The sequence below is a fragment of the Peromyscus californicus genome, unplaced genomic scaffold (assembly GCF_007827085.1).
Source record: "Peromyscus californicus insignis strain IS unplaced genomic scaffold, ASM782708v3 Scaffold_18__1_contigs__length_77618521, whole genome shotgun sequence".
In the NCBI taxonomy this organism is placed as follows: domain Eukaryota; kingdom Metazoa; phylum Chordata; class Mammalia; order Rodentia; family Cricetidae; genus Peromyscus; species Peromyscus californicus.
The window spans coordinates 70,402,338-70,474,426 of NW_026294480.1; the positions used below are offsets into that span (position 1 = coordinate 70,402,338).

The 72,089-nt window shown below is 39.0% G+C and overlaps 2 long non-coding RNA genes across 7 annotated transcripts; one reads left to right on the forward strand and one right to left on the reverse strand.

The window, feature by feature from the left end:
* Window positions 1-17,200: 17,200 nt before the first annotated feature.
* On the reverse strand, window positions 17,201-37,122 carry LOC128113762 (uncharacterized). Of its 3 annotated transcripts, none has more exons than XR_008219639.1 (4): window positions 37,011-37,122; window positions 29,199-29,285; window positions 28,900-28,960; window positions 17,201-18,221 (listed from the first exon to the last, which is right to left on the reverse strand). It is a non-coding gene; the product is annotated as an uncharacterized LOC128113762 (long non-coding RNA). The 3 variants fall into 3 exon arrangements; XR_008219640.1 differs by lacking the exon at window positions 37,011-37,122 and adding an exon at window positions 29,399-30,623; XR_008219638.1 differs by lacking the exon at window positions 37,011-37,122 and having other exon boundaries at window positions 29,199-30,623.
* A 422-nt stretch (window positions 37,123-37,544) lies between these two features.
* Window positions 37,545-57,258, forward strand: LOC128113761 (uncharacterized). Of its 4 annotated transcripts, none has more exons than XR_008219637.1 (4): window positions 37,545-38,234; window positions 39,176-39,387; window positions 43,068-43,330; window positions 48,611-50,977. It is a non-coding gene; the product is annotated as an uncharacterized LOC128113761 (long non-coding RNA). The 4 variants fall into 4 exon arrangements; XR_008219636.1 differs by lacking the exon at window positions 48,611-50,977 and adding an exon at window positions 54,790-57,258 and having other exon boundaries at window positions 37,546-38,234; XR_008219634.1 differs by having other exon boundaries at window positions 37,549-38,234; window positions 46,470-50,977.
* Window positions 57,259-72,089: the final 14,831 nt, after the last annotated feature.

Sequence of the window (72,089 nt, forward strand, 5' to 3'; positions counted from 1 at the left end):
GGACTTACAGACACTGAGCCACCATGTAGGTGCTGAGAATCAAACCTGAGTCCTCTGCAAGAGTAGCCGTGCTCTTAACCATCTATTCATCTCTTCAGCACCAAATACCATTCTTTCAATTCATAATTGTACTAGTTGCTGGGGCCAGCATAAAAAGAGAAGGAAAAGAAATCAAATTGTGTACATTGGAAATTAGAAAACAAAATTTTTATTAATTGGAAACATTGTTTGATATCTAGAGAATCCTAAATAATAATAATAATTATTATTATTATAATTGATTAAGAGTCAAATTTGGTAAGGTTTTGAGATAAAGTTCTACAGAAAACATACAATTTATACACCAGGCAAGAATTTAGAATATATAAAAATTTTACATGTTAGCATTTTTAACATGTAAGAAATGTTTTTTAAAAATCTACACAACATTATAGAGGAAATTATAAAGTCATTTAAGTTAAAGACAGCAAGTACCTTAGATAAATTCATAAATTAGAATGTTTTTATTTTGTAAAGATGTTAAATCTTACAAATTTGTTATAAAAATTCAGTTTCTAAGTGGGTTTTCAAAAGTGAACATGGAAGAGAAACAGGCTAAGACTTGCTAGAGTTTTCTTAAATGAGAAACTGAAATGTACCTCAACCCAAATTAGAAATTAGTTTCACTTATTGAAATTAAGATGGGTTATATTACCACAAAGATGAGGAATTGGCTGATCAAAATAGTTAGGCCTAAACCTCCACATACAAGGAAGTCTGACTTATAACTGAGGCGATGCTTAATATTTATAAAATACAAGATCTACAATAAAAAACTTATGGGGCCACTGGTTATTTATATGGAAGAACAAGGAAAAATGGATTCTTAATGTGCAACCACGGCCAAATATTGATCCCTTGTTATAAGATATCAAACTTTGAAAACTGACAGTTTTATGAAATAATAAAGGAAAATTATTTCATGAATTTTATAGTAAAATAACTTAATCTACCTAACACAAAATGTCTGACAGGTACAAATGCATGCTTGTAGAGATGTGACATCTCCTAAACCTTCAGGTGTTGAAATTTCATCTCCATTTTGAGCAGTTATCAGTGTGGAATCCCACCCAACTATGGTGTGTAGAGATGAAGCCTTTGGAAAGTAATGGTGGTTAGATAAGGTCACCTCAGGGAGCCTCACTTTTTGGATCCTTTTGTCTTTATAAGAACACAAAGAGACCAGAGAGATACAAAAGGAACAAAAGCACTTTTAACTATCTTTTATCATGGAGTTACATGCATGCATTTCTTCGGGGAATTGACAAACTAGACAGCCTAGAGCCAAATATGTTCCCTCTCCCTTAGACCAGACCATGAGCCAAAGCAAACCAACTTTCTTTACGAGGAAGCAAACTAAAGGATTTTATTTTATTAACTAATAGAGAATAAGGCAAGATTGAAGACAGAATTACATCTGAACTCATCACTCCTGAAGGTAAAAGACATAATCTAAAGAAGAAAATAATACAATTTATCACAAAATTTTATGAATCAGACTTTCCATACTACTAATAAATAAGGAAATAGAATAGAATGGTAGGATAAACAAGAAACAAGTTCATAAAAGACAAGCAGAGCTGGGGGTTGGGGTGGATAAGGAAATGTTGGTCAAAGGGCTCAGAGTTACACATAGGACAATACTTTCTAGAATTCTACTACAAACCATGATAAAGCAGCACTTTTAAAGCTGAAAGAGAGAATTTAAATGATTTGCTATTCAAAATGATATTTGAGACAATCAATCTATTTGCCATAATTTGAACATTTCAAAATGTATGTATGTATCAAAGAATTACATATCACCCTATTAATAGAATTTTTGAAGTAAAAGTAAATATTAAAATAATGAAAGGAAAAATGGAAAACAGGCAAACTAAATGAACAGTTGATTCATAAAATGAGTACAAATAGGTAATGAAAAATGACAAAAGAATAAATTACAGTAATTTCCAGGGAAATAAGAAATGAAAATACAATAAAATAGCATTACATGTTTTCTCAGAGAGTATAAAACACAAATCTGACCAATTCACGTCTGACAAACACATGACATGATCAGGACGATGATACATGCATTCAGTATTGGAAGCTTTACAAAGGAAAACTGCTTTTGAAAACAGTTTTAAATTATTACATTTTTATGACCCATAAAGTCAATTTTTGAGCTCAAAGATAAAAAAAACACAAAACTTACAGATCTTGAACATAAGTTCAACAACTTTAATATCCATTCCCATCATTTAAAATATAAACAAGATGTTGAACCTTCCCATGCTCCCCTGATTTCCTGATCTTTACCCATATAGAATATTTTTGCTTATCCTTGGACCACACATATGTGGAGACATAAATAGTGTTTGTGTTGGCATTTCTTATTTAATGTAAAATCATTTATATTTTTTAATACATCTATAATTTGACTTTGTTTATTACTGTGTACTACTCTACTGTTTGGAACAACACTGTATTTTATGTTCACTCATTCTCAAGACAGATATTTGGAGGAGCCTCCAATTTTGAATTATCATAAAATTGCAAGTTGAGTCAAAAAGACGACTCATATTTACACAGCAGGAGATACAACTAAAACCAACCGTATACAAGGGAAAAAACTTCAAAAACAAAATAAATCCATGGCTGTTACACACAGTGGAATTCTGGAGAGCAATGGAGCATCAATTATATTTACCTCCAATGTAAAAAGATACATATAATGTTATTCTACTTATTCAAAGCTAAAAATATGACAATATGTGCATTAATGAAAGTATCTGTGTACTGGTGTGAGGGTATGTGCATGTATGTGTGGTTACATGAGCCTGTGCACACAGGCAAAGTCAGAAGATGGTGATAATGCTCCACCTCTATCACTGTCTGCCTATATCTTAGAGCAGATCTTTCCCTGTACCTTAGGCTCATGTTTTGGTTTGGTCTTGGTTTTGGCTTTTTGGCTCAGTGAAAGTCAACAAGTCCCCCAAATCCTTCTGTCTCTGTGCCCATCAGAGCTGGCCTTACAAGTATTTACAGGATGACCAGATTGTACATGAGCACTGGGTCCTCAACTCCAGTCCTCATTATTGCCAAGCAAGAACTCTGAACCACTGAGCCATCTCTCCAGACAAATGTTTGGTTTGTTATAAACTTGATGTTAAACAGGTGAAAAGAAAAATAAAGAACTGACAAATGAGTTTGAAGCTTTTTTTCTGACTTACTTGAGTGAGAATAGGAGAAAATGGATTTACATGGGAGACTGCAAAGATTGATAATGTTCAATTTAGCAGTTGTATATATACATGTATATATGTATATACACAGTATATGTATATATATTGTATATGTATGTATATAAGCATCCCCTGAAAACATTTATTTTCATGTTGCCTATACTTTGAAAGTATTTCCTAAGATATCTTCAACTGATGGCTTCCAGGGTAGGGTCAGTTTTTGTTAAGGATTAGGCCCCTGATGGGTTAAACATGTCCCAGTAGAAGACCACATACCAAGTGGGGGGGATATTAAATGCAATGGGTTATTTTTTTTTAAAGGACACAAAGTTGGAAGAGGATGCAGAAAGGTGAAGATGGATCTTCTGGAAGTAAAGGGGAGGAGTAGTGGGTGAAGGTGATCAAGGTCACTTATAAGATATAATTAATAAAAATTAAAAACAAAAGACGAATTCACTAATCTTCATCTAGTCAGTACAATTGACTTTGAAAGTAATGTCAGCAGAGAAGTGGAAAATGGAGACTTATAACTTTAATCTGTGTGTGCGCGCTAAACACTGAAAGTAGTTTGAGTAGAATCACAGATATAGGCCCCCTTCTGTGGCTTCCACTGAATTCTATTCATTAATGATGAGCTATAGTCTAAAATATGCATAAAAATCTACAGAATTGCTAGAGCTTTACATTAATTCTGTAAGTATTGGTTGAGCCCCAATTGTATGCAAGGTAATATGTGTGGTACTAACCTCTCTCCTTCAGAAGTTTTAAATATACCCCCAGATTCTCTCCCTCTCTCAAGGACATCAAATCTAGCCATCTTCCCTGTGGCCTCCCAAACCACACTCTGCCAACCAGAAGCCCACATAGTGCCCAAGTTATGATGAAAGTTTAACTTCACTTCTCTGATAGTTTATTTCCTTGCAAGTCTCTGGTTCTATCAGGGTCTAGCAGGCAATTCAGTGATTAGAGTTCACCAAGAAGACAAAAGGAAAGCTAGGAAGTGACTCCCTGAGAGAAAACTGTTGCAGCTGATCTGGTGCAGCCAACATCACCCCACGAAACTAAGGCTTAGTATTGCCCACTTTGTGTGAAAATAAACATCTGAACTTTTGACCTGCCACCTCCTGAATTTTCAAGTGATGACAGTCTCCCTACATGATGGTTAATTTTTATTGTCAACAAGATACAATCTCTGGTCATATCAATAAAGGATTTGCTTTATTAGGTACACTGAGGTGAGAAGACCACTCCGTGGTCTAGGGTCCTAGACTGAGGAAAAATGATAAAGCCAGGGAAGCACCAGGGCTCAGTGCACCCTGCTTTCTCACCGAGAAGCAATGAGAGCAGCTGACTGCCTCCGTCTGCACTGTGTCTTCCTGCCATGACACAAGGTATCGCTTAATCCACAGTGAACAAGAAGGAAGACATAAGTAGTTGCTTGTCAGGTATTCCATTCCAACAATAAAAAGGAACGAACATATTCCATTTTCAAAAACACAAAACACCTGATGATTGACAAAATCGACTCCTTGGCAAACTGCACAGGTGTTTCCTTACCAAGTTCAGAACCTGACACCTTCCCTCCTCTGTGCTCCGCAGCCATCCTTCCTGAGCTCACCGTGTTCTTGCCAGGTCCACAACAGGCATGCACTGTGACTGAGGGTCAATCCCCATGACAACCCACTCAGCCTCAAGGACTCACCATTACTGCACTCTAAAATCTCCCTCAACATATACAGGGCACAGTCAACCAGGACATACTATATCCGTCTCTTTTCTTTGTTCATATACATACAGGCTGTCCCTGACTTTCAGATTCTCAGCTTCTGAGCAGCCAACACTTTCATGCATTATACATCGACACTCCATAGTGCCTTTTGTATGCCAAATCCAGACTTTCGTACATCAGCAGATCAACGAGCATTCTGCACTAATGTGTGGTGGCGCTGCCTGACAGCCAAGAGTTCTGTTTGGGCAGTCATGCCATCTTTGTCTGGAAGAGCAGACTTTATATAATTATTTGAATTTTTTTTGCTCTTTGCCCTTATTATTTTGCCAAGCTGAGTAGAAAATGAACATTGAAAATACTGATAATAATGGAAAAAATCACAGGTCTCATGAGCTCCATACAGTGAAACAAAGAGGAAATCACTCAGTGTTCCCATTATGGCATATCTTTAATCCCAACTATGGTCCTAGCAGATTTAAACCCAGTCAACTGTGGTTCAATTGTAAAGGAAAAAACAAGATTAAGGACTCTGTATAAGATGTTGGAAAAATTGCCAAAGATCTGTGTAAATGGCAAGGTGCAATTAGAGATTATATATTATATTTAAACTTTCAAGAAAAAGAGAAGACTAGGTAGCATATAAGTCTACAATTTTTACTTTTCCATTATGAGTCCTTATACGCTTAAGGAAGGCATTTTATGCAAATCAGTGGACATTGACTAAGCACTCTCACTTTTGTGGATCTGTCCCCCTGCTCTCTCTTTTGATTATAAGCACTCTCACCATGGAGGACACTCAGCTGTGTAGGCTTTCTCAGCCTCCACTGGACAGCCAGGAAGTAAAGTGGAGGATGAAGAACAATTTCCGCCTCCGAAAGAGTCAGGGCAATCAAGGAAAAGCAAAGATCACACATACTGAATAGAGCAAACAGACTAACCAGGTTTTGTGGAATAGGAAAAAGAGTTCAAACAAGTTCTATGTGTCTAACTACATGTCACATGTCTGCACGGCATGTTGCTTATTCTTATAAAAATGTGTGAGCAATTGACTAGATGAGGAAAATGAACTTAGAGGTTAACTAGTTTGAGATGCCAAACACATGTGTGCCCACATACTCTCTAGTTCTCTGTCTCTCTTACTCTCTCTTGCTCTCTCTCTTGCACACACACACACACACACACACACAGAGAGAGAGAGAGAGAGAGAGAGAGAGAGAGAGAGAGAGAGAGAGAGAGAGAGAAGCTATAAATTTAATCTGTGTATCTGAATTTAAAATACATCATGTTTGAAAAGTGTGATACCTTCAGTATGCTCAGTGTTCAGATACTGGGGAAGGGTGCTATCAAATAATCCACAGATTTCAGTTCTGCTGGCTCATCCTTCAAACCTGCCCTTCATGGTTTAACTTTCTGTTCTAAAAAGTCCTAGTACAACTTCACTTAAATAGTTAATTTTACTAAGCAATACAAAGGAATGTATTGTCACTCATCCATGAATAGCATCTTTTTAAATAGTAGATATTTTATAACACAGCTCACTTATAGCCATCATTTACTGAAATGAATTCTTTTATACTCTTAAGAATGAAATTACTACAGGACATGTAGACTGCTCACTCTGACTTCTGTTCTCACCTCTGTCTGCTGTACCAGCCAGATGCCTATTACAGAAACCACTGTAATCCCTCCTGCATATCAGGTATCCCTTTTGTCTCCTGCTGTGGATGCTGCTGTTCATATCTCTTAGCTCCAAGCGCCTCAAATTCATAGGGTCTGTTAATCACCTCAGCAGAGGTGCCTAAGAGAACTCTGTAGCTGGAGTTTTCCCGGTCCTGCCTGGCCCATGGTCAGGACAAATCTCTCTCACCTGCCAGTCCCGCCGCTGCTCAGACCCAACTGAGTAAACACACAGAGACTTATATTGCTTACAAACTGTATGGCCATGGCAGGCTTCTTGTTATCTAGTTCTTCTATCTTAAATTAACCCATTTCTATTAATCTATACTTTGCCACATAACTCATGGCTCACCAGTATCTTACATGTTGGTACTCATGGCGGTGGCTGGTAGCGTCTCCTCACTCAGCCTTCCTGTTCCCAGAATTATCTTCTCTGCTTGTCCCGCCTATACTTCCTGCCTGGCTACTGGCCAATCAGCATTTTATTTATACAGAGTGATATTCACAGCTGAACCCTCTTCTATCTGGGTAATCCAGAGTCAATGGATACCTAATGAAGGATACAGAAGCCCAGCCTCCTCAAGGTGTGGCCAACTTTATGATCCTGGTGAGTCTGGACGTTGAAGCCGTACTTGCTGAGATTTTTCTCTTTTACTGTCCCTTCCGACTCTCATATAGACTTCTTTTGAACACAAAATGTCGAGATCCGCTTTGTGATATTACTACTGAAGAGAACAGGCTGGGGAATCTATAGCAAATACTAATCTACTTTCTCATAGTTCATAACACTGGGAGTTCCAAGATCAATGCACTAACAGTGCTGTTTCCGTCATGGGAGAGAAGCAAACAGGGCCTATGCTTACTCTTCCATAACGGCATTAATTCTACCACTGAGGGCAGCAATCTCATACTTCCATTACCTCTTAAAGATGCCATGTCTCAGTACTGTTACGCTGCCATCTCAAGGTCAGCCAAGGTTTGGAAGAGACAAACATTTAAACCATAGCACTGTCTTTTCTGGTGGCAGGTGTTGTTTTAGTTAAGAGAACCCCACTACTCAAGAACCTGGGACAACTAAATGTCTTAGGGCAGAGGAGATGCTTAGTGGATAAAAGTGTTTGCTTTGCAAGTAGGATAACCTGAGTTCAAACCCTCAAAACCCACATGAAAAGGTGGAATGTTCATATGTACTTACGCCCCCAGTCCTGGCGGTGCAGATGTAGACAAGAGGGTTGCTGGGTTCTGCTGGCTGACAGCCCATCTCCAGGTTCTGTGAGAGACTTGATTTCAAGGGAACACCTAGAAAATGATAGAGTAGGAGACAGGGCAGCCTCCTCTGGTCTCTGTAAATGCACTTGTACACATATGCACATATGCCCCCAACACACAAAACCAACAAGAGGATATATAGTACTTATTGTCTTGATTTTTTTTCTAGAATCAATGCTCATAACCCAGTATATTTATGTGACTCCAAGATTCTACATATTGAAGTATTCCCCCCTCAAAAAATTGCTACTTCTTTCCAGCATCCAACTAGAGCTAAAAATGAGTGCTAAATATAGCTTTACAAGTTCACAAATTTTGCCTATATACCATTACCCCTGGCCATCCTTCCAGGATATACTCTACTCCTTGTACCATTGTCATATGAGCAATGGTAATCTCTTAGCATCCTAAACTTTTGTAAATCCTTCTGTTACTTGACCAGTAAAGAAATATTATGATTCTTTGTAAGTTATATATGATTTATAATCTTATATTTGCTTTTTTCTTTCCAACTAGATTAAGTTTTCCTAGAATAATGTTCTTCTTAAATATTAATACATTAATATTTAATTTAAAATATTAATACTCCCATAGCATTTTAGGATAAGTAAATAGTATGCATTTATTTAACATGTGCTTAATGTGTACTAGTCATGCACTGAAACATTCCATCTAGTGGTGTAGCTGTGTTACATTAAAGAACCCAAAGGAAGAGTAAAAATTAAGTGCGTAATAATAATTAACTTATGTAATAATGACACAGGAGGACTGGTAGAAAACGAATACTGTGAAAGAGAAGTGATATCCTTCAGTTAGAGGGGCTAGAAAAGGTTGCCTGCAGGGTTGACAAAGAGAGCGAAGGTTATAGGAAGGGAGAACTGTACATTAGGAAGATGTGATCACAGGTGTCCACTTATCACATTCAGAATCACAAAGAAAAATGTTCAATAAACAGAAAGAATATGACAAGCTTTGTCAGGTTTATTCCCAGAGAAAATTATACACAGCCCAGGAAGAGTCACCAAGGGTCTAAGGACTCAGCTACATCTGTGACGCTAGCCCCAGAATGTGTAAGACACAGTGCAAAATGGAAATGTGGGACCCATTGACTAGAAACATGAACAAGAATGCAATCAGAAATAGTAAGAATTTCCACTTGATGTGACAGTATGTGCTTGTGATCCAGTTGATTGAGAGGCTGGTGTTGGAGGGTGACCAGACTGTGCTTCACAGAAAGATCAAGTCTCAAAAACAGAAAACAAAAGAATTAAGAAACAACCATAATAGACTATTGCTATTGCCCTTCATGGCCCCCAAGAGATGGGAGGTAAGTCCCTACTGCTAAAGATACCATGTACTTCAGACACAGGGCCCAGAGACACTTGAACAGGAGCTCACCTGAAAGCCTCTTCCCTGAGAACTAGATTTCATGGTACCAGAAGGCACCGTGAAAACTTCCAAAGGATGGAAGCAACCAACAGTTTACACAGCTATAATTCCTATGAACCACATCATTGACCATCATGGCATTATAACCCTAAGGGCACAATACTGACACACATACCTTAATGGTAATTGACAGTTCCCTCATTGGACTTAAGATCTGATCAACAAGAGGAAAATCATGTCTGGTTCTGGAAACCTAGCCAACGGCCTAGAGCTAGTGAAGTCATGGATGGAGCTTGGAGGCCAACTTACAACAACTATTTTACTAAACCAGCATAATCCGGACTACATTAATATTTGCCATTATACCCACAGATAAGCATTGTCTCAACCCTCATCAAAGGAAATCTTCTCTTTGCAACAGACAGAACCATTACAGAAAATCACAGTCTATCAAAATGCAGATTAGGGGAGCCCAGTCCCAAAGGATACACCTACAAAACATCTCTTCCTGCACCTAAGGCTCAGGGAGCATTGTGGAAGAAGAGGTGGAGAGATTGTAAGAACCAGAGGAACAGGTAGTTTTCTGTGGGATTGTGTCTTTAGGAATGTTAGAAGCTATACCTATAAAGACTGATCAACATGATTGCCTCAATATGAATTAAACAATAGACATGTCAAAGTGAACGTAGCAAAGACTGTAAGACTGTATCCATGCACCAACAAGTATAGGCACCTTGCTGATAGAGGAAGAAATATTCTTACCCAGAGAAGACCACATAAATTGGTTATCCAGTACCAAATGAAAACACAGAAGCCTTATACAGACTGAGCAGATTATATTTAGGAATATGTATGTGCACAAACACACACTCATGTAGCAGCACTTAATGAAAGAGAGGCCATGGATTTAAAGAGAGCAAGATGGTGTATATGGGAGGGCTTGGAGGGAGGAAAGGAGGAAATGCTGTAATCATGTTATAATCTCAAAAAAAACAATAAAGCAATCTGTAGTCACACTGTAGGCACTTGTAGGCTACAGTATAAAATGCTCCCAGCTGTCATCTCATCTAATGGAAAATGAAAGAACCTTAGGTTTTATCATCTTATTGTTTGCAATTATAACCCAAACCTACAGACAAGACAAAATCAAGCAAAATAAATTAATATTTTAGTGACTGTTGGAAACAATACATGTTTTCAATGTGGTTTTGTTCATTTGGATTTGAAAGTATTCCTCATGACAATATATTTCATTTTAAAAGAAAACATAACAAGGAAAAAGATGCTATGACCCTTTCTTCCCTTCTCATCTCAGGTTACCAAGGAAGTGTTTTTCTTTGCTATTCAATACTTCCCTTCCTAATCTAACCGCACTTGTGAGCCCCCCGCTTTACTCCATCCCACGACACAGCCTAGTGAATGTGTCTAACCCCACACTCTCCCTTCTCCATGGTCCCCTGAAAGACTCAGAAGAGGAAAATTCCACTACCAGAGATTACTGTTAATCTGGTAAAGAAAAAAACTAAATTGTACTGATAGTAATGTTACTACTCAAACACAAAATACTTTAAATATTATTAAGCGGTAAGAAACCTATCTAAAGTGATCATTCTGACTTGCAAGAAACATTGTAATTTCCTAGACATAAAGATATTTAAAAAGTGCTGATGAACCCCTTCCTGTTCATTAATTTTTCCTTTCGACTCTATTTCTAGTTGAGTTCAAAGATTACTCTTTGAGCCAGAATTATTTCATTTACCATTTAACAAGTACCCCCAGTGTGCCAGAGACATACCTGAATATATTAACTCCAAAATTAAAATGCAAACCATATTATACTACAACTTGGCATTTTGTAGAGTGCGGTCTTTTGACCATAACAGCTCCATGTCTGTGAAATAAGACATGTGCAGCTTAACACTGCAAAGCTGAAGACCAAAAGATGACTCTGCATATACTGATGAAGGCACCAAGGCCCAGAGCTGGTAGGTTAGCTGCTGAAGTTGCCCTGGGGAGACAGCTTCCAACTCAAGGTTGTCTGGCTGTAATAATGGGTTTTCCAGTAGCAATCTTCTATTTCTTCCTGTTCTTCAGTGGAACAGCAAGTCTCTTATTTCTCCACATTTGTGAGTGAGGAAGTACTGACTAATTCCAAGTTCTAAATATTCTTTTATTAACCCTCTGCATTTTGTAGTTCATCAACTTTAGAAAGTCACACGTCAGAGTTATTTGTCTACAAGGGATTTTGAGGATAAGGTTAGTAAACTAGGAATATTAGCACAATGTTGACTAGAAATATGATTGCAAGCACGTCACTGAAGTTTTCCAAGCCAAGCACTCGGTTTCTCTGTGATTTAATACATTGAGTACCTTATTTATGAGGTTTACAGATCCTAAAAGCTGTAGCTCCTGTATGCATGTATTTAAAAGGGTCTGAAGATCAAGCCAGTGATTTTCTGAATACATCAAAAGTTTCACAGCAATCCCAAGCATCTGCTGATTAACCCAGTAGGATATTAATTATGAACACATCTGCCATTCTTACTTTTTGTTCTTTTGCTTTAAATAGGAATGGAGTAATTCAAACCTGTGTGTGTGATTAGGTGTAGCTAGTGGTGCGTGATGAGCTAGATTTAGATACGTTTATGAAACATCAGAAAAAAATGAAAGTGTTTACTAGGAAATAACTGCACTGGGTATTGGACAAAGTAAAGGAATGATTTTTTAAGAATAAATTAAAAATAAATTTAGAAAAAGCTTAACCTTAAATGAAGCGGCATATGGAGAAGATACATGTGAAAGAATAGAGGGCTTCATTGTTTCTTGAGAACAAAAGTATTTATAGTTCCTAATGACTCAACACTGCGCTCTAAAATATTTGGGGTATTACTCATAATTACAAAAAAGGCATGGGATAGAATAATGTTAGCACAAAGGACGAGGGGAAACATTGGCACTCTTCTTGTTACAAACTTAGGAATAAGAAGGAAAATCTCTTTAATTTTGCCTTTCTTCACAAAAGTAAGAACGCAGTTATAAACAGGTGGTAATGTGTATTTCTCAAATCTAAAATGGTCAAAATAGGTGAACTGGAAACAAGGCCAGGGAACAAAAACCCTACTACCCTCCCATTTATTCCTCTTAAATGTGATTGTTTTTAGGAAGACTTGTACTTGGGGACACAGAAATCACAAAAAGGACCCTTTAACTACCCCTTCCATTTTCAGACAAGATTAGAATTTGAAGGAAATAGGTGAATAAAAGAAAATATTGACAATGGCTGAGAAACAAGCAAACCAAAAATTCTACTTACAAATGAGGCTAAGTGTCTTTTAAATAGGACTGAGTTGGGTAAACAGTTCATCTTCTAAACTTTTCTCTAGACCTTTCCAGGAGTAATACTCTAAAATGTGATGCTAAGTTTCCACAAGGATATTAAAAATCCTAAAAGACAATTACTGATTAATCATAAATTGATCTAAACCACTTCCGGAATACAGAGAAGAAGGCGTGCCCAGCAGCTCCTACACCAGACACAGCACTGTAGCATCCCTTCCCGTGGAAACCATGGCCTTTCTGTTCGTGACTGTTTGCCTTTGATCACAGCTGCACCTGCGAGGTAAGTTCTATTTCCAGCTTTTCACCACCTAGCTTCTCATCCCAAGCCCTTTGACCTCTCACACTTACTCTGAAAGTTAAGTTCGTATTATCATACTGGAGAAATAACATTTATGGACTAAAACACTGGGAGAAATTGAATCTTAGATCTCATTAGATACCTGTCATGAGTTGGAAATGATTCAATGGTATATTCACACCAAAACAACTGAAATATAGGAACATATATATATATATATATATATATGTATGTATGTATGTATGTATGTATATATATGTATATATATATATATACACAAATGTATAAATATTTAGAATATCTGGTCTCCTGCTAGATGTTTAGCTGCCACTGGATAATGGCTTTATTTCTAAAAGTTTAAATCCTGGTTATTCTAAGTAAAACTGAAGGTGGTAATGGCCTATTTTGATCTTTCTAAAAACTCTTGAAAAATTCTGTAGTGATAAAAGCTTCAGGACTGTGTACTGAGAGATAAAGTTCTCAATCTTAACCTCCTTATTATTAGGAGCAACACAATATTGTGTTGAACTAGGTTCTCTATTGCACTGTGATCTGCTCAGGAGCATCCCCATCTCTACCTAACAGATACCAGTAGCATCAGTATGCACCATACCTACCTCTTTTTCCTAATTACTAAAAGTAAAATAATAATAATAATAATAATAATAATAATAATAATAATAGCGATAATGTATCCAAACCCAGATATCTCCCCACACCCACACACAGCATTAAGATCAAACATGTAGATGACTTCTGTATTTCTGCTAACATCTCTACTACTTCTCCCAAAATCCATATCACAAGTGGCCAGCTTCTAATATATATTATGAGTTGATAGAGTTATTTACAGAGATGAAATTAGGGTATACTCTTACCTATTAAGTTTAATGGCCTCAAGATAACAATTGAGAGAGAAATGAGTAAAATTGAGAGAGAAAATGAGATGGATAACAAAGACACTCAAACCATTAGTGGGCAGCAACTGACCAAAAATGATTTTAATTTTGGGTGAGCTGTGAAATTTACTGGAAGTATATAGATTGGAAAACTATTAAGTTTATAAAGTTACTACATTGCCAAAAAAAGAATGACTGGTTGAAAAAATTCATGCCTGCTCCATACTTAAAACAACTCTGGCTACCAGCCTGTAGGAGCAGGAAGTGAGTTGAGACAAGGTGCTCCAGTTAATGTAGGCACATTCCTTTACATCCACTCCACATAGGGTCACTGAGAACAATGGGGAGAGGAAGCAAGCAGAATCATGACCTAATTAAGGAAGTTCCCACCCTGCCCCTGACCACTCTTCATCCCTTGCTATGAACCAAGGACTGTGGTCTATTCCCAGGCCTTTCCCTTTCTAATTAAAGTGCCCCATTGTTTGTTTGGGGTGAAGGGCAGATAAAATTTGTCTTTCAAGTTCATAGGATGCTGGAATAAATGGAGACACACTTGGACCTGATTCAGAGGCTTTCTTGAGCCCAGGATTTCTGGATTTACATGCCTCAATTGGATGAGTTGAACAATTCAGTGACTGAACAAAATTTAGACTTTCCTGCCTAGCTAAGGATCTAGTTTGTTTCTATGGATAATGGAAAAGAAGTCAAGGGTCATTTTGTCAATGGATAGTGAGACTGTAATACACACAGTCAAATATCCACACGTACACCTATACTTCCCAACCTGTATTACAGTTAGATTAGGGCTTTGTGACAAGTTCTGAACTTTCAAGGCTATGAGAAGAGGTACATGATTCACTTCTAAACTAAGATGATCTAAAGTAGAGACACCTACCTTAAGCTCTTTTCGAATTTTTTGGTTTCTTGGGAAATCAAGGCACAGAAGACAATAATTGAGGATCTTTCTTTAACTAAGTACTATGGTTACAAATCATATTTGCTACTATAGCACGGACTAATCTATCTATCCCAGTTCAGCTAAGATTTCCACTATCATCACTATCAACTTTTGAGATGAATATGTCACTGCTATTGGAATTAGCTACCATCAGATGACTGCAGGTGTGTAGGTGTATTTAGGGTTTTATATAGAAATCACTAGTGTGTGTCTTACACAGACATGGAGAACATAACTCTGGAATGATCAGGAGCTCACAACCTACGTTTCTGTCTGAGAAATGTGCTACTGACAGTGTTATCCTTGATATTATATCCTTTGGCATCTAAAAGATGTCTTTGCTTTTCTGCATAATATTTTAAAACCACAAGCTCCTTCCACTTTTAACCATGCAGGTGTATTTCCTGCAACCAATCAAGACTATCCTCTCCTCACACAAGAGTTCCACTAGCCCCGCTCTTCTGCACTGTGACCTCCATTTGGGTCTCTGCGAGGGGTTTTGGTATTTTTGCTCTTAGGTGGTGTACTGGCTAGTTTTGTGTCAATTTGACACAAGCAAGAGTTGTCAGAGAAGAGCTTCAGTTGAGAAAATGTCTCCATAAGGTCTGGCTGTAGGCAAGCCTGTGGGGCATTTTTTTAAAATTTGTGATTGATGTGGAAGGGCCCAGCCCATTGTGTGTGGGGGCCCCCATTGGGCTAGTGGTCCTGGGTTCTGTAAGGAAGCAAGCTAAACAAGCGAGTAAGCAGGACTCTTCCATGACTTCTGCATCAGCTCCTGCCTTCAAGATGCTGTCCTGTCCTACCCTGACTTCATTCACTGTTGAAGAGTGATTTGGAAGTGGAAGTGAATAAGCCCATTTCTCCCCAAGTTGATTTCGGTCATGATGTTTCATCACAGTAATAGTAACCATAACTAGGATATGTGAACAATAAAGTTTCCTGTCAGATTAAATTTACACTTTCCAAAGTTTCCAAAGCCCCGTCCTTATACATACAATCATCAACAACAAACATTCAGTCAAGTTTTATACTGTTACAAAAAAAAAGTATTTAAAAATAATAAAGACAGAAACACTGTAAACATACTTAAGTATAGTTTAGTTGTATCACTTTTTCTGGAGATGCATGCATTCTCCACACACATTTTAACTTTTCTGTTAGTTTCTATTAATTTTTTTTTCTCACACTAGATTTACAGCTTCTTTCAGGGCAGCTTCATCTGGTTCCTGCTTTGTACTTTCAACGTCAACATATTGAACACCTAGATCCATCTGGCAATGTGCTCTTGATCCTAATATTTCTATTGATGTGTGCCATTCATCATTTTCCCACTCATTCATGTATGGAGCTAAGAGTTACCTTTCCATACCCACCCCTCCATTCTATAAGCTGTGATATTCGAAGTGCAGTGGAGTCAAGGATACCAGCTTCTCAGATCTCAGACTTTGTCTCCGTTTCTGTTGCCTCCATTATCACCAGAATCCAACTATTTAGACCTTTACAAGTCTTCTGAAATGACCTCCCTACACATAGTGTTTTCTTACTCAATGCATTCTTTATACTTCTACAAGATACTACTTTAAAATCAATATGCCATTTTCACTTAGAATGTGTCCATTTTCTCCTATTGCCCATAGCTCTAAATTTTCACTTTGTTTCCTAAGATCTTCTTCACTGTAAAGTCATCCTGCCTCTTCTATTTTACATCCCTTTCTCTCTTGTCTTTAGTGTACTCATTGGGTGACGTGGTGGCTCACCAATTCCTGGTCTTTGAAACCAACACTTTTCCTAATATCTTCGGCTAAATATTGTTGCAGCTTCTCACAGACAGTGTTCCTCACCTTTCAAAACCCACGTCAGTGATTAGTTGTTCATCAAAACTTTTTATGATCTCATTAGTTGGAATTATTTTTGATATGCACTAATTAAAAATCAGCTTTATTATACTGTTGATTATCTACATTACTACTAATTTATAGGTTATTGGGTAGAAAAGGCTAAAATAAAATAAAAGTTAAATCCATGAAATGAACTGCTATACAGAAACAGTCTAAACAGTCTGTTCTATAATGTACCATTGGGCTTTCCAGCTTTTGTCCATTCTATTTTATTCTCCTCACCTTCCCCATAAGTGGCCTCTTCTTTTTAGGAGCACCATAATCCATATGACTTTACAGACTTAATATACCTACTGATCATGCTGCAGCATCATGCAATACCTCCTCTTAAGCAAGTTATACCTGGGAGTCCTGGCTACTCAGGGTCTGAATGTCGGTGAGCCAATGCTTCCCACTATTGATTGCTCAGTTCCTCTGCCATTACAGGACAGCACTGCATCAACTCTGTTCAGCTCAAGAAGGAGCATCGCACAAAATGTATCTTCATGAATATTTTATTCAATTGATTCAAGCAAGATTCCAGAAAGACTCCAATGCCCATCTTGGTTTCTGCATATAGGACAACTTTTGTAAAGACAGTCGCATACTTTTTATATCGATAAAGATATAAAAATAAGTCCTTAAGATGAATCATGCATTCTGTGGATTTCTTTAGACAGACTAACACCTCCTTTTATTATCCAGAATCAGACCACGGAGCACTGACTGCCCGAGAGTGTCAGTGACTTTCAGGTGAATTGTGCCTTGACCTACATCCCAAATGCTCTTATGGAAAAGAACGACAGTGTTGCACCCAGGAGGGCAGCTGTCATCGTCTAGGGTTTTCGATATCCAGTGCTGCTTCTCCTCAATGAATTATCTACCCAATAGCTCTAAAAATCAATTGAGTACAATTAAAATATAAAATTTTATATGTATTTTATATACATTATAATAAAACACTTGGTTAAGTACACTTCATGCTCTTAAATCCAATAGAAGTCCTATGAGATCAAGAAACTGAGAATCATAGTGCCATCACACTATTTCTCATGGAACTAACTGTCCTTTCTCCTCTGGTCTAAAGGGTTCTCCAGGACAAACCGCTGCCACATGAACAGGGACTACTGTGCCCTTTACAAGTATCAACATCAATAACTTCAGTTCTCTGCAAATTCCAAAACAAAATCTGTTTTCTTTGCATGTCCATACGTTATAAAAACCAAACATCTCATTTTAAGAATGCCATAATATTCAGTTTCATCAGTTTTAACTCTTCTTCCCAAATAATTTAAATTTCTGGATCTTGAGCCTTAAGATAAAGGACTCTAAGAAGCAGCTGCTCTCTGTGATCTACGCTGGCTGAGGGGTCCGTTTTCCCTTGTAGCTTCTGTCCCAACTCAATCACGAAATCAAAGAAAAGTTGTCGTAGAGCAAGAGGCATTTTAAACCTCAGATTCTTCTCCTAGCTGAACCGTTCCATTTATACATCTTGGCAGTAGTCATTAGCAGTGAGAATCCTAAGGAGACAACAAAAGAAAATGTGCAAGTCTTTTTTTCAAGAGCTTCTGAAGTGTTGAAAAGTGTTTCTATTTAAAAGCTCCTGACAATGATTGGCAGGATCTGAGAAAACCTCACAAGATGAGCCCCACCCTATAAAAATTAGTGCTGGGGTAATATAACAGTGAAAGGCTAACACCTAACCCATTCTTACTGCAGTTGGGAGATTACAAGCTGATTGCTATTTTGTGGCCCCTCTCAAAGGCCACAGATGAAAATGACAAAGCACAGGTCATCGCTGAGCACCCTGTGAAGGCTGCCTACTCTCCACAAACGGTAGAAGCATAATATACCATATTAACCTGACACAATAAAGCAAGGGGAAACATGTATTGATTGACTGAGTGATTACCAACAGACCCATTAGGCCAGTGTCTTCCAACAAATCTTAACACTTAAAAACATTTTTAAAAAGTCAGAGAGGTGTAATTTAAATTTTAAGGGACTTAACAGAGGTGTATATATCCATCCAGTTTTCTGCAGACAGAAAATACAGAGAGAAAGGAAATTACAGCCAATTCAGAATAGACATAATGAAGCCCATTTACATTTGATGTAATAGATGTTTAGAATATTAATGATATACATAACAAAATCGGAGCTACTGACAATGAGATTAAATATCACCTTTGAATTTCCCTTGCTTTATACAACCATCCACTAAATTATAAATATAAATAACCATGAAAAAATAATCAAAAAATTAACCAGCCAAGTAATTGCACTTTAGGCCTTAGACAAATGTGGTTAAGCTTTTCTGAGTAAGTAATGCATAACTGTGATTCCCCTAAGGAACTATCTGCAAAGTTAATTCTGAGTAGCAAAAGTTGGTGGTCATTATCATCATAGCTTGGAGAAGGAAGCAAAAATGGGTCTTTGACATTTATCATCAAAGAAGCACATGAATGTGTGAATCATTTGTCTTTATCCATCTTTATGTAGTAATCAAGGAAGATGCCTTTCTGAGTCATTTGGTTTGTCAACCAGGCAAATGTACATTTAATCTAAATGAAGAAAGAAATTACTTGGAAAATAGAGAGTCCAAGAAGATGAAAAACTCACACATGCTCAAGCAGCTAGATTTCAAATGTTACATTATAAAATACATGCCCAATCAGACAAAGAGAAAAGAGCCATTCCTTCACAGGGGACAGTTATATTTAGGCACCAGGTTAGTGTTGAGATATATTACAAAGGTTCTAAAAAGTGTTGTAAAGAAATTGAGTGGCAGATTATAAATTGTACCTACTTAGAATTGGTTTTTCTATGTAAACAAAAATCCAACAAAGACTGATATGTGGTAAACACTGACATTGTATAAAGAAAAGGTCACAAGTTAAAAGCCCTGATAATTAAAATGTGTTCAGGAACAGGCTGAGCATCTTGGACTCAGGCACAGTAAGAATGATAAAAAACTGACTTCTACTGCAGTTATGTAACTCCTATATTTATTATCTCACAACAGACGATATTTGTTTTTCTGTCTCATTTTTTCCTTGCTAACCTGAGTCACAGGCCAGATTCTCCTCCTCCGTAACTCTACAGGGGTTCTTTGATTGGTGTCTTTTTGTAATTCTGTTTGGCATTTTAAATATGGCTTATTCTCTTGGGATTCAAGATACCTTCCTCTCACTGAGTCCCTTGGATCAAGAATAGTCTTATTAGCAGGAGAAATCTAGGAGTATTATTGATTTGGGTTGATAGGAATTATATATCTATTTCATAAACACTATGAACTTCTTTGAGGGTGAACTGTATCATTTTACAGTTTAAGCTGTAATCCATGAGACACATGGCAACTCTTCATAGGTTTAGGTGGGATGGATACAAGGTTTCAATGATGCCACTTCAAAAACAACTTAACACAAATCAATTGCAATATTCTTTCCATTATAGTCCAAGATTTCTGAAAAACAAAGCTGAGTTTCTATACTAGCAAACAATAATAACTTTTTATCTAAGAAATATAATTCTTGAAATAAAATATGTTGTGTGCAGGCATGTACATGCTTGTGTGTGTGTGTGTGTGTGTGTGTGTGTGTGTGTGTGTGTGTGTACATGCATGTGTGTGTGTTCCAGTTGTTCTACACAATGTCCACAGAAGATGGAAGAGCCAGACAAGATTTATCTCTGAATAAACACTAACTAATGCCATAGATCTCTGCCACACCCCTCTCCATTGACTTATTTGACCTTTCTTGGAGAGTTCTTGAATTTTTTAAAATGCTGAATGCTTGAATTTTTATTTCCAATTTTTATTTTATTTATTTACACGTCTCTGTGTGTATATACATTAGTGTATGTGCCCTTGTGTGTGCAGAGACAGGAAGAGGGTGTAAGATCCCTTGGAGATGAAGTTTCCGGGGTCTGTGGAATTCCTACTTTACTACTTGAATGCTGGAATCCAAATTCTTATCCTTGTGTTTGTGCAAAAGTGATTTTAATGGCTATGCCACCTCTCCAGTCCAGAATTTTCCTTTTCAATTAAAAAATCACAAATGCATGAAATCAAGTGTCTTTTGATAGGTTTGTTGTGTTCAAGAGATAGCAACTTCTGTGCTCTCAACTATGGAACTGATAATGGTGTGTTAGAACTGGAAAGCAGTAATAGAAAATATGACACTAATTATCATAAAATATTAATGCCTTTGATTCCATGGGGCTGTTAATTTATTGGACATCGAGATGAAATCTAGAAGAAAAGCATAATGAGATCATGTATTCAGGCAAATACAGTTTATTTCTAATATGTTCAATGTTATTATTTGCATGGCATATTTGTCTGATGGGCACACAGTCTTGAATTATAAGACAGTAAATCCTTTGTATTGTTTTGTGTATTGGTATATTGCCTCCGTGCATATCTGTGCATCATATGTGTGTCTGATGCCCCCAGAGAACATAAGAGGGTGTTGGATCCCCTTGAACTGGAGTTACATGAAGTTGTGGGACACAATATGGGTCCTGGGAATCAAACCCTGGTCTGATGGAAGAGGAGCAAGTGGTTTTACCTGCTGAGTCATCTCTGTGACCCCTGTAAGTCAATAGTTCATGATGCATGCTTCCTGAACCAGTGCCTACAGCATTCCCTGGGAGATTGTTACCAGTGCAAATTCTCAGGCCCCAAAGAGGTCCAGAGAACCAGAATAGCTGCAAACCGTTAGCATGAAGGTACCCTCCTGGTAACTCTAGTTCTTCTTGGGTTTGAGAAATAACATACCGTGTCATCATTTTTAAGAAGCAGAAAGTTTCAAGGTAGCTAGGTCACATTATTTAATATTATTTAATATTACACAGATTTGTAAATCACAAAAATCTTTCAACTGCATTCAGTTCGTGTGGTCTTTCAATATCACTGTGAAATGGATAGGAACTTTCATTTTTAAGACTGAGTTTGCCAGATATAAACAAATTCATCAACTTCATATTCCCACTTAATGGGAGAGCAGAATTTGAATCCTATCTTCAGTTAGTAAAATATACGAGTTGCAAATAAGTAAAGGCAGAGACAACCAGGATTAATAGTAAGTCAGACTGCTTAATGTTTTTAATAAAATACTTCTTATTTATTTATTTGCTTATTTATTATGAAACTATCCATTGGAATCAAAGCAATGTTGTCAATTTTTTAAATGTTAAATTATCACTCAATATGCTTAAAAGTCTTTGGGTGAGTTTACACTGTATACCCATAATATAAAAAAATATTAAATTTGAGCTCTATCTCTACTCAAATTGGTAAACCAATTCTGCTATATAGAAAAGATCCAGTTAATGAGGTTTCCCCAATAAATATAATAAACATTTATATTTGCTTCTATTTCAAAAAGCAGTTCATAAATAGCTTCACAGAGTTCAGTTTTGATAAACTCATGGAAAAGGATTAAATTTATGAGAATTAAATCATTTAAAATGCAATTATCTAATTAACAGTTTAGAGAGTGTTATATGCAATTAGGCCTGCTAGCCTACAAATGACTGAGAGGAATACTTGGAGCTTCAGCTGAGAGTCCCAGGATTCTCCCCCACCTCCACTTACAATGGTGAAACATCAGCAGCCAACAAGTGTGGTCCTGACAGATTCCATCAAACAGACACAGCCAACCTAATGAAGAAGGTCGTTGTTTTGCTGGGAGGACTGTGTTCTTTATTTCTTCCAGAACTTCAAGTTTTTACCAGTCACTTTGTTCTGAAACAAATTTTATCATGACCCAACCTCTTTTAAGGGATTCTTCATGACTTTAAAAGTAGAATTTGAGGATGTTAAAAAGCTGACACATTTTCAGTTCAGATTGACACTACTCAAGACATAGGCATAAATGATGTTTGTTCAGAAAAATCATTTCACAGAAACTGTGAGAATTCTGATATCTATAGAAATATTAAAGAAAAACGTGGGGAAACATATTTCAGATGGTTGCAGATGTTCTTCAATCCAATAGCATTTCTAGAAAAAAAAAGATGTGTGTGATGTTTCCTTGAATGACATTGAAGGACAATTAAAGATTCTACCAAGGATCTCAGACGAGGACATGAGAATGTTCTCTATCTGTTCTACATGTCCATCATTTCAGTGGTGAACAACAACAATAAAACATGTATTGCCAGTTGTGTGGGGGTGGAGAACTTTGAAATAATCATTCTTTAAACTACTTTTAAAGATTAAATACATTTCTTAAGTCATGTTTCCTTAATACAGGGTTCCAGGAGATATACAAAGGTAAAATACACATGAATTTGAACTATGTCTCAGAAGATAAGAATTTGTACTGCTCATGCAGAGGACCATAGTTCAGTTCCAAGACTCATGTCAGGTGACTCGCAACTACCTATAAGTCCAGCTTCAGGGGTATTAGAAGCTTCTGGCCTCTGATGGGCTCTGCACTAATATGCACATATGCATATACAGACATACATACATAAAATCAGAGTAAAATACATCTTAAAAAATTGAATGTCTTTTCATAGGGTGTATTCACCATACCCAGGTAGAAAAAAAATATTAGCAGCAATTTATTGACAGGCTCAGACCTGATGGGATTTTTACAGGCAAAAGAATGCCTTACTAAAAGTTTAAATAAATATGGAATTCTATCTTAAACACATGTAAAAAGACAGAATGGCAGTTATATAATCTAGCTACTTTTCATATTACATTACCTTGAATGATGTCCCAGTTGACAAAGTAGGAATATTCCAACCCAACATAGAAGAATATTATATCACTAAAAAGTATTTGAAGTTGATGAAGCAGGATTGTAATATAAATCAGATTGATTTTTGTCTTGTTTTATTATTGCCTTAAAATTCTAAGCAGATATGAATGCCGACTGTTTGGGCCAGGGCAAACTCTTCCCTCTGTCCCTCCCTCAAGACACCGTTGCAGAGTTCATGGGATATGTGATCCATTTAGAGGTCTATACCGGCTACTGTGTAGGCAAAATTCTCAGTGGGAAGATAACAGCTCCATCTGGAGATAATCTTCAAGAAAAACTATGCAAGGGCTGGAGAGATGGCTCAGGAGGTAAGAGCACTTATGGCTCTTTCAGAAGACACCTGTTCAGATCTCACCACCCACATGGTGGCCAAATTCTTCAGTGACTCCTGTTTCAGAGGATCCGATGCCCTCTTCTGGTCTTCAAAAACACCAGTTATGCACTCAGTATACGTACATACATGCAAGCAAAATGTTCATATGCATAAAATAAAATAAATCTTTTTTGAAAAAAAAAAGATAATCCCAGTATGTGGCTACTTTTAAATCCCAATGATAAAAGGAGAGGATACAAATATGCTGCAGGCCACAGAATATGAAGTAGGAATTCAGCTGACTATGATAAAGCTATACCTAGAAGAAGCCAAAAGTCTTTCCAGAGGATAAAGCCAAGGCTTAAGGAGTCTTGGTGATACTGGCTTTTGAATATTAGCCATTTCCTACTGTGAATTTCTCGTGTGTTGTAGTAGCTTTTCCATTTCTATAACAGTGTGTTTGATCATTCATTGGACACAATTTTCCCTACACAATTAAAGTATTTGGATATATATCTCCCAACTGTGCTAAAAGCAGTCACACAGCCAGATTCATAATTTCAGGCCTTTCTGTAATTATTGTCATTAGCAACATCCAGCCAGGACCTTCTCTGGATGAAAGTATCTTATCTGAAATATTTCCCAGACTTTCTAAGAACTGACTGCAGACAGATAAGCATACAGACTATCTGTTAGTGAAGGCCTGGAGCATGTGCTAATTAAGCTTAACCTTCCTTTCCTCCCAGTGTTATCTCTAACTCTAGATCTCCCTTTAACAATTAACCCAGAACTAAAGGGCTTTTACTTACCAGGTACATCTAGCTGTGACGCAGGTTGCCTAGCCACCAAGCAGACTTGCCCCACCCAACTAGAAAGCAGCAGAGTCAGAGAATGTATGTGTATTTAAACTAGACTGGGGAGAGAGGAAGGGGAGATTAGAAGAGAGGACCAGAGGAATGAGATGGAAGATGGAGAAGAGCTAGATGGGGAAGAACAAGACGGGGAAAAAACAAGATGGGAGAATTAAGATAGAACTCAGAGATAACAGCAGAAAATTGTAGAGAGAAATTGGGCAAGAAAGGAGTGAAGTTCAAGAGCAGAAAAGAAGCATGGCGAGAGAGAGAACTTACTCAGAAGAGTAAAGTGAATGGACTAAAGAGTTTCGTGTACATAGATTTACTCATGAAACCCTCAGATTAATTCTTGCTTCTGGTAGCATCTCTTCTGGAACCCTGGGAGAAGACTATAGAGTGGCTGGACCCCAACAGTCTTTGTTACCAACCTATTAAAAGAAAGTGAGAAATTCATACTCCCAGTAATTGTCTCCAAAGTCTGTGTTTCACTCTGTTCTCAATAATTACATCTATGGAATAAACCCCAGTCAAACCAAATGGATGAGCCAATGTCAGAGAACAAATTACAACTGTGGAAAGAAAAAAATCTGAAAGGAATTCTGATGTTTTAACTGAAGGTGCCGATTTTAGCTCATGGATAAATGATGATGGATGGATGGATGGATGGATGGATGGATGAATGGATGGATGGACGGATGATGGGTAGGTTGATATAAGGTAGGTAAATGACTGATAGATGATAAATAGGCAGACAGACAAGAGACAGGTAAAGTTCTGTGGACATGCTTAGATGTGTTTACTGAAGCAACCTAGAAATGATGATACTCTAGTAGCAGTAACCTCACCTACACTCAAGCCTCTGTTTATAAAATATGAGGTTGGACACCTCCAACTATGGACAAAGATAAATAAATCACACCTGTATTCCCTCAAATGAGAGTATGAAACACACACACACACACACACACACACACACACACACACACACACACACACATACACTTACAGGACTGAATGTGTCTCTAATTAGTTAGGTCTAGGAGAAATTATATATCAAAATAAATAATGATAATACCTTATAATTCACTAAAGTTAATTACTGTGAAAATTAACAAGGTCATTATAAAATAAATACGTAGTTATTTTAAGGAGGAAAAATTTGCCATTATGTAAGTATTAACTACAGAATAGAGAAAAATACAGAATTAAAATTCTACTATGCTACAATAACTAATGTAATATGTGATTCTGGCATAAGACATCACTGGATACTAAAACCAGAGTATGACTATTTTATGAAATGGTATATTCTTAAAATCTAAAAGTATCTCACCACAGAGTCTCATTAATTATGAAGGGGGAAATGTTAACATTATGGGTGAAAGCTGACAGACGCCACCTTCACCAAGTGAGCAAAGTCAGTTCACCAGTAATGGCATAAACAGGCATCATGTGCCTCCTGAGGACCTGCATCACATTGGTGGTAATTCCTGCTAAAAACGTATTGCCCAATTCTGAAGAAATATTAGATAAACCAAAAGTTGAGGGAAGTGCTACCAATGTATTTATCCTGTATCTTTGAAAATGACAAAGTCATGAAAAAAAAATAACAAATGAAAGCTGTTCCAGGATAAAGAAGACAAAAGTCACATAGCAACCAGGTATGACAGTGATTCTGGACCAGAAAACAATATTGTGCTTCTGAGGATATTATTGGAAAAAATGAAAAAAAAATTGCATGTTTTGTTTTATTATTATTTACTGTTTATTTTATTGCATTAATAAATTACTGTGTTAATGCCAGTTTTCTGATTCAACTGGTCATACACAGGAAAATTGCTGAGGAGATACAGAAGCAGGTAGATGGAAATGGGCAATGCATTTGACCCTACTTCCGGCAATTTAAGAAAAGGAGTTAGAGGTAAGAGTGATTATCATATAAGGAGTCCAGAGAAATGCTAGTTACGTGCCATTTTTGCAAACTTTCTGTCATTTTGGAGTCATTTCAGAATAGAAAATTAAAGTAAAGCACGTTCTTCTGATATGATGGGCACGTAAAATGTGCTACAGAAAGTGCAGCTGGGTTCCAGCTATACACTCCAGGGATGTGGGTACAGTGGCCAGTTTGACAGGACAGGAAGAACAAGAGGCTTATCCTCTCTGTGGATTATCACTGAAATGTATAAAAAGAGCAAAATAAACACTGAATTCAGAAGGGAAAATTACAAAGGCATGGTAAGAAAGCATCTTGTCATGTGACTGTACTTAAACTATTTAAATAGATGGAGATCATCTCAGCAAACTGATGGGCACCTCTGAAGTTACCTGGAGAAGGCAATTTACTCAACAATGCAGGTGTGAAAGTAAACCCATCCCTGGCAAATTTTAAGAGACCAAGACATCAGGGAGAGAGAGACATTTCAGTGATATTCTGAAGAAAAACGGATGTTTTACTACTCATCTTACAAAATGTAGATCCTAGAAAGAAGAAAATGTTGCATTTAACATTATACAAACAAAATCCTAGAAATTATTGAAATATTAAAGTACTGTGGCCATGAAAATGTAGAGATTAGGTGATTGTGTGAGCATTACTAAAATCTTAGAGGAAATAACTTTATTTTCACTAAGTTCGTCAGGCACAAGTTGTCTCATAAGTTAGTATGAAATCTTCATACATTACTTTTGCTTCCCAGGAGCAATTGTTTATATTTCATGGCAAATCACCATATATTAAAGAGAATACAGATTGATTCCCACTTTCTAATACAAGTGAAAGAAGTTTTAAATCAAATTATTTTTGAAAAGTGTGATCAAGTTAAAAAGAATGGTCTAGCACTGGCAAAGAATTATCTTATTTAGAAACTGTTGAATTAACATAGAAGTTCACCAAATTCATCAAAAGCAGCTGCAGAATTTAACTACATGAGACCAAGTGAAAAACATTTCCTCAGGTTGAAATTATTTTAAAAATTCAGTTTGCTATTTTTTAATTGTGCGTGTGTGCGTGTGTGCGTGTGTGTGTGTGTGTGTGTGTGTGTGTGTGTGTGTGTGTGTGTGTGTGTGTGTGTGTACTTTAGCGCATGTGCCTGCAAAAGCCAAGAAAAAGCACTGGATCCCTCTAGAGCCAGAGATAAGTAAGGGTGAGACCCTCAATATAGGTGCTTGGAATTGAATTCATGTCCTTAGTAAGAGCAGTATGTGACCTTAACCACTGAGCCATATCTCCAGTCTTCAAGTGGAGATTGTTAAGAGAGCAAGGCTATTGGTTCTGTAAACTTCGCATAGCTTAGTTATGAAATATAGAAAATAGGAACTTACTGATGTTAATAAAAGTAAAAATTACACTGATGAGCACCTGAGTGGGAACATTCTGGTGAACTAACAGTGTGTGCTTTCACATTGTGTGCAAGAGTGCTTGTAGGTGCAAACACGCTGCATATTCATTCCCTGGATTAGCATGTATACAGAGCTTGCCCACTAGTGTCTGGCACTATTCTACACACCGAGGACAGACAACAATAGACATAAACAAATAGATGCCCTTGAACTCATAAAATACAGTTGACCCACAATTTAAAGGTTTCTTTTATTCTCCTGAGACTTCCTTCACGTTGTTAAATATCTGTAAATGGTGGTGTAGATTTAATATTTCCTGAATTTCATCATCACTCATTAACTCTTTCCTATTGTGGGATATGTAACTACTTCCAAACTTTATTATAATCAAAACACTAAAAGGTGTTGCACATTTATAATTAATGCCATTTCTTGTTCAATTCCTAAAGACATGATCTAGGAAAGTGTATTAATGCTTGGCTCTTCCTGTGTGTTTTCCCACTGGCTCTTGCAGGACCATAATTATTTATACAGTAAGTGTAAGCATGGATTTCATGCACTTGATATCCTTACAATTAATACTGAGGCAAAACTGGAAAATGAAATGACCAACTGTTTGATTAGCTAAAACGTTTCACTATTGAAGTTTCAGTTTATGTTTTTATTATAACCAAGAGCAGAATTTGTGTTTATTGCACATTTCATTTATTTTTCTGATTTATTCATATACTTTGTTTATTAGTATATGACAATTTTTTCTTGTTCACATTATTTTAAGCACTCTTTATATGGGTAACAATAATAATCTTTCGACAAGAAAACATACTGTATAAAAAAATGGGAAAATATGCAAAGCAATCTTAAAACTAATGCTTGTTGATACACTTATGTAAACACAAATTGGAGAATTTCTGACCTGATTGTGTTACATCTTGACTTCAAATGGTTCAGGCAGCACACGCTGAAGAAGGGCAACACTGAAATACACCAGGGAAAAAAGTCCACTTTTATTTTAAGGTTTTTATATTAAGAAAAGACATGTGTTAAATGTGGGAGGAAACACTTTTACTATTCTTTAAATGTGAAAAGGCCCACTCATATTTGGATGTACATTTTAAGAGGGATATGGACATAAAAGGCTTTTCTAGAGGAAAGTGAGAATTGGAATAGAGTTTAAAATTAGACCATCTTGGGGAAAGAAGTAGGGCTATTTACCTTGGAAAAATGCAGCGTCTTCTCTACCTACTGATTAATATCCCAGAATTGATTTTGATGCTCTCAAGCTTTCAGTGAGTGTCAACTCTGTGAACAGTGGAATTCCAACAAGTGATTATCGAGTGTTTTAAATGATGAAGGAATCAGTGAAGGAAAGAACCACCAAATGAGCTGAGATCAAAACCAGAGTGTCTGCTTACCTTGACCTTTCTGACAATAAGGGTTTCCAAACAAAGAGAGACTGCCACAAGAGACAATGAGCAAGAAGTATCCAAAAGAATCCTTCATGAGAAGTGGAAAAGAAACTTGGGAGACAGTGACAAGTTAGCATTCTCCAATCTCTTCAGTGAGGACATTCTTGTCTTCACAATCCTTGATTTCTCTGGGAGAAAAAGAGCTGCTCTGTGTCAGTTACTAATGAAAAAAAATAATAAAAAAAGGAATGAGCAGGACAAAATGAGGATCTGGGAAGTACTCAAAGTTTTATGATCTCAGCCTGAGACGGTGGGGAGGTTCAGGAAGATGTTGTTATGTACACAGAATATTTGAAGATATATTTCAAACGGGAAACCTGAATGTCAGAAACTCAGATTTAAAATATCTCTTGGATTAATTTAAATCATTTTATATCATTCTTTGCATTTTAGAATGGAATTATGTATTTGAACGTGAAGCTTCGCCAAAATACTGAATGAAGAGAACATGCTGATGAAGTACATCTCCTTCACATTCAGCTTTGTGGACATCCTACGGGCAACAGAAATTAAATAACTATAAGATAATGTTTCGTTATCATTAACATTTATCAGAGCTGGCTTGACAGAATGAGTTGTTCTAGAGAATGGGTATAATTGAGATAAGAATCTTTCCCTGAACTTTTATACCTAAGACATTAACTGCAACCATGTCTCTAGCCAAATTAATCAAGCAGATATATAAACTATTTAAGACGTTTGAGTGGGAGAGCCAGAGCCGCTCTTTCTAGGCTAAGTCTGCCAAAAACCATTGGAGGCGTCTCTATTTCTAATATTAGATACTACAATTGGACCTCCGCCTCCTGCCTCCAGATAACTATTCAGTGGGGCCGACTCTCAGCTTATGTGAAGATATAGGAGAACAGAATTTGTGACATCCTGGGCGTTTGCCAGATTTCAGTGGGTGGTGGGACCAAGGCTGAAGGCCAAGCGACAAACCCACTAGAAACACGCACAAAACATACCCTCACGCTTTTGTTGACTAAAAAGATACTTTTTTTTTTTATGGTGGGGGTAGTGAGGAAATAATCTAGTTACAGTGTCTCTCCAAGAAAAATAATTCCAAGTTGAGGCTGGTATACTGAGGGGAAAAAAAAACTAAAATAAAAAAGCTTAGCTGTAGTTCATTAACTTTAATTGGTTTTTGTTGCCTCTCCTCAGGTTTCCTGGATCTTTCCGCCATCTCCTCCCCCAACTCTCTGCTTCCCCTTCTCCCACCCCTCGCCTCCTCCCCCTCCAATCTGGCTACCCTCCTTCCTGGCAGCATTTTTAGCTTTAATTTGATAGTAAAAAACTGAATCCAAAGTTACAGAATTCTTCAAATTCAACTTCTTTGAAGAAAAAGAAGTTTTAGAAAAAGAATAGCTACCCCAGCTGAGATCCAGAACTACATCAAAGGCACATGTCCCAACACGTGACAACTGTCCTCGAGGACAAAAGGACTGCTCTCCTCAGGAAATCAGTCACTCCTTTAGAAGTCAATGGTGGGACACTTCCTTAGTACCAGCACATACTGACCCCAGAAATAAGCAGAGACCCAAACAAGGTCTCCATTATCACGGATTTTAGATGACTGAAAAAAAAAACATATAAAAACAAGCAAACAAGCCAATATATTTTTTAAAAAATGTAGATGTAATGAAAAAGCAAAGGCCTACAAGATTAAAGATAGTGTGCTACTTAGAGGTGAAAGTCTTCTGTAGGATCAGGACTTTGAATACACCTCAGAGGAATGCAAGGATTTAAACACGGCACACTTTCTTCAGGAAGGACCTTCAGACAGGGGCAACATGAACTGCATAAAGAAGGTCAACATATAGAGAGTACAGTGAATAAGACAGGCATGAGAAGGAAGCTAACAAAAATGAAAAACAACGAAGCAAAACAGTTAATCAAATACCTTTGTACTCATCCCCTACTGCTATAGACTTACCTGGATGTATGGGTATTCTGCAATAGTCAGCAAATCTGTCAGGCACTAAACACTTGCTGTATTGAAATTTTATGAACAATTAATTCTAAAATCTAATGCTTTTTTAAAACTTCGCTCCAGAGTACTTACTCTCAATCATTTCAAAATTGTTTTACAATCTGGATTCAATCAAGAGGTACTAAATTTGGGTATAAGATATAAAGGAAGATAGGAAACCTATCTTAGTCAAAATAGTTCATTCTTGTGTACCAATAATTATCCTACCCAAATTAAATTTAGTTACATGAATGTGCAATTCTTTCGCCTTTTATTTCTATTGTACTCTTTATGGTTGGAGTTAAGTTGATGCATGGTCCATGATATCTTGATATCTTAAGTATACACACACACACACACACACACACACACACACACACACACACACACACTTCTATTTTAATACACATACATATGAACATATGCACACATGTACTAAAATAGAAGTTCATGTGTGTTGCTCTAAGTGTGTATGTTGTGTATCGCATATTTTAAGACCATGAAAAATATGGCCAAATGCATTTAATCATCTACATTGTGCTTTTATATTTAAAATGCTGCTTCAGAGAATGTAAAGCTATTTTAGATCCACTTCTAACTCATCAGATATAGAGGTTTACTCCCAACTAAAGAAGAAAATAGAAAAGAATATTCAAATTTTGGTTCATTGGAGTATTTCCATTTTAACTCCAAAGCATGCACAAGTGCTAATTTCATCACTAATGTGGTCAAATCTGATGTACCCAGGCAAATGCACCTAAAACTCACATTTAATCCCAGAATCCCTAAGGGGAGTGGAAGTCTAATTTGGAAGAGTAAAAGTTTGGGGGAAAACAAAGCATGGCAATAATGATTGGGCAAAATATAAAGCCCTGAAACCAAGATAACTCAATTCTAGTTCTCTTATATGACAAACTGACTAATGGAACGCTGTTTTACCTTCTGGATCTCAGCATCCTCATAGTGACAATAAGAATATATTGAATTCACAGTTTTAAAGACAATGTAGTGTTTCAATTCAGCTATTAAACTGTTAAGTAGATGCAAAGACTTCCAATGGACAGTTGAAAAATAAATCTATACCCATAATTCTCCTTCTGTGGCACCATATTGATGAGAATGTTGATTATTTTCTTCATGCAAAATAGAATTTATATTAGTAAGTTGGAGAGGAAGAACAAATGGGAAGAAAATAATGGGACCTCACAATCATAGCTGAACCACACAATCATCACAAACTAAACCACACAATCATCACAAACTGAACATTCACAAACTGATGTTTTGACACCATAAGCCTCAATAGGCCCTCCTCACTTAAGTTATTTATACCAGACACTCTCATCCAATGAGAAGAAAGCTAATGTGATTATTTCAATGTAACACGAGACTTGTTTTCTACAAAATGGCTAGTTCTCTGGCTGAGAGATTTCTGGAAAGGTCCTTTGTTACTCACAGAATGATTGTCTTTCCAAAATCAAACACTGGAGAACCCATCCCCAATGTGATGGTATTTGGAGATGACACTTTTGGAAGATGATTAAGCTTGGATGAGTCCATGAGGCCAGAGCCCACATAGTTAGTTTAGTGTTCTTATAAAAGGAAGAGCAGAGTGCCATCTCTTTGTTATTTTAGGATATACCAAAAAGATAGCTTTTTCTGCAACCCAGGAGGATAGCCCTAACCAAGAATCAAATCTGCCAACTCCTAGATCTTAGATAGTATTCAGAACTGTGGGAAATATACAGTTATTGTTACCCTATTCATGACATTCTGTCTCAGTATTCCAAATTAACATACACCCATTTTCACATTATCAGTGAGTCACTAGATTCCAGGTCATCCACTGAATAAATGAATGAATGAATGAATGAATGAATGAATGAATGAATGAATCCAAAACCACTTCACAAACTTATGTCAGAGAAAGTTTAAGAAAATAAAAGAAAGGAAAAAAGCATGGCAAGATCTATCCATATGTTCAAAGGTGCAGTACTGGCATTTGAGTTTTGTCTGTAATCAACAGCCTTCTAATTGGACTAAAGCCTGCTCAAGAAGAGAGAGAGTTTGTGTGTAATACTGTAAACCCAGACAAATATCTCTGCTGGTGAGGCCAGGGAACCTAGAGAAGAACCTACTACTGCTGCTTTCCTAAACCACCATGATTCTAACAATATTCTAAATATTTATCTTTATACTTGTAAACAAGTATATGTTGTTTGAACCTTAGATGGTCTTTTAATAAAATAAAAAAAAAAACCAAACCTGGAGCCAGATACTGGGGTGAAAGCTGAAAGATCAGAGAAGCAGAGAAAGCCACAGCCACCACCTCTTACCTCACCAACTCCACGAATCCTCTGACTGAAATCCTCTGAGTCCTCACTCAGAAGGGTCTCAGCTGAACTGCCTTTTTGCTCACGCCTTATATACTTTTCTCCGCCCTGCCACCACTTCCTGGTATTAAAGGCGTATGTGCTTCCCAGTACTGGGATTAAAGGTGTGTGCCACCACTGCCTGGCTCTGTTTCCAGTGTGGCCTTGAGCTCACAGAGATCCAGGGGGATCTCTGCCTCCCAAGTGATAGGATTAAGGGTGTGTGCCACTGCTGTCTGGCCCTATGTCTAATACAATGCCTGGCTCTGTCCTCTGTTCCTCTGCCAAGCTTTATTGGGGTACACAATATATCACCACAAGTATAACTCTCCCATTTATCATAGAAGTTGCTATTTGCAACAGACTGAGACCATCACAGAACGCCACAGTAGATCAAGCTGCAGAGAACAACTGACTGTGAGGTGTCCAACCCCAGCTGATAAATCTACAACATAACCCCCTACACCTAGGCTCCAGTAACATGTGGAAGAGAGCAGAAAAACCGTAACAGACAGATGGCTAGGAGGACTGCAGGGTGACTGTGTCTTCTACGCAAGCTAAGGAAGCTGCACCTATGAAGTTTCAACAATATGGCTGCCTACACGAAACTTTCCCAATGACAACGCCAGCTGACATGTGAATGAGAATGAGGGAAATCTCACGCTGTCCCACCCCTACCTAGATGACTAGCAGCAGCCAGTTTGAAAGAGGGAAAATCAGTCTTCTGCAATAAGTCTGTCTCTGCATTGTTCATCTAATACCAAATGGTGAGCCTCAAGAACACATCTATTCTATCAACACTAAATTGACTCAGCAGGTTGTGTGTGTATGCTTATATGTAGTTATACATGCAGCAATAATAATTAAAGAAAATGAACAATAGAGATAACACGTAATGGTGGAAGGAGGACTTAGGTCAGAGGGAGGGGAGCAGTGGGAGGGTGTGCATGATGTGATAATAGGAGACTGAAGGTGATCAAAATATATATGTGTACGAAATGTGATAACAAACCCATTGTTTTATACACAATTAACAGATGCTTATGAAAATGAAATAAAAACAGAAAAAGCAACTAGAATCAAAGAATTAGCGATCAGAAAGGACCAGAGCAACACAGTGTCTCATGGACCGGACAGTACCCCTGCACTCATGAACTCAAAGCAGCTCTGTTTGTCTGCATGAGACCAGCACCAGATTGAACCAATCAGCATTCTAGCATGGAGCAGGGATGCTCACAGTTGGTGGCTGCTAGAGGAGAAAGAGTTTTCTTTACATGAATTGGTCTGGTAGGCTGATCATGCTTCTCCTACGTCAGTAGGCTGATGTGCTACTCCTGTACGCCTAGATGAGCCACGTCTAGACGTACAGGAGTAGCACAAATTGAACTCAATATGCTGTTTAAGAGGCGGGGGTGGGAGGGTTGGGGGTGGGTAGTTTATCTAGGAGTTAGGAAGAGCAGTTGAGTTGAATATGATTAAATTACAGTATATGGAAGTCTTAAAGAATTAATAAAGATAGTGTCTTTATAAAGGACGTTGACAACTGAATCTTTCTTTTTCCAAAAGACCATTGTCTCGTTACCCTTCAAGTGGTATATGGCTTCTGAATTAATGTTCAGTCAGTAGCCCTGAAAGAATTAGACATAGGTCAAATTACTGAAATTTTGAGTAACTGATCAAATGTCCTAAAAACCCTCAAACTGTGCTTTGAATGAATATGTGTACTCTGAGATTATTTTTTTCCTTCTTAATCTCCTCAACCAGCAAATAGCACCTGAAACTCATATTTGTGGAAGTTTTGTTCTTCTGTGCATTTGCTAATTACACCCTTGGAGTGGAAGCTCTGATGGCTTCCAGAACGGAGGATGATTAGAATGATGATGGTGAGCAAAGAAACCGACCCAAAGACTGAGCGAACACATTCAGAACATCTGACGTCTGAAGCTAGAAACCGCTCACGCTCAGGCCCAAGCAGAGGAGTGTCGGGAACACTGGGGATATCATTCCTGCCAAAGTTACGTATTCATACACGTATATGGATGGATGGATTTATTTCCTCTACAGCTCTTCAGAGGGCTTGGCCTAGTACATGAGAAGTAGAATTCATACAAATTGTTATTTCCTGGAAGGCTGGTACATTTCTGTCAATATGCCCTTCATACTTGTCCCTACAGGACCACAAACATCACAACCAGAGTGCGGACACTATTCAAAGCAAATTCATATCAGTAATTTGATGGCAGCTAAAATGAGTCAGAAAACTGGGCCCTTGACCTGGGGCTAATTTTTGGCTCTTACAGTAAAAAATCTTTAGGTTTTAAGGGAAAGTTACTAACGGTTTTTAGGTCATAATTACCTACTTTCTGAAAAATGGTTAATGATACTGCACTGAACTGTGGTCGCCCAGGGGGTGTGACGCGATAAGAAGGCAGGTGGAGGAGTCTATCCGGTGCAGATGTTTTCTGCTAACCTCTTTCACTTTCTCCTCTCATACACAGAGGTGGCTGGACAGCCATGCAAAGGCACCACCGAGTGTACAGAGGATGCATGCACTGTTGCTGCCTGTAAAGACGCAGCATTAGTGAGAAAGGCCTTGTTCTGGAGCTCACTGGCTGCATCTTTCACATTTGCATCCACAGAGCACATGCTGATCCTTTATTACCTGAAGAACAACAATTCATCCCAAGGCTTTTTCAAGGCATCTTTCTTTTTCTTTAACCAACTTAACTAATCTTTCAAATGTGTTATACACACTCCTCCTTTTACAGCTGGTATTATAATTCTTATAATTTCATAATTATTCATTTTACTTTTTGAGATATGATATAATTATATCATTTTCCCTTCCTTTCCTCTCTCCAAATACTCCCATACATCTGCCCGTGCTCTCTTTCAAAATCATGGCCACTTTTTTATTAGTTTTTTTATACATACATGTATAAACATATATATTTCTAAATACAGAAACACAACTTGCTCAATCGATATAATAGTACTTGCATTATGTTTTCAAGGCTGAAGGTTAGCCAACTAATGAATATAATTATGTACATCCATGAATACATATTTAAGGAATTGCTCTATGTCAAAGCAAGATACAACTTTTTTCACAAATATTTAATATTAGCATGCTTTTAATTGAAAATAAGGCCCCCATATTCTCTCTGGACAATACTCTAAAATTCAGTAAAATCTAGTGAGAGTGTTAGCCACATACCTCAGCTGGCGTAAAAGGGTTCCCTTGCAGAGACAAAGGCTCTCCAAAACTTCCCACATGGTTTTACATTGTGCCCATCTTGTTTTACAAGACCTTCCTGGGGGACACTGAGGCCAGAGACAGAGGGACTGGATGAAGTCAGACTATAGGAAGATACACAGGAAGGGGCCAGAAATCCATCATTCCTCCAGATGAGATATTGAACTTTTGATTAATGATCAAAATAAAAAATTCAAAAGGTTCCACAACCTTCCCAGAGCTCACAGCTCGGGGATTGCTAAGGAGGGCCCTTCTCCCTCAGACACCACAAAAGGCCAATGTGCCCGTGAATGGGAGAACGTGGCTTTTGTAGGACTGGAGGGGGTTTCAGTGAAGAGATGGCATTTGAGCTAGGTCCTTCTGCGTGAGTGGGAGTGTGCTCTGCACAGAAAGGAAGGAAGGGCACTCCAGGAAAAGAAACAGCATCTGGGACAACACAGAGTTTCAAAGAGTGGCATATTCAGAACGCAGTGAGACATGCCTTGTGGCTGAAGCGTAGGGGGCACGTGGGAGAGGAGAAGACAGGAAGACAGCAAGTTTCAGAGGAAAAGGCTGGGGAGGCTTTGTGGATGATAAGCACCACCCCAGCAGGCTTGGGGGATGATGGACTAGGGCACTGGCGAGCACCACCTCGTGCCTTCAGAGATGTCCCCTGGAAGTTCGGACAGACTGGAATGTAAAACCAACTGATATCCAGTTTCAAGAAAAGTAATCAAGTCGACGGTCTTGATCGCCGTGCACGGAGAGGTCACGCGTGACCATTCTCTAACCTGCGGGACTCTGATGATGATTTAGAAGGAAGAACACATGTAGAACTGTGGAGTTGTCCCTAAAACAAGCAGCAGCAGTCAGGACACTAAAGAGGGAGTATGAGCGGCTGAGTCAGGAAGAGAGAATAAGCGCAAGGCCACATCTCCGTGAAGCTCCAGCATGGCTTGACTTCGGTGCTGTTAGCGGAGATGAGAGGGTGAGAAGAAAAATGGATTTCTGGAGTTGATAAGATGCACTTCATTTGCATAATACATTCCCACATGGAAGCATCATAACTATACAGACAGGCTAAAGACTTTTCGGGCCCTCCCTGTTTTTCTGGTGTTGTATGTGCTATGACGCACTTGTTAGTGTGGGTATGTGCGTCTGCGCTTGAAGGTGGGCATGTGTGTGGAGGCTGGAGGTAAAGACCAGGTAACCTTGAAGATTTAGCTTTGTGTTTATGTGTATGTGTGCATGTGTTCCTGGAGGCCAAATGAGGGTGTAAGATCCTTTAGAATTGGAGTTAAGAGCTGCCTGGTGAGTGCTAGTAATCAAACTCAGGACCTGTGGAAGAGCAGCAGGCACTCTCAATAGCTAAGACATCTCTCAAGACATCCCTTAAAACAATTTGACATCAGGTGTCTTTACTCAGTGACACATCACCTATGCATTTGAAATAGTTTCTCTAACTGAACTCAAAGTTCATCTGTTCAGTTAGGCTGGCCGGCCAATGAGTTTTAGGGATCCACCTGTTCTGTGGCGCCCAGCCCCTCCGGTACTAGGGGTTGCAGGTGCACACAGCTGTGGCTGGCATTATATGTGGGCTCTGGAAATCTGATCTTACGCCCTCATGCTTCTGGTAGCAGGCATTTGATTGACCCATCCATCTCCTTGGCCTTTCTCTGCTTTTCAAAGCTTCCTTTTCCTGATCTGTTAAGAAAGCATCACATGTCATTGCCCCATGCAGTCAAAGCCTGACATGGCCTGCGATAGAACTAAGATTAAACACAAAGCATAAGGTGGAGGCAGAGACTCTCTAGATTTCAGATATGTAATCGGTGAGGTTGTCTCTGCTACAATTTCTTTTCTAACCACTTATTAAAGCTTCTATCACAGTGTATTGAAATTTTCTGTTTCTACCTCCAGATACAACAGGACTTTATTCTAAATAGTCTTGATATGATTTAAAGAAATAGACATGATTGGTTTTGTTTTGTTTTTTAATTATCCTTTAATTAGCAGTATTTCCTTTGAAATGGTTGTATTTTATTTTCTGATGTGCTATTTATAATAACTATTCACATTTGGAATGTCCAGGGTCAACTCAGTCATTTATGTTTCTTCCTCTGAATTCTCCCAAAACCTGTGGACAGCTCCAGGAGTATTCCAGCCGGCTCAGACACTAAGACATTTACTGAGAAGATGTCCGAGACATAGGCTACTGTGTCTAGCCAAGGACTGGGAGAGACAGGCTCTGGGGCAGATACGCAGCGATGTCCTACAGAGCCCCAGTGAGCAGTGACAGAGAGGACATTGGCCTCATGTGCCTGGACATGCTGCTCCACCTGTCAAGAAGTATCAGTCAGTGAGTACTAGATATAAAAGACCAACAAAAAACAAATATGATGACAGCAATATTAGCCAGGAAAGGGAGACAGCAGTAAGTAGAATAGAGGTACATTATCATTGATTGCTTTCAGTTTAATAGAAACATTTTTGTTTCAGCAACTTGTTATGTAGATATTTATGATTGTAATTGCCATCTAAAAAATAATGAAAGCCTCTCTGTCTCCCTCCCTCTCTCTCCTCCCCTCTCTCTATCACACACACACACACACACACACACACACACACACACACACACACACACATTTTTTCAAGCATATAATCAAAACTAAGTCATTTTAAGGAAATTGTTTTAAAGCATGATTTCTTTCTTCCAATTATATAAACATAGCAAGGATTTTCTCATGACTTTTTAAAATTATTTTTATTATTCCATTTTTAGATCCCTAATTAAATCAGGGGGCTTTTTACAAAAGCGGGTTTCTGAAAAACCTCCATTATTTGCTCTTCCTAAATGTTTTCCATTGCAAGGATTAGAGGTGATAAGTCACAGTCGGTTTATCTCCTACGGTTTCTTCTAGCACATTGTCAACTCCCCTCTCACCCTCATACGCACACCCCCTGCAAAGTCACTGCATATGGGACAGTGTAAAGGCTGGGGATAAGTGACACCATTAACACAGTGTGGTGGCTTTGATGTGGAGCTCTCGGCAGGGCTGCCAGGAGAGTGACAGACTTGCGCTCTAATGCAAAGACTATTTCCTATCTACTGGCTTCCCTTCTAATGGTCTCTTATTACTATTAGCAGCACAAAGCAGGCAGGCGTCATGGCTGCAAAACCCACTTTCTTGGGATTAGCTTCCTATTCTGTGCTCCTATTTTCTGTATGCACCAAGTTCTTATAAATACAAATTATTAAACTACTTGAAAGCGAATAGGTATCAAAATGAAGCCAGTGATTTTTGTCTGGATTCAAATGAAATTTGTATTATATCCTACACCACCAATCCCTTACCCATTTGCTGAGGCATGCGAGTCTAAAAACTCAGTTTGTTTTTGTTTTTTTCCAAAATATCTATGGTCAATGCTATCCTAGTCTCTGCACACAGATGTTCCAAAAAATCAGTTTTGCCAGTTTCTAGTCCTTGAATAAAATATTAAAGATTAATGTAAAATCTTATATCTAAAAATTAAATTGTGTAGTGGTTGAAGAATAAGAGGGTAAGCATCAAAAGCACTGAGAATAATAAAGTGGATTATACTATGAAAACCAAGGACAAGTTAACCAATGAACAGTTAACCAGTAGGTTTAAAACAGAAGCCAAACTACCCACAAGAGTAAGAACACTTTATGTGCAAGACTCTGTTAAAGGGGACTTAAAAGAACAGAAAGTACCCTTCGTTCCCCTAATTAACTTTGAAGAGTCTAATTAAGGGCAACACAAAAGCCTGAGAAATGCTGGTTATTAGGCATGTACTTTAAGTTGATCAGTGAGATGGTATTCTTGTAAACAAAGATGCTAATTTCACCCAGCCCGAAATAAACTTCTCTGCAAATATCTCACAACATAATCATGCAGTACCTTGGGAGCAGAACTCTATCTAGTGCAGGCTGCCTCTTGAGGTTACTAATTCTAGGCATTAATGGCACTCGATTTGAAGATGTAATAGAGGAGAAAGAACATTCTGATAATGTGTGCGTACACCACTCCTCGGTCTCCTTTCTCTTGTCTTTAACTTGACCTCAGCATCCCAAAGAACTGACCATTTCAATCCTAAGTATGCAGAGTTTCATCTCTAAAATGGAGGTAATTAGGACAAAGTTGAAGAACATTTGTACCTTATGAAAACACCACCGCCTCCACATGATTGTAGAGTCCCGGGCGTTGCTGTGGCTTCAATAATATCATTTGGGGGTTTAGATTTTAGCTTTACCACTCAAATTTAGAAGGAAGAAATAGCATTTCTTTGTAAAAAGGATTCTGACAGTAGTGTAAAGACAGGAACAATACTAGAAGGGGTGATAAAATCATGATTTTTATCTCGTTTCCCTTGAGTTACTCTAAATGGAGTGAATATTCATCCCAGAGTCAAAAGCTCTGACTTCTGGGAGCTAGCTGCACATTTGGATTCAGTGAACAGCAGTGCTTCATTAGGAAATGCAGATCAGATTATCTTCTGAGATGCTTCACCAGGATGCTGCAAAGAGATCACTTTGAAGAGCTGTGTATTTCTTGTGAATAGGGACTTCAGATTTTTATTCTCCCAACACTAGTATTTAGCCCCAGTGTATGTGAATACAGACCATTGTGGTGTGATGTTGTGGTCACCCCAACAGGTATTCCTAGTGTTATTTCATTTTTAATCATCCAAGGGCTGAAGGGGCTGGCCTGTGCAGCCTTACAGTAGACATGCTGGTAAAACCAACCCTCTAGCTGGGGTGAAAGTATGGTTTCTGTCTTACCCTGAGACTTTGATTCCAACATCTACATTTAAAAAGACAGTCTTCAATAAAGATAGCATCTAACAGCCTTGAGGCAGAGGACTGGAGATTGTAGATTTTTGAAAATACATTTTGACATACAGAAACTTCTAAGAGTTGTACCCTGGTGGACTCTCCAGAACTAACTGTCTGGCCTTCCCCTAAAACAAAGCCTGGAGAGAAGGCTTTGCCCAGGCTCAGAGATCGGAAACTTCTACATCTGGAGAAACAGTAGAAGTTACAGGTCACAAAAATGACAGAGAAAAATCACAGTGAAAGAGCTATGCTGAATAGAGTACCCAAGAATTATCAACAGAGTGGCCTGGGACTACCGTTCTGAAAAAGGCACCTGACTATACTTAGATGCCTTATGCATCACTTTAAACCATGTACATACACAGTTCACCCTGTCTGCAAAACGTCGAACTTTTGTTTGAAAAGTAGCAAAGAATAGTGCACAAACACAGGGTAAGAGGCAGGAGGCCTTCCAGAAAACTGAACTGTCGAGCCCTCTTCTTTAAGTCCGGGTCTGTAATCAAGCTGCTTTCAAGTGAGTATGAGGACAGTACTATATCCATAAATACTGGATTAGACTGCTCCAAACTCTGGCAATCCTGAAGGTGTCTGCTTCATACCTAGTCATGTCAGTCTCCTTCTGTTCTAATTGCTTCCTTGTTTAGGTGAGACAATGAGATCACTTCCTGGAAAGGAACACAGAAATGTACACTAACTATATTAAATTCTCAGAACAAATATTACCGAGTATGAAGGGTAGAACACATTCAGTCATACCCATTGTCAAGTGTGTTCGATCATCACCTGAGATGTGGTAAGCTTTGATCGTAGTTTTCAGGGATGTTTGCTTCTTCATATCCCTAATCCGTCTTAAGAGTTACCTCCAATGAAAGCATCAGAGACAAAATCTAGTTTTCAGGTGAGGAGATACAAATACGAAGATTTCAAATGTCTTTCATTAGGCAATCCTCTCTAATGCAGCATGGGTGTTTCAACATATTTATCTGAGACACTGGGCCTCGATCTTTTGACACACTCCGAGGGCTCCGCATGCCGTACCTGCAGAGAGTCACTGAGTTAGTGGTAACTGGTGGTTTCTTACAAACAGTCAGTGTTGTCTGAAGCCTGTGATGTCTGTAGCACAGGAAGGAAGGCCTGCTCAGCAAACATGCATATTTATTGTCCTTTTTCTCTTCACTCAGTCTGAAAATGGACTCTTCCTGCAGAAGTTGTGTTGTAAGGAAAACATAGAGCACAGCGGGAGAGACTACTCGGAGAAGAGTGCTTGCTGCGTAGACCTGAATTTGAATCCATAGAGCCAATGTAAAAACCGCTGGACAGTGTACACGAGCAGCGCAGTGCTGGGCTTAGAAACAAGTGGATCCCAGGGATATACTGACCAACCAGTCTAGCCAAAACAGTGATTCCCAGGTCCAGGGAGAGACCTTGCTTCAAAACCATAGAGGTAAATGAATAAAACATCCCAATGTCAACCTCTGACCTCCACGTGCACTTGTACAGGCACACACACACACACACACACACACACACACACACACACACACACACACATCAATGTTAATTAAGATAAAAAAATTGGGGAAGAAATATGGTAAAGAATTCAGAAGGTTAATGATCTGTGGATCTGTACTGAAAATCATTCTTGATGCATTATGTAGTTGTAGATCTATTTTTAAATTACACTCTTCCAAGAGAAGCAGCAGTTCATTGAACTAATCCTTGTCAGAGGTTCTAGTAATAAATGAGAGGGCACAGAGCAAAGCTTGGTGTTCTTCTTTCTATAAAAATGAAATTGCTGGGGCCACACTCAGTGGCATAGTGACTAGTGTGTAGAAGGGGCCTGGGTTCAATCCCCACTACCACCCAAATAGATTCACATGTGAAAATCTTGTATTTTCTTCACTTTAACAACAGATTCAGTATATAATCTAAATTGTAAAATATTAAGAAGTCTTAAGGAGATTACTATTATGAGTTGAGGGGTATTAGGGACCCAATAGGATGGATGGGAAAAAAGCAGGGGAATGAACAACAACGACAAAATATTTGAACCAACACTGCGTGGATGGCTGGGAAATGAAGACTGGCTAGCCCAAAGACCTAGGATAGAACATTACCAACCGGGGGAAAAAAGAAAAAAAATCTATGAAATGATTCCTAATGATCTATACTCATAGATCAGTGCCTTGTCCAGTTGTCATGAAAGACTTCCTCCTGCATCCGATGGGAGCAGGTGCAGAGACACACAGTAAAGAGAAAGTCCAAATTGGAAACGTCTATGGGGTCCCTCTTCTCAGAGATGGGCAAACCCACACAGAAGAGGAGGAAAACTTGTAGGAGTCAGAGGGAATAGAAGGGACCAGGAGAACACGGCCCACCAAAATCAACTAAGCAGGGCTCATCTGGGTTCACAGAGACTGAAGGGGCAAGCATGGGGCCTGCATGGGTCTGCATCAAGCCTCTGCAGGTCTTCTGCATATGTGCTATGGCTGTTAGCTCATGTTTTTATGGGACTCCTATAGTGGGAGCGTGTGTGTCTCTCACTCTTTTGCCTGCTCTTGGGACTCTTTTCCTCCTGTTGGTTTGCCTTGTCCAGCCTTGTTACGAGGGCCTTCGTCTTGTCTTGTCGTATTGTAGGTAGTTTTCCTGTGTCCTGCCTGGTCCCCACAGTCCCACAGTCCACTTATAAAATAATCACTCAGAAGTTTATGTTAACTATAACTGCTTGGCCATTAGCTCAGGCTTATTACTCACTAGCTCTTACATTTAAATTAACCCATAATTCTATATGTTTAGCTACGTGACTTGGTGCCTTTTCTAAGTTCAGCCTTGTCATCTTGCTTCCTCTGTGTCTGGCTGGTGACTCCTGACTCATCCTTCCTCTTCCCAGAATTCTCCTCATCTACTTGCCCTGCCTATGTCTGGCTACTGGCCAATCGGCGTTTTATTTATCAACCAATCAGAGCAACACACATTCACAGCGTACAAAAAGACATCCCACAGCATTGTATCTTGTTTCATCCTATTCGGTTGTTGCCTCTTGCAGGCCTGCTCTTTTCTGATGGGAGACAGAGCATGAGTGAATATAGGGAGACGGGAGGTGGTGGCTAACTGGGAGGAGTGGAGGGAGTTCAAACTGTGGTGAGTATGTATTATATGACAGAAGAATCTACTTTCAATTAAAAAATAACTAATGCCATTTATGCCAATTAAAATAATAAAAGTGAAGTCAGATATTCTTTCAAAACAAAGTGAAAAAAAAACTCCAGTTTTCTTTCTCAGTGTTTTCCAATGTATCTGAAACATGACTATTATGATGTCTTAGTCAGCATGGATCTAATGCTGCCAGAACAGTTGTCCAATCACAGTCCTTCCCAAATGACACTGTGATGTGACATAAAGTAAGTAAATATGAACATGTAGCCATCATTTCCTGCCATGGGTAGAAGGAAATTCATAAACAAGCACACACACACACACACACACACACACACACACACACACACACAGAGAGAGAGAGAAAGAGAGAGAGAGAATCTCCTACTAAATATGTATATAAAATATCAATTCACTTTTTAGAACAATTTTAAATTTATAGCAATATTGAGAGAAAGGTGCAGAGGTATCCCGTGTGTTATCTGTGCTTCCGTATGTGGCATCTCCTTTACTCTCCTCATCTCCTCCCATGGCAGAGTGGTGCATTTGTTTGTTACAACTGAGGAACCTGTGCTGACATGTCATTATCACCCATAGTGTACCTTAGGGTTCACTTTGGTGTTGTGTATTTGCTGTGTGTGGAAAAGAGTGTAAATACATAGACCCACCATTACATTATCATGCATAGTATTTTGAGAGACCTGAAATCCATTGTTCCTGCCTGTTCATCTCTCTTCCAACAACTTCTGGGGAAACACTGATCTCTGTAATATCTCTTTAGTGTTTTCTTTGTTGGTTAGTTAGTTGGTTGGTTGTTAATTCTTGAGATAGGAAGTTCTGTAACTTACTATATAGCAGAGGAGAATATTGAATTTTTGACTTTGTGTCCAACACCCAAGTGCTGAGAATATAAGCATGAACCATGATGCCCAGACCTCAACAATTTTGACTTTTACAGAGTGCCACATAGTTGCAGTTAAATAGTGTATAGCCCTCTCAGGCTGGATTCTTTGATTCAGTAGCATAGAAATTTAAATTTTCTCTATATCTTCTCAAGGCTTTAAAATCAGTTTTTACTGATAAAAATATTTCATTACCTAGTTGTATAGTAGTTTAACTATTTGACTACTGGAAGGCATCTGGTTATCTTCCAAGTTTTGGCAATTATGATTAAGACTATTAGAAACATCCATTTACAGGTTTGTATAGATAAAATTTTCAATTCCTGAGTTAACACAAGGCATATAATTAGTTGATCATATAGAAAGAGTATGTTTAGTTTTGTAAGTAACTGTCAAAGTGTTTGAAAATGCCATAATGAAACCCAATACTTTGCATATAAATTAAAAATTGTAAAAGTGAAATAAGATATTGTTTTGAAACCAAATGAGAAGAAGCCAAGTTCTCCATCTTGTGTTTTTTCCTAGGCATCTTCCAAGGTGGCTACAGTCTGTCTTCTAATCAGCGAAGACTGCAAGCCCATTGTTCTGCATCCACCAGTGTTTAATGTTGTCTCTTTCCTAGATTTTCTGCTTAATAGTTATGCAGTGGCATCACATCTTCACTGGTACTTTTGTAATGGCATGTCAGGAGGATGCTCTTTGCCAGCCACATTCCATCATAAGTGAGGCATCTGTTAATGTCTTTAGCCCGCTTTTGAGCTGGCTTGCTTGTTTCTAACTATTGTTGAGTTGTAGTTGTTTTTTTGCATGTTTTAGAAAAAAGTTCATCAGATAAGTCTTTTACAAATATTGTTCATAATGTGTGGCTTCATTTTGTTATTTTGACAGCATCAATTACAGACCCTGAATGCAAATTTAATAAAATTCACCTTAATATTCCTTCTTACATATATCATACTTTTGGCATTGACTGCGTCTAAAAGGTTATTTTACATTATCTATGTTTCCTCCAATATTGCATTTTAGGTGTCTTATACTTTTGAATTTTGGATTTGATTATGCGATTCATCTTGAATTACCTTAAGGGTATGTTTGTGTCTATGAATACTTAGTAAATCTACAGATGTTCAGTTGGAAAAGCACCATTCACCTGTGTCTCACCTATTGTTCTCGCCTTACTCTTTTGTCAAGGATCAGTTGCCTGATTCTTGTGAACCTTTTCATAGGTCTCTAGTATGTTCCATTGATCTATTCAATTAATTATTCACATATACCATACTGTTTTGACTACTATAATTTCATAAGCCCTGATGCCATGTACAGAAGTCACCTGCAATACACATTTCAAAGCCTTTATATGAATGAGGGAATGATCTACGATGACAAACTTTGTCCCCTGCTTCTTAGTCTCCCATTGTGGGTTAATTGCTTCCATCCAGGATAGACAGAATAGTAGAATAGAATCAATTTGCAGCCATGAAGCAGAGAGGGGGCAACTCAACCCAGGAATAGATATGACACCATTGAGAAAATGATCTATTAAGTTTCTAGAGCTAAACATTCACACAAGGGAAAGATTGGTACTAAAAAAAATGTAGATGGGCCAGCACTGGCTTTTGATAAGACTTACCATGTATCAACCATTCACAGTGACACATCCTAAGAATGGGTTTCAAAATGCATGCAATAGAGAGTCTACACAAATATGGGGAGAATATGAAGGATAAAAGTACTGACAACATGACATGTTTTAAAAGTTATTCATTATTAGCATTGTGAAATACCTGAAAAACATTTGTGATTTCTGTATGGCTTGTTTTAGTTTTTAACAAAAATTCTGCGTTGGTGTTAAACAGATTTTCAACCCTCAACAAACCAGATGGCTAATCCAAAATTATTACATGAAATATGAATAGCAAACTAAGAACTGTACTCTGCTAAAAGATAATGAGAATTTTTTAGCATTTACATTTTTACCAAATAACTTATATTTCTATTTCATTGGTATCTACTTTGGAATTATAATGAACAGTCTCAGTGATAATTACCAAATATCTATATTTAGGGAAAAGTAGCACATGTGTATCATAAATAATAGCACAAATTCATATTTCTGAATTGCCTGTTTTGCTAGATATAGACATTTGGTAATTATCACCAAGGTTGGCATGTAAAAAGGTGTTTATACAATTTCAAAAATGCATAATGCCTATCCAATAGACCATGCAATCATTATGTTTTGCAATTGAAACCCATATCCAGGTATGTTAGAATAAGGTGAGGTCTTGGCTCATTAGATGTAAAAGGAAGGTGTGTACTTCAGCTTGGTGAACACGATTGCTTTGTGAACCTCTGAGACAGCTTTGTCTATGACTGATAAATCACTTAGTAATCCAATGCTAAAATGTTTACTGCTCAAATATTATTTTTGTACCTTGGCACAAAGAAGTTCATTAATTCTGCATCACTTAGTCTCCTGTAGCTTTTAGTTCTGACTTATTGCCTGATTGGCAGAGAAACTTCCAGCAGAGAAGGTTTAACATAACCTGGCTCAGAAAGGGCTTGCTTTTGGCTCCTCACCTGGTATAACGGATGTCTGATCTCTGTCTCTGTCTGTCTTTGTCTCTCTATTTCTGTCTCTCTCTGTGCCTCTGTCTCTCTCTCAGTCTGTCTGTCTATCTCTCTCTCTCTTCCTCCCTTCCTCCTTCTCTCTCTCCCTGTTGCTTAGGTAGTATGCAGAGCATACATACAGAAAACACATACAGGAAGCCTTTGGAAGATATGATCGATTCTATATATTTAGTGTTGCCAGATCTTGGCAGTTATTATGTTGAACACAGAAAGACACATGAAACACACTCAACGTTACCAGGTGACACCAACAACAGTGATGGCAGCTGTGACTTGGACAATGGAGAAGACCAACTGTCTGGCAGTGAGGAAAGAAAGTCAAGTTCCTAAACTGCAGCTACCTTGCTTGTTGCCAAAGCAGGAAGGTGGTGCATCTCAGCGGGTCGCTAATGAGAAGCAAAGGAGAAAAGAAAGGCAGTGCCAAGAGGTGTAAGATAAAAGAAGGGAGATAATTAAGAGGTAGAATTTAAACTTCAAATGTAATCCAAATTTTTAGCAGTAAGAATAAGGATCCGGGCCAATTTGAATTAACTATTAACATGAATTTGACAACTGTGTGTGAGATGCCTAGAAGAAAACTGTATCATAGTAGAGCAAAAGGAACAGAAAATAAGACCAATGGGAGTCAAACCTTAGTTAACATAACAATTAAAGGAACTGTCATAACAACTTCCAGGATAAGTCAGTGTGACATGTTTGTGAGTTCTTGGCAGGGTTCTAAGAATCACTTTTTTTTTGCTGTGTTAAATATCTTTACATATTAATCCATCCTATATGATGAAATGCAATATACTATGTTACATAATTAACTGTAGCATGCATTGAAGAGCCGTTCTCTTCCTCTCATACAGTGATTCAGGTTATCATTGATGTTATCTGTTACATCATGGGGCTTTGCTGCTGTAGTAGTCTTCAGTGAATGCAGAATAATGACCTCATATTCTTACACGAAACTCCACACTCACCTCTTTCTCCAGATGTTCACTTGTAATGAATTTTTTATGATGTGCTATGTCAAAATTTTTGGTTAGTATTCAATCAAATATCAACCAAGGTGTCGCATGAAGGAAATTTACAAAAGTAATAATAACTCCATAACCAGCTGACTTCTGGCCCCAAGATCATCCTGGACATCCTTATCTATGGTTAGAAAACCTTCAAGAGCAGAGCATAGGCTTTCATGAGAAAGAAAGCTACGTTCCCTTCACCTCTGCTGGCTCTCTTTGTGTTCGGAAAAGTGATTGGCTGTTTATCAGTCACTATTTTTTTTTGTTTTTTTCGAGACAGGGTTTCTCTGTGTTGTTTTGGTGCCTGTTCTGTATCTCACTCTGTAGACCCAGCTGGCCTCAAACTCACAGAGATCCGCCTGGCTCTACTTCGCAAGTGCTGGGACTAAAGGCATGTGCCACCACCGCCCGGCTAGTGTTTCTTTTGAAGTTTCTTATGTACTCTAAAAATTATCCCCTCTAGGTGTGTAATTGTCAAGGATTTTCCTCCCTCCTATAGACCATTTCTTCACCCTGTTGTTTCCTTCGTTGTGAAGAAACTTTTCAATTTCATGTAATCTCATTTGGCAGTTATTGAAATCTTTTTCTAAGCTACTGGAGCCCTACTTCAGAAAGTTCTTGATATACATGCATATTTAAGTGTCTTCACTGTTTTCTTACAGCTGTTTACAGAGCTTCAGGTCCTACATTAATGTTTTTAATTCATTGAAAGTTGATTTTTTTATAGACTGAGAAAATATTGGATACAAAACAAACAGAACAAAATCTGAAGAGGCTGTTGCAGTCTAGGCAAGCCCCTCATACAAGGCTGGTGGGTATGCAAATGAGTACAGCCTTCATATCTCCTGGCTACTCCGCTCCTAGGGATATACCCAAAGGAGCCCTAGTTGACAACCACAGACACCTGCTCATTCGTGGTTATTGAGGCACTGCTCAAAACAGCCAACTTACAGAGTGAGTCTAGGTGTTCATCAACAAACAAAGAGAAAAGGAAAATGTGGCATATCCATGCAATGGAGTTTTAGTCACTCATAAAGAAAACAGAATTTCCAGGGGATGAGTGAAACTAGGGGTCATTACATGAAACAAACTAAGGTAGGCCCAGAAAAAGACTTCTCACTTGTTTGTCCTCATATGTGGGACACACATGAAAACAGATGATGAAGGAGACTGGAGGAGTGAACGTCACAGTACCAGATTACCTGAAGAAAACATCACTAATAGAACCCATTGCTCTTTACTAATCAAAATTGAATAACTGGAGAAAAGAAGTCCTCCTGCGGGCAGAAGCTTTGGGCTGTGACAGCCCGTGTAGGCTCCCCAAGACCTCTCTGTACTTGTGGCATCCTCTGTGGAGTTCACCTTGTTCTCTTTAATAAATCTGTTGCTACTTGTTCTGCTTCTCTGGCTTAAACTGGCTGACACACTCAACTAAACAGACAGACAGACAGACAAACACACACACACACACACACACACACACATACACACACACACACTTTCGTAGGTTAAACCTCATGACACAGGAACTCACAAGTGAGAGCATAGTATGTCACTCACTGAGTCAGCTACAGTACAGGTACAAGCGTCTCCTGTCTCTCCTTTCTTAGTGACAGTATTGGAGCCACAAGTCATGCTAATCAATGCACCAGGCAGAAGCAGCCTGCACTCCAGTGACAGGGTACAAGGCAGTGCTGCTTGGCATGCACAGGACCCCATATGAATGAGAAGCCCACCCCTTTTTGATTAGCCTCAGGTTTGACAACATCACATTAAGACTCATTTACCATCTAAGGGTAGTCTGTTGTCCCACCGAATAGGCGTTTGTAACTTTTTCACAGAACTGTCTTTCAAATGACTATATACACAGAAAGGCAGTACTTGGAAACCACTGGGCATGGTCGTTTTTAAAAGTTACAACAAAGTAGCATTAGAACAGGATGACCGGCATTTTCCTGTAACCTGGAGAAGGGAGAAATCAATAGTGTAATTCACATACTGATTTTAAGTATTATCAAGATTGCATTACTTTAACAAATACATTTTATACTTGTAAAAATTGACCTTAGTTTTACCACAGATTACACTTATAATCCACAGTTCCTAATGATCAAAGATGAAAATCACCACCATACTACAGGAAGAAGGAAGAGACATCCAGCTAATGGTGTCCCATAAAAACAAACAAAACAAAACAAAACAATCCCTAACATTAATTTTAGGAATCAATGGGGGAAAAATCCCCTTTTCAGCTTTCTTTGGTCCTGTTCATGTAGTTGGGTTCCGGGTGCACACTTTTACATGGACAGACACTTAGACCAGTCTAGAGGGCTGGAATGCTACCAAGTTGTAATAGATGGATTTCTGTTTGTGTTCTTTACTATGCTTTGTTCATTAATACAAGCACATGTTCTACAGCTCTGATGGCATGTTTCTCAATGTACGAGAACAGCATCAATGTGGGGGAGAGGGGTGTGCCTATAGTCCCAGGTGTTTGAGAGGTTGAGAGGGAGAATTACTTTAGGTCAAGATTTTGACAGCAATAAAGTTGTAACCTTTAGAAAGATGAAAGGAAGGGAGGAAGGTAGGGGGAGAGAGAAAGAGAGATGAGGAGAGAGAGGAATTAAAAGGCAAGTGAGAGATAAAGGGACTTCGCTTTCCTATTAAAAGATCACCGCCAGGTGGTGGTGGCGCATGCCTTTAATCCCAGCACTCGGGACCAGGCAAATCTCTGTGAGTTCAAGGTCAGCCTGGTCTACAAAGCGAGTTCCAGGAAAGGCACAAAGCTACACAGAGAAACCCTGTCTTGAAAAACCAAAAAAAAAAAAAAAAAAAAAAAAAATCACCATCATGTGTGTAGATACACATACATACATGCATACATATAGTAGACAGGAGAAAAATAATAAAATTTTCACATTTGTGAAATAATGTGATTTAAATTCTTTTCTTAGCCTTTTCCTATTTTTCTAAAATGAAGATGCATTACTTTCAATCAGTAAAAATCTTTATACTATAACCAGCAAATCAATTAATTTTATATGAAGTATTTGATACAGATAGATAAGGAAATTAGCACTATCAGAAGAGGACCTTGAATGTATTTAGCACTTCTCAGACAACTTTCCATCTACACGTTTCCATCTTTGGATAATTAATATACACCTTTTTTAACTGAATTGCCAACAGTACTTTTTAATGAACATCTAATCCTTCCCTAGCAACTCATGATTATCTTACGCAGTGAATGTAACTCTAAATGCACACTTCTCATCTTAACGAATATCTACATTAAGGAACTCAAGTTCCTTAATGAAGTGCATTTTTAAACAAATGGATCAGACCAAGTTATAATTAATATAATCAAATGTTCTTTATATTAAAATACACTGCTAAATTCTTGTGCGTAGATTCTTTATTTCTATTCAGTGGAGCACGATGTCCAGCTACAAAGTTTATAAATGTAGTTCACACAACCTCTTCTAGGTTGATACAGTCTACTCCACGATTTCTTGACCTGCAAGGAACATATGTTGAGTTTAAATTATCAGCATTAATTATTGTGCAGCTTTATTAGTCAGTGTTTAATTTTGCAGCATCCCCAGTTTTATTCTGTGAGTTCTGTATTACAGAGTGAAGTACGACGCCACTCTGTTTGTGACAGTTGCCAAAAGCAGAGCTCTGCTCTTCCGTTTTACTGTCTCCATCAAATGTGAAGCCGATAGCGATCTAGCCTCGGGGGCACAGAGTACATATGTACACACATACATACAAATACCCAATGCACACACATGAAAAACCACTTCAACACAAGAGGCAGAGGGGATGAAGATGATGGCTAGGAGAGACTTAAACGTTCAGTCTCAGAAGCCCAACCGCAGGGGACTGAGAGCCTTGGCATTTCTGATGTTTTAAAGTCTCTACAAGCTGAAAGGGGGGAAAAAATGACAATTCTTGTCTGAACTGCTTTCATCTGCTTTCTAACTTTGGTGACACTTTTCTGGTTCTTTTTTTTCCTTATCCTTGATTATATATCAACCTCCTAATGCTCGTGTTACCTTGCCTGTTTGAAGATGTCAGTGTCAGGACCAAATATAGCCCTGGTTTAATCTGTTTTACCAAAGGAGCTCTGGAAGGATTTTGAGGTGTTTTGTCAACTAACTTTTGGATTTGTGTATTTCAGAGAAAGTCTTTAATGTTTTTCAGAAGATTGGTAAATAAGACAAATTATACTTTTTTTTTTAATGAACTGAAAAAACCAAGGGTGTCCTAAGGCTGTAGTACGAAAGCTGGGTAAGGACAAGCGCTGTCTCTTTCTACAGTATCATTGTGGTTTTGCTGTAGAAATCCTGGGGGGGAAAAACTGTCTGCATCTTAATAAATATAACATGCCATCCCTACTGTAAACATGTGTACAGGCCTACCGCCAAAGAACTACAGAATTAGTGACTTCTGAATGCCTACCAATTCACTTAGACACCCAAGTGGACTGAAATACCCATAGAACCATGAGTGGCTTTTGAAATAGTACAGCCACATAAATTCCCATCCTTACATACAATGTGTGTACAGAAACACAGCAAAAACAGCCACATGGCATTTTCAATGAGTACTTTCCCAAAATACCAATTGACTATTTGCTGTTCTAAGAACTGTGTAGTGAGAACGAGAGATAAATATTAAAGTATAAATAAACATACAAAACAGAGAAAGCAACTTCTTAGTTTGGGGGCAGACAGAGCTTATGTTCGCCCAGTGTGGTTGGAACAAATGTAGTCAACATTTATTTAACTTCTAAAAAAGAAAAAAACTTCCCAGTTATCCATGGAGCACAGGGACTTCTTCACTTTAATTTTTTGGTCTCATGAAGCTGAGAGTTGACTTGGGCTTTATTGATGACCCAGAGATGAGAATGAAAAGTTTCATGTGATGGAGAAATTAAATAATAATGACCAGAACCAGCCTATAAATCGACAGTTATTGGCTTAACGGGCAGAGTGTCATTTCTTCCCAGAGATTTACTGATAGAGGAGGAACTACTTCAGATGACAAGTTAGCACAGATAAACATACCAAGAGATGCTCCTGTGCATCTAAAGTATATTCAAAATGCACTAAGGAGAAAACATGGTTCGTTATCATTAACAAACAGAGACAGCGTTTAAGATTTCGACATCACATCACGACGAGTGTTTTCTTTCTCCATAGGAGTCATGAACGACCCTCATCCTCCTGCTATTGCTCCAAGTTAAAGACCACAAAACAATTATTTTCACACAACAGAGTATTACCCTTTCAAACTGTCGGCTGGAAACCTCGCTCTGCTACCTGCCTTCACTTGTTCTTCCACGTGGGTGATATTTTAAAAATACTGATTCCCTGGTGCTTCGCTTTGGGCATAGCACACAAAGGGGATGCCGATGGGAAGAGCAGTGAAAACAGTTCAACCTTCCTCCCGGAGAACACGACACTTGGCTCGTTTTGTTCTTCCTCAAATCAACAGACTTCCGGTTCTGCCAGACCCAGTGACTTTAAAATGATACACATCCCAACACATAGCACAGAACGGGAAGTAAGTTGTAAATGTGTGTGTTTAATTATATTAAATCTACATTATAACAAGACCAAAAGTACTAAAAATTGTAATAAATATGAAAACAAGTGACTTTTTCCTTTAGTTGGCAGTTCTTTAGCTAAGCTGGTGGAAGAACTTACATTCTGAAGAGGTCTCTTCCACTAACCATATCCACCCACTAACTGCTTTTCTTGTGGTATGATAGCAATGCATCATTTCCTGTACCACAATTATTGCTGATTAGCTGTCAAAATCATAAAGCTGCATCTTCATTTCTGGAAGCTTCCTTTTAAATATGAGTCTTTTGTGATCCCACTTGAATTAAACATCAGAATAATGCTGCATTCTATATTTTTTAGAAATACAGCAAACTGTGTTTGGCTATGTTGCTCAGGCTGGCCTGGGATTCTTGAGCTCAAGAAATCCTCCTGCCTCAGCCTCCTGAGTAGTTAGAGCTTTTGACTCATGCCAAGCTTAGCAGGCTTCTGATTTTTGAGAATATTATAGTATAGAATTAGATTACACACATATGTAAAAATCATTTATAGATGTGTTTATACATTCTCTGAAGTATACTGTACAACTTGGAAGGATGTCTGGTTGAATTTGAATCCTAATTCTTCAAAATATTGGGCAACCTACATAATTTTCTATGCTTTAAAAATCAGGGATCAGAAGTTTTCCTATGCAATCAGGTTGTTTGAGGGTTTTTTTTATGTTTTAACAAGTATTTTAAAAAAGCAGAACTGTACCTGGCATGTTTTGAATCAGTAAGTGTTCCTGTTTTACAATTATCATTTCCATCATTATCATTGACACCTTCATTATCAAAACCACAAAAATCTTATCACAAGTTGCCAATAATGAAGTATTGAAATTTTGTAGGTTCATGGAGTCCAAAGGCATCTTCAAAGTAATGCAGGATTGAAACACACAAATTCCACTCTCACCCACATCCACAGTCATTCTGATGAAAACGTACCTCTTATGTTGGTTCCAAACAGGTTTCTCCTAAGATTTATTTTTTTCATAAACTTTATACTCTATAAATAAATAAAAGTTATGTCTGTGCTTAGAGGCTACTTTTATTTTGAAACTCAAAATCTTTAATTAACTTCCATAATTTCTACAAATTTTCTACACAGTAAGATAGGAGTTGGAAAATGCCATTTTGGTAGTTTGGACCAGCTTCCATGAGATCTAGCCAGCTCTGTCTGCGTGTGAAAATACAGCCAGTATTAGGCAAAAGAAATAAATCAGGTTTGGCCTTTTATCATAACCTGTTGATTAACTACTAGCAATCTATCATGCTCTGGGTCACATTACTACAGAAAACGGAGTGTCGGCTCCCAGAGTGCCCCTCTGAGAACCTCAAGTTCATGGGAATGCACAGTAGAAGGGACCTCTGAACTCTTTCCCACAGTGAAATGGCAGCTGTGATGCTCTGGCCTCAGCTGCCTCAGTGTTGACTCTGTATGAGGTTGTGGTGCTTCCCTCACAGTGCCCCAGGCCAGTTCTGGATATCGGTTACTCTGAACAATTATTGAAAGATCTATGGTCTTCCTATCACCCAATTTGATTTAAAAAAAAAAATGCAGCTTCTTATGTTGAATGAACAAACCAGAGCTGAAGCATGAGGCGGGAGTGTGTGGTCTGGCTGCCCTTTGCTATTTCCCTGAGTCTTTAATCCTGTCTTTACAAAACCACGGGAGGCTTCATTTTACCAAAAAGTCTCTCACATCAGAATAATGGGGTGGGGTATAAAAAGACAAATGAAAACTCCAAACTTTTAAGGAAAGGGTTGAATTACAATCTTTTCAAGATCCTACTGGAGTGGTGAAAACCATGGGAAAATTTTCCACCTCTAAAATGGAAATAATTTATACCTTACAGAACTGTTGTGAAATTTAAATTGCAACCATGGGACAGTAGCTACATAACTTTAGCTCTTATTAATACATTCATGGGACTCTAATGGCACGAGTATCCAGTTTGGTCTTTGTTGGAGACTTTGTTTTATTTTATTTGTTAATTTTTAAAAAGCATTTTAAGCTTACTTAGCTTGTGTGCTAATTCAGCCACTCAAAACTCAGAAATGAACCCTTTAGTTTATTTTATTCTTAAGTACCATAACTAAGTTAATGATTAATATTGCTAAGTTTTTAAATTTTACTTTATGTTTATTTTATTTTGCTTAATGGTATTTACTCATTAGACAAATTATTATGCTGAGGTTTTAAATATAATTTTCATTATCAGTATTATAAATTTCCAAAGCTATAAGAAAACCCTTGTCTTCATGAGCTTCGTTGCTATTTTCCAAAATGTGAAACATCATTTATTATAGTAGAATAGAGTTAATAAATGCTAATTAAGTGCCTACCTGCTCTAGATGTGTTATTGGCATTGGGCACTCAGCTATAAAAATTCAAAGTCTCTATTCATTGAACTTTACATTATAGAAGGTGGACAGTAACTGCCTCATAATGGTTCATAAGGGAAATAAGACAAAGTGATTAATAGAGATTGACACTGTGAAGGCATAGGGCAAAGTCTTTGCATGGGACTTAGTAGACGGGTTTATAGGGGTGAGTCGCTACAACATAGCATCACAAGTGACTCGCACATCATATAAGGAGTTAGCCACAGAACTGGAAAGCAGTACTCTGGAGGATGAGGTGGTACTGTTAGCCATAGAACTGGGAAGCGGTACTCCAAAGGATGAGGTGTCAGAATGGATATGACTGTTGTTTGCTGGAGAAGAAAGAAAGAAAGACAAGAAGCGACAGATAACACAGGAAGTAGAAGACAATGGAGAAGAGTTGATTTTATCTCTGGGATTGTGGGAAAGCAGTGCATAAGAGGGGCTGTTGTCTTTAAACAAGTTTAAACCAGAAAGGAACTACAGGGGCAGTGGGGGTGGGGTGGGGGGGAGAAGCATGGTTACTATGGTTACGTCTTAGGAAGGTCCAGGAGGAAATGACAGAAGCATATTCTAGGGAGAGGTAATGGAGATGAAGATTGGTGTCCATACCGAAGCATTCTGTGCATGGAAAGTGAACAAACCCTGCTGCTGTTGAAGCGTTGAAGAAAGGGAAAAGTTTAAAAACAGAAAACAATGTTTCTGAGATGGGGAAGAAAGGAAAATTATTTTTAAGAGAAGTTTACAAAGAAGAGATTGGAGTTTTCATTAGAAGCAGCTGTTTTTATGAGGACCACTAGCCACACATGAGAGGCGATTAGACCTGAATGCTTTTATGCCTCCATGATGCTGACACCCAACAAATTGCTATTGATTAGACCAAGATACCCTGGCTTGATCTGACATCCTGACCACATGTCCTTCATAGCTGCAAGTTTTCCTGTGTCCCGCCCACTCTTGCAGCCACTCAGACACAAGTAAACACACAGAGGCTTATATTATTTTCAAACTATATAGCCTAATGGCTCTCCAGTTGGAATGTACTGTCTAACCTTATTCTGCCTCACCAATGGCCAAACAGCTTTATTATCAACAAATTAGAGCAACACATATTCACAACATACAGAAAGATATCCCATAGCAGTCCTTCCTCCCCAAAATCCCCTAAGTTACAGTGTTGACTGTATCTGATAATGAATCCATTCTAGAAGGTTATTGGGTAAAACAATACCTGTATCAGGGACAAGAAACTCCAGCTGGTTTCAGTTTCTTAAATGCGCTATGAGATAACTTTGTCACTTACATAGGCTTGGCTTATGAATTCCAGAAACAAAGTAAACTTCTCTTATAGACAGATCAGGAAACCACCAGGCGGCATATACAGTGGTCACCTCCACTAAAACAGCTGGCTATAATGACAAACGTAGGGACCCAGTAACAGAAGATTTCCATCAGGCCCCAAAATGAGAGAATCTGGTCTGTGATGGTCAGGGCCTGTAAATCCCGCAGGGATTGGACCCTGTCAGAGGTGAGTGTCTTAGGCCCCAGGCTGAGTTGAGCACCCGATACACCACAGTGTGAGAGCATAGATGAGCCTTAGATGGGGAAACATGATATCCCAGGGAGCTGAGGTAGTTCAGGAGTGAAGAGGTGGCCTGTAGGGACAGAGACAGAATGGGGTTGCAGAGAAGGAGACCATCTACATATTGAATGAGTGTGCTAGGACCAGAGTCAAAGGTGGAGAGATCCTGAGCCAGGGCTTGGCTAAAGAAATGGGGACTGTCCCAAAAAACATGTGGGAGAACAGTCTATGCAAGGGTCCATGTCAGGGTCCTCCCAGTATGAGTCAGGGTGTAAAGGGACAGTAAAGAAGGCGTCTTTCAGGTCCAGAACAGTAAAGTGAGATGTGGCCAGAGGAATTTTAGACAGGAGTTGTATGAGTTGTTAACCACTGGGTGTATTGGAATAACTGCCTCATTAATGAGGGAGAGGTCTTGAACTAAACGGTAAGTCCTGGAGGGCTTATGCACAGGAAGAATGCAGGTGTTGCAGGTGCGTATTAAAAGTTTCTGAGATCGAAGACAAGTAGGTGATAGTAGGCTTAAGGCCTTGGCGATGGGTTTCAGAAATAGGGAACTGGGGTCTGGAAGGAAAGGAAGAAGGGTCCTGAAGGCAAATTAGAACCTGCTGGTGGTGAGTAGCCACCACGGGAGTTGAGGTATCCTGTACTTGGGGATCCACTGGATAAGGGAGGGAAGGGATAGGACAGTCTTATGTAGGAACTTGTGAGGCTATTAAGAGTGAAAGGAAGTGAGACTCAGGAGAGGGTGTGGGGACCAAGGTGAGTGTGGTCCCAAAGTGGCTGAGAATATCATAACCAAGCAGAGGTGCAGGATGAGCAGGTATGACCAGGAAAGAGTGTAAGAAAAATCACCCTTCAAGAATGCAGGGAAGTATCAGAGTCTTAAGTGGGAAGGAAGGGATTCCATCTACCTTCTCCCACCCCTCCACTCCCACCCACCCCGATCCCCCACTCCCTACCCCCGTGACAGAAATTAGCGAGGGCACTGTAGGACCCGAGTGAGACATTAAAACAGAATAGGTAGCTCCCATGTCCAAAAGAAAGTCAATGGACTCAGCTTAAGACTTACCCGATACAGCGTCACCCTAGGCTCAGAGAGGGCAATGGGAGTCACCAAGTCTAGGCCGCATCAGTCCTCCACCAGGCTGAGGAGTTTAAAGGCCAGAAGAGTGTCAGTTGCTGATGCTGGTGAGTCTGGACCTCCATGGCATGGCATAGAGGACGAGCCCGCATGGGGGCATTCTGATTTCCAGTGCCCAGGCTGGTGGCAGACAGGAAATGGCCCCCTGGGCTGCTCTGGGGGGGGGGGGGGGTCAGGGCTGGCCACATTTGAAGCAGGTTTCTGGCAGAGTTGACTTAGGCTGAGCTCCAGAGGGATGGAACCTCTGTGGTAGACTGCCCTTGTCCCCTTTGTGGGGGCCCTGGTGGCCTCAGGGCAGCTGCTAAGGCTTGGAGCACAGCCTTCTGTTTTAGTCTTGTCTGTTAGACTGACTAAGCTGTCTCTTCTCAAGCATTAAAACCTTTAAAAGCCATTTTCATCAATTTCCTGTAGGGGAGTTTGGGGACCTTCCTCAGCCCTTTTAAATTTTTTCCTAATATCTGGCCCTGGCTGAGAAATGAAATGGGTGACCAGGATCATGGCTCCCTCTGGGGAGACTGAGTCAAGGCAAGTATACTGAATCATGGTCTCTTGTAACCGGTTTAGAAAAATGGCCAGGTTTTCATCAGCTAGCTGTAGAATCTCTCAGAGCTTATCAAAATTAACAATTTTGTCCAAGACCATCACCATACCTTGGAGGAGGCAATGAGCCATGAGGTCTCTTCTCTGTAGGCCATTTTTTTTAATGATTTATTTATTTTTATTTTATGTGCACTGGTGTTTCGTCTGCATGTGTGTCTGTGAGGGTGTAAGATGCCGTGGAACAGGAGTTACAGACAGTTGTGAGCTGCCATGTGGGTGGTAGGAATTGAACCCTGGAAGAGCAGCCAATGCTCTTAACCTCTGAGCCATCTCTCCAGCCCTGTTGGCCGTTTTTGACCTGGTTGGCAATCCCATAGGACTCTGTAGCTGGCACCACCATGCCACCCACAGGGACCATATTGTCCACTAGGTGGGTTTGGTCTGCATACTGCCTAGCTGCTGCCTGAACTCCTTGGGAGTGAGAGTGGAGGCCCGGATCACATGAAGGTCATGCCAGGTCTGATCATAGGCCTGGAACAGACAGCAGAACTCCTTGACATAAACAAAGGGATTAGCAGAGAAGGAACCCAATTGCCATTCTATTTGTGAGAGGTCCTGAAGAGAGAAGAGCACAGGACAATTCCATTAGCTCCAGCTCCCTCTCGGAGAGGGCAGAGGAGGGCAGGGGTCTGACGAGACCGAGTATGAAAAGAAGCAGGGGAAGATTGGGGGCATCAGGTTAGTGTGTAGAAAAGAACCAGAATGTAGGTTGAGGCATTGGGGGGTAGTGGGGAGCAGTGAGAAGAGGGGAGGACAGGAAGGTAGGTAAGGAGGAGGAATTTGGTCTTCAACCTTTATCCCTGAGGGGGAAGAAGTGGGGAGGGGTGGATAGAGGGAGGAATGTGAGGAAGGTTGGCCACTGAATGGAACGTGTGGCCCCATAGGAGGGGGGTGGATAGGTAGAGTTCAGGGAAGTGGGTAAGGGGTCAGTGCTTCTGGCAGTATGGTCTGGGTGGAATTTTCAGGATCCCAATTCCCAGATAGGCCAGAATCTGGAGCCGTGACCCTGTCCAACAAGACTAGTGCTGTGAGACACCAGCTGCTTTAGGGAGGGCGGAAACACAGAACCCAAAACCCCTGGGAGGGTGGGCAGTTCTGTCCACCTATCTCCATGACGACAAAATTTTCAAGACTGCAGAGGATGGAAAATTCTAAGGTTTTCTCCGGAGGCCATCTGGATTGGTTATCAAGAGCATATTGTGGTCAGGCCTTAGTGCTCAGAGAAATAAAGCGTTCAGGACAGATGGTATCAGATAGCCCGAATTTGAATAGATTCTGTAAAAGACACCCCAGAGGTATTTGTGGATCTGGCTTCCAACGGTGAGTGCCCATTTCACAAGTCTATGCCAGGACCCCGAAGTCTAGTGCAATGCATTCACCGTGGTAGGCTTTGGGTCAAAACAAGGGGGTGTGTGGGATATTCCTGTCAACAGAACGTTTTCTGAAAAAAGGGTCCCACAGAACAAAGGCAGCCCTTTGCCCTGGAAACGGGTCAGGGGCCTGGCATGGCCATGTCTTTGGCAGGACACCCTGAAAATCGGAGGAGGCCCTGGGCCTCTAAGGCAATGACTTGGAAAGGACAGCTTAACCCAATCAAAAACTGATCTTAGTCTGGCGCAGAGCAGGTGTTGGGGATAAGGGTGTTTTCCTACCACACAGTCCCGGGTCAGTGGGGGAAAATCTGCCCCCTCAGTGGAACCTCTAGGTGAAAAGTTTTTGCACCCCATAAGTCCAAATTAGACCAAATCAGACCAAATTAGAAAAAGCCCCGTTTTAATGGGCAAAGTGTTCCCAGGTGATCTTCTAGCCCCTCAGAGAGGAGTCGGGAAAGAGAGACTGAAAAACCACGAGTCTGTTTTCCGGGGGTGGGGGCAGTTTAAATACCCCATGGGAGTGGTCTTGAGCATCTCTGGGGGAGGAGCTGTGTTTGGTGGAACTTCTGAGGGGCAGGGTCTGGGCAGAGTCTGGGCAGAGTCTGGGCAGAAAGGTGGGGCTTCCACCAGAACACGTCTCATTTGGTGTTTATGGGGATGGCAGTTCCACAGAGGGCATTCAGGATGGAGAAGAAGGGTGGAATGACCCAGTATCAGGGGACCTCAGCGAGTTCCTCTTATGTGGTCAGATGCACAGGCAGCTCTCACAAGCTCATGAAATGCGGCACCTCCATAATTTGTGCCTGGCCTTGCTCTAAACCTCTTTAACCTCATTTTAAGAAAACAACTGGCAAGTAACCAGGTATAGCTAGTTGAACTCATATTGAATCTTTTTACTTGGTATTTTTGCTGCTTTTCTCTGATAAATAGCCTAATGATTGCAAAATACAAAAAAAAAAAAAAAAAAAAAATTGCTGAGAAGAAAAGGTAGAGTGGCAGTGACGTCCATGTAGCCCGTATTTCCGGATACACGGGGTTTTGCAAATGCTAGCAGCAGGAGGACATTTGCCAAACTTTTCTAGGATCGTTTCTCAGGATCTTTTAATACAAGTCAAGATCATTCTTCACACAATGTCGGAATGTGTTTTAAACAATTCCTATGCTCTTTCAAAGAGCTCTCCTCTTCACAAAAGAGGAGAGTGTCTCCCGTGTTGGGGGAGTGTGAGAGAACGGTGGGTATAAAATGGGTGTAGCAGAAGACGTGTGGTAATATGCTCCAAATACTGTTTCAGTGAAGCACAGAATCACAGCATCAGTGCAGTGGGGCCCTGGTGATGCTGAGATCGTGGTATAGTTCAGCACGAGGCTGCTGTGTTGTGGGGGTAGCTGAGGGCTGCAGTCCTGCCGTGGAGCCAAGACAGTTACACACTTTTGGTCTTCCCATCTGAGCTGCGACACAGGGAGTGGGTTTTGGAGTGAGTTCTTACAGCACAAAGCCATCATGACTGGAGCTTGATGCTCCAAACACAGACACATTCTCACTTCCACAAATGTTTTAGTAAAATGCGAATGTGCTGAGCGAGGAAATTATTGTCTTTTTGTTTCTTTTCTTTCGTTCTCTTCTCTTGTGAAAGCACACCTCGTATGGTGTTTTGACTTAGAGAAAATGAAAAACAAAGATTAATTCTGAAACTGCTAATTGTGTAAAAGCATGGATTTTCAAAGAAAGTAAAAGTTCTTTTATTAACACGGACAAACTTTTGAAGAAAAAGCATCAACCATTGATTTTCCTTAGAATTTTCCTTCCTAATAAAACAGACATTTGGACAAGCTTCATCAAAATATATCTACCAAACACCTTTGTCTTACCAAGTTTGCTTTTAAGATTCTATAGGATCACAATTAGTATAAGTCATAGTATAGAAGAATTTTCTTTTGGATCATTTGATTTTTATTTTCTTTAATAATATATTCAGATATTCATAACCTGAATTAATGTAGTTAATATTATTTATACATCAGTGTTAACAGTATAAAAATAAGATGTTCATTTATCCTAGGTGAGAGATAAAAGGATAGAGCTGTAAAACCATATAGTGAAAATATTTCTTGTGGCTAACTGTTACCACAAATTCCCTTTTAGAACTTAACCCCTGACTTTTCCTGGAGCTGCCTCATCCTATCTCATGGACTTGACAGCTCATCTATGAAACTCTAAGAAGGCTCCTCCCCTGGGTGATTATTCCTGACAGTCTTTGGGGAAGGGCTGGATACAGAGAAGGTCGTTTAGGTAGAGCGTCAGCATCTTTGTGACGGCATACCTACTGCGGGAGGATTTGGTGCACACCCTGGATGCGCACAGCTGCCTCTGAAGAGGCTTTTACCCGAGACTGGTATCCATAGCCCACTCTGCCAGGGGGAGGGAAAAAAACCATGGGCCCAGCTGGCTTCTGAAGTAATACCCCTACCTGCAGCACCATTGTGACTGGGCAGATATACCTGAATATTGACCTTGTACAATGTGAAGGAGCCAGAGAGATGCTTGTTTCCCCAAAGCTCTGTGAATAAGAAGCTGATCACTTATCATTCACTGCAAAAATGAAACAAACAGCCTAAAACAACCTTTATCATGGATTGTAGAATTTGATGAAGAGTATATCTCTCAAAAAGCTCTGATTTGGGGAGAGCTGTACCTATCAGAATTAATGAATAAAACACTCCTGCTCTGTGCTTCCAACATTTAAATGCATCCTCTGCTGTGTTAGCCCTTCAGGAATCACAGTTCTCTGTAGGCTGCAATTCCTCCTCAGCCAGTAAACTTATCACACTGCCATTTAGTCCAACACAATTGTAGTCACAAGTACAGTGGGGCTCAGTCAGCAAAATCACCATTCTGTCTGGGGAGGCAAAATGCCTGTAGAATTTGGGCACTGCAGAACTGGGGGAGAATAAAATTCCAATGCTCACCAGTGCCTGCACTAAGGAAAATATAGTGCTCCCTTTTCTTAAGAATAACAAGCTAAGTTCATCATCATGTGAAAATGCTGAGGAAGGCCCTCGACACATGCTAACCAGGGTGATTATTGAGAGGAGACACAAAGTAGCATAAACAACTTCAGGACTAAGGGACAGTTTCATCAGCCTCAGCGTTTAGTGGTCAAAGCACATTCTCATTCTCTCACTTTCTTCATCTGCTTTACTCCAGGAAAGGAGAGGTGACTCATTTCTGTCCCCTTGAAATGTCTTTACAGGTTGTTTTCAGCCATAATTACACAGAGAAGAAACTTCTTCAAAGGTTAAAATATAATAAAGTTCCTCAAGTCACATGAAATATCAAATAGCAAATGATCTAGTTTCAGATGAAAGCTGAGATAGAGCTGGGGGATGTCTCAGATGCTCAGCAGTGAGAAACCCTTGCTGCTTTTCCAGAGGACCAGCAGTCAGTCTCCAGAACCCACTGACAGCACAGGTACCTCTAACTCTAGCCTCATTGCCTATGACGCCCTCTGCTGGCTACCCCAAGCACCTGCATGCACATCACATAAATAAAAATAAATCTTCAGGTGAAAGCAAAGCAAACATCCATTTCTTTCCAGAAACGTGTAATTTGTTTCATTACATGCAATATACCCAGTAGAATTATTTGACTTTACATCAAGATTTTTCTAGGAAGTACACAAAGTTCAGTAAAAAGTGGACTTTTGCAAATACCTAAAAATCCAAAAACACATTTTAAAAGCATTGTTTGTACTTAGAATGTATTCTAACATCAAGGGTAAACTATTTTAAGTAGATATTATGTTTCTAGACTTGCTAATGGTAACTTATTAATGCCTATGTGTGGAAGTGTTCATCAATGTTTGTAATGAAATTGTAACTACTTTATGCTTAAAAATACTAATAATGCATGCCGATGGGAATGATCAGTATTTTAAAATGGAAGTCTAGAAATAATAAGCATTTTAAAATACAAGATTTAGTATGTGTTATAGATGTGTTGCCTATTTCTAAGATTGATCCAAAATTTAAGGATGAGATTTGGATACTGCGAAGAATTAAACAAGTTTCATACCAGTTACACTTTGAAAAATTAAAATTAACATCGCCAGTGTATGTTTACTTCACATTCATCTTCCAGTTCCCTAAAATAGCAACACAGCAATTTCCCCTTGGTTGCATCCGACTCAATGGTTATTGTAGACTTTCAATCCTCATTTGACACAAGGTGGGTGAAATTGTCTCTCAATCTCTCAATGGACTAACTGTTATAACATGACTTTGAAGGGTTCCTGAACCTTACTCTGAATCTTACAGCTGGCCAATGACAGTATTCTACTTGAGATACCAAGTTACACTTTCCAAGATCTACAACACAGCTTTCAGTGTCGGGGGAATCCTGTTTGGGACACTTGAAGATTAGCCGCAGGAGGTGGAAAAAGACAAACTATGTTTACATGATATTTGTGGAGCAAGAAAGAAACTGTCAGTCATTTCCCTGCGTATGTTGCTTCCTCCAATGGGCCATTTCCACAGAAGCCTCGGATCTCTGCGAAACAGCTGCCTAGCTCCGTCTTATTCACTGGTTTCACATTACACGTAGAATAAAACTGGACTCGGTCCACCGTGCTCCTTTACGGCCTGGCCCTAGTCACTTCCCTGCCTCCCTTCTCCTCCTTTTCTCTTCAGTCCTGTGGACCTGAAATGTGCTGAGCCCTTCCATGTCTAAGCATCTAAGTGGTGGTTACTCGATTCCTCTGCCTGAAGTACTCTCCCAGGCTCAATACAGCCAGCTCCTTAACAGAATTCTGTTACTCACAAGTTGCCATTTCTTATCTGACTATACTCTTTAAAATGGCCCTTTTCCCCTTTGCTCTCTACATTTGAAACAATTTATCACTCTTCTGAAATCGTAATTTTTCTTCCCCATTTCTATTTATTGCTGCTTGTCCTCCATGATAACATGAACTTCAAGAGAGTAAAGACCATTTAATCTTCATGAGCATTGCTCCTGTAGCAACTAGCCTTATGTCTGATGCAAACAATGGGCATGCAGAAAGCACGTTATGTTCACGGAGTGCTGATGCTGAGACATCCTTGAATGCAGGAGCCTTATTACTGTTCAATTATGATAAACCATCTTGTAGCCTAGAGGAAGAATTCTTCACCCTTTTCAATAGAAATGCCAAGTTTGAGAGGTGAAAGTTCAAGTTAAAACAAAAACACAATGTCTGAAAGTACTTTAAGCCCATTCTTTAAAAAAAAATTAACTGAAAAGAAAGGTTAAAGGGATTAAGTTTTTTTTTCACCTACCAAATGGGGACCTAGGAGATTAGTTAATTATTACCTTCACATTTTGAAGACATTTTATCATGGAAATGTCAAGCTTTTATCTGTCCATGAATGGGAAAGAAAAGAAACAAATCTAAATTCATACTAATGATAATTAGAGTGAACCCAAGACATGGTCAGCCCCAAAGAGTAGGCTCCTAAAAGGATTCTGGGGAATACATGGCCAAAATTCTGACATGATGTTTAAAACATCTGTATTGAATATATGAAAAATACCTGGTGAGGGCAATAGGAAATCTCCAGTCACCTTATTTGGCTAAGGAACACTTTTAAAAATATAAGGTTAGCATAAATGGATATGTGTGTATACAAATGCAAATATGCCAACACATTCTTTGTTCTTTTGTGCTTCACTCTGTCCAGTTGATACTCTATATCTAAGTCTTCAAAGAAGCATCTGGTTTAATAAGCAGCATCAAACTGGAGACTGAGCACATCACACTTTGGTCATAGATGAGTTCTTCTCCCTTCTCCCTTACTTGGTTTTTCAGAAGCACCTGAAGAAAGAGTACTAAAAGGTCAATGTCCAGTCAAACTTACAGACAACAGATAAGTATAAGTATTTTCAAAGTTATTTTGTGAGAGCAAAAATACTGTTTTCTTTTGTTTTTCTTGAGACAGGCTTTCACTATGCAAGCCTAGGCAGGCCTTGAACTCAGGATTCTCCTGCTTCTGCCTTCCAGTGCTGGTGCTAAACTGCCATCATGAATTTCTAACTAATATTAGCCAATGATATTAATCATGATCTATTAAATATCAGTTATCTGGCAATCCTTTTCTGGAGGGCATACAGGAATAACATACATGTCATACTTCATTGAGGGAACTGAGACAAAACAAAAATAAAAAATACCTAAGCGGGTGTGGACAGGAGACAAAACCAAACCCAGAACGCCTCTCAGACTACACTGCTAATTTTGAGCTACTCTCTCTCTTATACTTATCTCTTAAGCTGGGACAGACTAGAAACAGAAAAAAAATTACAGAAGTAGAATTTTCATTTAGGACAGAAAATTAGTATGTTCTCAAGTCCCATGAGAAAATGATTATCTGTCACCTCCCAAAGTCACTCCCTAGAGAACCACTTCCCATCAGCCAGCAATCATTCAGTCAAATCATCCTCTAATACTCAATGAACTAGCATGTGCAGGCACAGAACAACGCAGTGTGAGCGAAGGGATGAACACAGCATCCAGGTCTGTCTCCAGCATCCCTGGCTAGGATCCAAATGAAATGCCCCATCAGGGTAGAGTCAAGCAAAGCCTATTTCCATGAGTTCACAAAGACTTAAAGGCGATATTATTCCTGTGCAGGACAAGAGGTGCCATTCTGGTTCGGCTTTCTCGTGATCGTACAATTTCCTAAAAAATGTATAAGGGTTGCCTAACAACTTTTTCTAATGAATATACAAAGGATGTAATTGTAATTTGAGTAGCAAGTTCAGTTAAAATGGTCTTTGCAGTGTTGTTTACAACTTTAAAAGTAAGTGAACCCAAAAAACTCCCCACCTTAGTTAAGTTAATCCTGGTATATCAGTACAAGAGCATTAATGTGGGGTTGGAGGGATGGTTTCTTAGTTAGGAGCACTTACTGTTTTTTAAATTAAATTTATTTATTTATTTTACATCCTCACCAGTTTTCCCTCACTCCTCTCCTCTCCTCCCATTTCCTCCCTCACCTTCCATGTGCCCCCTCCCCATCCACTCTTCCTGTTTCTGTTCAGAAAGGGGGAGGCCTCCCATTAGTATCAACAGAGCATGGCATATCAAATTGTAGTAGGACTAAGCTCTTCCCTTTCTTTAAGGCTAGACAAGGTAATCCAGAATGAAGAATAGGTTCCCAAAAAAGCCAGCCAAAGCATTAGGGATAGCCCCTGTTCCCACTGTTAGGAGTCCCACAAGTATACTAAGCTAGAGAGAGAGAGAGAGAGAGAGAGAGAGAGAGAGAGAGCTGAGGTCCATTCCATGCAGCTTCCAATAGTTCAGAGGCCTCAGACTCTGTGAGCTCCTATGGGCCCAGGTTAGTTGTTTTTCTGTGGGTTTTCTTGTGATGTTCTTGACTCTCCTGGCTCCTACAATCCATCTCCCTCTCTTCAGCAGGATTCTGAGAGACCTCAGCTTAATGTTTGGCTGTAGATCTCTGCATCTATTTCCACCAGTTACTGGATGAAGGCTCTCTGATGACAATTCAGGTAGTCACCAATCATGAGTATAGGAGAATATCATTAGGTATCATTACACTGACATTTTTTTTCTCCATTAGTGTTTGGTTCTATCTTAGGTCTCAGGGCCATCCATCCTCTGGGTCCTGACACTCAAGGCAGTGTCAGGAATGGGCTCACTCTCATGGCATGGGTCTGAGGCTGGACCAGTCAATGGTTAACCACTCTACTACAGTTGATAAACACCTTTAAGTGAAGTGGCTGGATACAAGATTAACTCAAAAAAATAGCCCTCTTATATACAAATGATGATAAATAGCCTGAGAAAGAAATCAGTGATACAATACTGTTGTGGAAATTACTTTAACTATGTAAAGATGTGTTACATTTGTTTATGCTGCAGAATATTACTTTAATTATATGAAGGTGTTACATTTGTTTATGCTTCCTTTGGTAATGATGTAAAAATGTATTGCATTTGTTTGTGCTGCATTTGTTTAATTATGTGAAGATGTGTTGCATTTGTTTCACCTTGCCTACCTAAGATACCTGATTGGTCTAAGAAAAAGATGAACGACCAATAGCAATCAGGAGAGGGGTAGGTGGGGCTGGAGGGCAGAGAGAATAGGTAGGAGAAGAAATCTAGGCTCAAGAGAGAAGAAAGAGGAGAGAACAAGGGAGAAAGAGAAGGACATGTACAGGGGTCAGAAGCCAGGCAGTTGCCAGATAGACATGGATACATCAGGGAAGTAAATATATAGAGAGAGAAAGAAAAAGAAAGAAAGAAAGAAAGAAAGAAAGAAAGAAAGAAAGAAAGAAAGAAAGAAAGAAAGAAAGAAAGAAAGAAAAAGAGAGAGAGAGAGAGAGAAAGAAAGAGAGAGAGAGAGAGAGGAAGGAAGGAAGGAAGGAAGGAAGGAAGGAAGGAAGGAAGGAAGGAAGGAAGGAAGGTAAAAAGCCCCAAGGAAAACATGGATAAGAAAAACAGATTAAAATAAGAGCTAAGCTAAGGCCAAACATTCAAAAATAAGTCTTCATGTCATGATTTGGGAACTGGTTGATGGCCCAAAAGAAGTTTTGTTTCACAACAACCTTCACAATAGCCACAAACAATATAAAATATCTTGTGGTAGCTCTAACTAAGCAAGTGAAAGACCTGTAGGACAAGAACTGCTAGTCTTTGAAGAAAGAAATGGAGAAGATATCAGAAGATGGGAAAATCTCCCATGCTCATGGATCAGTAAATTAACATAGTAAAAATGGCCATTTTACCAAAAGCAATCCACAGATTCAATGTGATTCCCATTAAAATCCTAACACAATTCTTTCCAGACCTTGAATGAATAATACTCAATTTTATATGGAAAAACAAACAAAAAAACAGGATAGCTGAAACAATCCTATACAATAAAAGAACTTCTGGAGGTATTACCATCTCTGATTTCAAGCTCTACTACAGAGATATAATGATAAAAACAGCATGGTATTGGCATAAAAACAGACAGGTAGATCAATGGGATTGAATTGAAGACCCAGATATAAATCCACACACCTATGGACACATGATTTTTTACAAAGAAGCCAAAATTATACAATGGGACAAAAAAAAAAAAGCAACTTCCACACATGGGACTGGAATAACTGGGTCTCAGCATGTAGAAGAAAGCAAATAGATCCATATCTATCACCATTCACAAAACTCAAGTCCAAGTGAATCAAAGACCTAAACATAAATCTAGTTATACTCACCCTTATGGAAGAGAAAGTAGGAAATAGCTTTGAATGCGTTGGCACAGAAGACAACTTCCTGAATAGACCACCAATAGCACAGGCACTAAGATCAACCATAAATGGGACCTCATGAAACTGAAAAGCTTCTGCATGGCAAAGGACACTGTCAATAGGACAAAATGGCAGCCTACAAAATGGGAAAAGATCTTCATCAATCCCATATCTAACAGAAACCTAATATCCAAAATATATAAAGAACTCAAGAAACTAGACATCAAAAACCAAGTAATCCAATTGAAAAATGCAGTACAGATTTAAACAGAAAATTCTTAACAGAGGAATCTCAAGTGGCTGGGAAACACTTAATTTAAGTAGATGTTCAACATTCTTAGCCATCCAGGAAATTCAAATCAAAATGACTCTGAGATACCATTTTACACCTGTCAGAATGGCTAAGATCAAAAACACTAATGACAGCTTATGTTGGAGAAAATGTGGAGCAAGGGGAACACTCCTCCACTGATGTTGCAAGTGCAAACTTGTACAGCCACTTTTGAAATCAGTATTATGGCAGTTC